The sequence below is a fragment of the Nicotiana sylvestris genome, chromosome 9 (genome assembly GCF_000393655.2).
Source record: "Nicotiana sylvestris chromosome 9, ASM39365v2, whole genome shotgun sequence".
Lineage (NCBI taxonomy): Eukaryota > Viridiplantae > Streptophyta > Magnoliopsida > Solanales > Solanaceae > Nicotiana > Nicotiana sylvestris.
The window spans coordinates 105,707,515-105,779,603 of NC_091065.1; the positions used below are offsets into that span (position 1 = coordinate 105,707,515).

The following is a 72,089-nucleotide window of genomic DNA, read 5'->3' on the forward strand; positions in this document are numbered from 1 at the left end:
AATTGCCAACTAAATGAACTTCATTATTAAAGAAAATAAGACAAAAATGAAGCAAGTAAAAAAACAAGAAACAGAAATACTCAACTAGCAGAGTCGTGGGACAAAAGAGTGGGCAATACCAATTTAACGCCAGGATATCTTGACACAGCGAAGCGAATCGATGAACGATGATGACGAAGCTGGGTCGCTCAATGTTGATTTGGCCGAAATCTGGTGAGCTTCGAAATGAGCCAAAAATGACACTAATCGATTGTTCTTACTGAGAACAATCGACTGGCATAAATTTTGGATCAGATCGAGCCTTGAAACCATTAGAAATCAGAAGGAGGAACGGATTAGGGTTTTGTTTCTTTTTTTGGAATTTCAGATTTGGAATTGAAGCAAATGGGTGAGGGTTTTTGGGGAAATTGGTGATAGATATGGGATGAGGAGAGTGTGGTGGTTGCTTGGTTTGAATTTAGGTAGGGTTGGGGTAGCGCCGCCGGCAAATAAGCTGAGAGGTTTGGGGGCGAGTAGGTTATGTCTCTAGAGTTTTGAGTTTGAGGGAGATGAGAGACGATGAGGGGGGGATTTACCGGGTTCGGATAGTTTAATAGTCTAGGGGAGGCAGTTCTCGACCATCCAATCAAAGAACATCGACGGCCCTGATCAAACTAACTAAAACGGGGTCGTTTTGGGTTGCTGAGGGGGACCAGGTGGGGAACGGGTTTGGGCCTCAGGTAAGTGGGTACTTGGCGGGTATTTGGGGCCAAAGGATTTGAGCTGAGGGGATTTAAGATTAAAAGGCCCAAAATTGACTTCTCATTCTTTTGCTTTCTTTTTCTTTTCCTTTTACTTTTTTTAATTTCTTTTAAAATAAAACTAAAAATAAATCCTAAATTAATTCCTAAATCAAATTATCTTATAAAATTAATTACTACAAATAATGCTTTCTATAATTAATTAAAACCAAATTGAAGGAAAAACTACCAAAATTCACAATTAAAATTAAAAGTGCAAAATAAACTATTTTTTCTATGATTTTTCCATTTTCATAAAAGAAACAACTAATTTGTTAATTAATCCTAAAATGTGAAATTAAATCCTAAATGTAACATATTTTTTGTATTTTTCATTAATTAAACAAAATAAACATGCACAGACAATATGCAAACAATAACAGAAAATGCCACAAAAATCCACAAAATTGCAAACAATGGAGAAAATTATTTTTCTTGAATTTATGAGAGTAATTCATATAGGGCAAAAATCACGTGCTCACAGCTGCCCCTCTTTGCTCGGAAACACAAAGAGTTTTCGTGCAAAGATAAAGTTAGCGGATACGAGTGATCTTTGCCCGTTTGAATACTCCGTGGGAAGCATTTTTGAAAGATTTGACCGCACCCTGCTTCTGAGGTTGCCTACATATCCTTGGCTATAAAGGAATCAGGTCAGTGTAGTTCGGGAAGTTTTGGTAGTTGGGACTACCATGAAGCTGTGATTTCACTGTTGTTGTTGCTGCTGCTTACTGAACCCCTTATTACACCATGACAAAATAAAAGAAGCTAGACTAAACTATGATATATGAATTACAAAAGCCATATCTATATCTTCAAACTTGATCTTGTGATTCTTGTTGCTTTGTATACTTGTATTCTCCCGGTGAAGTCCCTTTGTTGCCGACTTGAATTGTAATCTGAGGTGCTTTTCCTTTTCTTCAGGTGGATGCCTGATTGCCAAAAACTTGAATCGCATACTCGTGCTCTCCAGGTGGGCGCCTGACTACTAAATTTGAACTGTATTCCCGTGCTCTCCAGGTGGGCGCCTGATTGTTGAACTTGAACTGTATTCCCATGCTCTCTAGGTGGGCTCCTGATTGCTGAACATGAACTGTATTCCCCTGCTCTCCAGGTGGGCACCTGATTGCTGAACTTGAATTGTATTCCCGTGCTCTCCAGGTGGGCGCCTGATTGCTAAACTTGAACTGCTTCTCCTTGTTCTCTAGGTGGGTGCCTGATTTCAACAAAATAGACAAAACAAAAAAAAATTGTTTCAGTTTGGTAGCTGGGCACATATGTGAGTGTTAACTGAATAATGTTACCAAATATCAATAAGAATTTTAAAGCTAGGTCTCATTATCCAGGGGGACCTGACAACTCTTAATTAAATGAAAATTTTAAATCCAAGTTATATCCTCTAAAAGTGTGACTTCCGCTGAATCTTGTTGTCTAAGAGGGTCTTAAACTACACCCCATTATCCAGGAGGGTCCTGAAAATCAAAAATCAAGTCTTATCTTAAGAGTGACAACTTTTCCGGCTAAATATACTACCCTACAACAGAACTTACGCTAATTCTTGTTATCTAATGAAAATTTTAAAGCTAAGTCCCATTATTCAGGAGGGTCCTGAAAACTCCTAATTAAATCTCATCTCAAACATGCAAACTTTGAAACCAACTTATATTCCTTTGTGGTACATTTATGATAGATTTTGCTACTCATTGATTGTTTTGAATTTTAAACTAGGTCCCATTTTCCAGGAGGATCCTGAGAACTTCAAATTAAATCCCATTATCCAGGCGGGTCCTGAGAGTTTACGGTCAAACCTGTCTGGTGCTTGCCTTTCCTTATGAAGGGTTTATCCGAAACAATGAAACTTTCTGCCCCTGTTTCAATCAAAGAAAAATTTTGTCAGTTTAAAATGTGGTGGTTAGTTGATGGCATTCTTGAAGAAGATCTCTCCGTTGTGTGCTTTGTTTTGACTGGTTTCCCCGAACTGACCCTGAACCGCTTGGCTTTCTTACTGACTTTCAACCCACATGATCTCGGATGACTCGAGTGTTCTATACCTGAACTGTTGTTTTACACCTCTGACCCCTTTAACTGAACATCTGCATATCCCATGAAATTACTAAATCATTCCACCGACGGAACTTTCGCTGGCACTTTATATCCCACTTTACATCATGCTATCTTTGGTATGTTCTGGCCACACTGTGCTTTGCAATTTTTGAAGTTGGTAGTGAGCTTTGAAATCCTTTCTTATTTGCTTGACCAAGACTGACATTGAAACATCTTAGAGAAATGAAACCCAAAAGAATTGAAATGCGATGACCCTGAGAGTTAAGGATAAAGAAAATCCAAAACTGGATGACTTGCTAAAAAGGAAAAAGGAAAGGGACATATCTGAGTGGAACAGCTGGTACCAATGATCATGACATGCATTTCGGATTAATCGGCCCAATCTGTCCAACAAATCAACTTTCAGTTGCCATAGTTTGTTGCCCCGGAGTTTCCATAACCTGACTTCTTCGTCAAAACCTTGACCTCGTTCGGCCTGCGGTGCCCTGAAGAGTTTTCACCAACAAGCCTCTCTCATTTGTTCATCTCTCAACTCCCGTCGCCTTATGGTGCCCCTGAGGGTTTTCACCAATAAGACTCTCTCATTTTCAACATTTTTCTGCTTCGACCAGAGTGTTGTCCCTGATATGAATTACCTCTCCTTGCTTAACTTGGCATTTCTCGAAGGCTGATCGGAAGGTCTTTTTTTGGACAGTAATGTGGGCTTTTGGATAGAGTTAGAAAGAAACCCTCAAAATAATTCAAATGGGTTCAAAATTAAAACTTTTGGAATCAGATTTCTTGCAACAACCACAACTTCTGCCCCAGTTTCTTGCTTGGGGACTTTTGGATTTTTATTTTGGTGGGACCGAACCGTGAGGCTGCCTACGTATCCTTTAAAGGAATCAGGTCGAACGTAGTTCATGTCATAGAAACTGCTTTGCTGTTGTGATTTTCTCTTTTTTCTTTCTCTTTTTGCTTTCTTTTTCTCTTCTTATTGTTTTGTTATCTTCTTTTCTTCTTGTTTTTCTCTTTTTTTTCTTTTTTTTTCTTTTTTTCTTTTCTTCTTTTTCTTTCTCTTTTCATTCTTTTCTTTTCTCTCTTTTCCTTTATTTATCTTTCACGCTTGCGTTTCTGATCTTTGCTACTGATTCCAAAAGAGGGGTATGAAAGGAAATAAACAAGGCTCAAAGGGATAACAAAGGATAAAGTGTTTAGATAGCAGAACAAAATGCCTTCGTCATTCTAATCATAAAAACATGCCAAGTACAAACAAATACAATTTAACCAAAGGAAATCATACATAATATCTCTTGACTGCATCTGAATTGATAGCCATTTCTACACACTTGCCTTCTATATCTGTTAAATAAAGAGCACCATTGGACAACACTCTCATTACGATGAACGGTCCTTGCCAATTTGGGGAGAACTTGCCTTTTGCCTCAGCCTGATATGGAAAGATACATTTCAACACTTGCTGACCCACTTCAAACTTCCGTGGACGCACCTTCTTGTTATATGCTCTTGCCATCCTCTGTTGATATAACTGACCATGACACACCGCTGCCAATCTTTTCTCATCGATCAAACTCAATTGTTCCAGACGGGTTTTGACCCATTCATTATCGTCAATTCCAGCCTCAGCGACAATCCGAAGGGACGGGATTTCAAATTCCGCGGGTATTACTGCTTTAGTGTCATACACCAGTGAATAAGGCGTCGCCCCTACTGAAGTACGAATAGTAGTGCGATAATACAGCAATGCAAAAGGCAACATTTCATGCCACTGTCTAGAACCCTCCATCATTTTCCGAAGTATCTTCTTTATATTCTTGTTGGCTGCCTCGACTGCTCCATTCGCCTTGGGGCGATATGGGGTGGAATTACGATGCGTAATCTTAAACTGTTGACATACCTCTTTTATCAAATGACTTTTGAGATTAGCACCATTATTTGTGATGATTACCTTCGGGATCCCGAACCGATAAATGATATTTGAATGCACAAAATCGACCACTGCTTTCTTGGTCACGGACTTGAAAGTTTTAGCTTCAACCCATTTGGTGAAATAATCAATGGCCACCAGAATGAACATGTGCCCATTGGATGCTACTGGTTCAATTGGTCCAATGACATCTATACCCCAAGCAACAAAAGGCCATGGTGTGAACATTGTATGTAATTCAGTTGGCTGAGAATGGATCAAGTCTCCATGTATTTGGCATTGATGACACTTGCACACAAAACTGATACAATCCTGCTCCATAGTGAGTCAATAATAACCTACTCGGAGAATCTTTTTTGCCAGAATGTACCCACTCATATGCGGCCCACATACTCCAGAATGTACTTCGGTCATGATAGCCGTGGCCCGTCTAGCATCTATGCATCTTAACAATCCCGAATCTGGGGTTCTTTTGTACAACACTCCTCCACCGAAGAAAAATCCACTTGTCAAACGATGAATTGTTCTCTTTTGATCACCTGTGGCTTGTACTGGATACACCCTCATCTTGATATATTCCTTGATATCATGAAACCAAGGCTCACCATCAAGTTCTTCTTCCACCATATTATAGTAAGCATGCTGATCATGGACCTAAATATGCAAAGGGTCAACATAAGCCTTATCTGGGTGATGTAACATTGATGCCAGAGTAGCCAAAGTATCGGCAACCTCATTATGGATCCTTGGAATATGCCTGAACTCTACTGATCGAAACCGCTGACAAAGATCATGCAAACATTGCTAGTACGGTATGAGTTTTAAATCCCGTGTTTCCCATTCCCCTTGGATTTGGTGCACCAGAAGGTCCGAGTCTCCCAAGACCAAGCCTTCATGGACACCCATGTCTGTAGCCAACCTCAAACCCAAAATACACGCCTCGTACTCAGCCATGTTGTTAGTGCAATAGAAATAAAGTTGATCCGTAACAGGATAGTGATGTCATGTTTCAGAAATAAGTACAACCCCTATCCCGACGCCTTCTATGTTAGCAGCTCCATCAAAGAAAAGTTTTCAACTTGGCTCTCCAACTGGTTCCAACTCATCAATGTGCATCACCTCTTCATCAGGGAAGTAAGTCCTCAACGGCTCATAATCTTCATCCACCGGATTCTCGGCCAAATGGTCGGCCAATGCCTGGGCTTTCATTGCAGTCCAGGTCACATAGACGATGTCAAATTATATGAGCAAAATTTGCCACTTTGCGAGCCTTACTTTGGGTATAGGCTTCTGAAAGATATACTTTAATGGATCCAAACGAGAGATGAGGTAAGTAGTGTAAGATGACAAATAGTGCTTCAACTTTTGTGCCACCCAAGTTAGGGTGCAAAATGTCCTTTCCAGATGAGTGTACTTAACCTCGTAAGATGTGAACTTCTTGCTGAGATAATAGATGGCCTGCTCCTTCCTGCTGGTGATGTCATGCTGACCCAGAACACAACCAAATGAATTGTCCAAAACCGTCAAATACAGAATCAAAGGTTTCCCTGGTTCTGGTGGGACCAACACAGGTGGGTTTGAAAAGTACCCCTTTATCTTATCAAATACTTCTTGACACTCGTCTGTCCACTTGACCGCAACATCCTTTTTCAACAGTTTGAAGATAGGCTCGTAAGTTGTCGTAAGCTAAGCAATAAACCTGCTGATGTAATTCAACCTCCCTAATAAACTCATCACCTCAGTTTTGTTCCTTGGGGTGGAAACTCTTGGATAGCTTTGATCTTTGACGGGTCCAATTCGATACCTCAACGGCTGACTATGAATCCTAACAATTTTTCAAATGGCACACCAAATGCACATTTTGTAGGATTGAGCTAGAGATTGTACCTGCGAAGCCTTTGGAAGAATTTTCTCAAATCTCTGACATGATCAGACTGCTTTCTAGACTTTATAATTACATCATCCACATAAACCTCGATCTCCTTGTGTATCATGTTGTGGAATATGGTTGTCATTGCCCTCATGTAAGTCGCCCCAGCATTTTTCAAACCGAAAGGCATGACCCTATAGCAGTATGTTCCCCATGGTGTGATGAATGTCGTCTTTTCTACATCTTCCTCATCCATTAAGATCTGATGATAGCCCGCATAGCAGTCCACAAAAGACCCAATCTTATGTTTGGCGCAATTGTCAATCAGAATGTAGATATTTGGCAGTGGAAAGTTGTCCTTGTGACTCGCCTTGTTGAGATCACGGTAATCAACACACACCCTGGTATTTCCATCCTTCTTTGGCACAGGTACTACATTGGCTAACCAAGTGGGATATCGAGTGACCCGAATGACTTTTGCATCGAACTGCTTGGTGACCTCTTCTTTGATCTTCACACTCATATCAGTTTTAAATTTCCTCAGCTTCTGCTTGATAGGAGGTAATGCCGTGTCAGTGGGCAATTTGTGAACCACCAAGTCAGTGCTTAAACCCAGCATGTCATCATATGACCATGCAAAGACGATTTTGTACTCAAGTAACGCTTTAATTATCTCCTTCCTAAGTTGAGGTTCAAGATGGACACTTATTTTAGTTTCTCTGATATTATATGGGTCCCCTAAATTGATTGCTTCTGTATCACTCAGGTTAGGCTTGGGTTTTTCTTCAAAATGGCTTAATTCTTTACTAATCTCTCCAAAGGCCTCATCCTCCTCATATTTCGATTCATCATCACACTCTATTTCTTGAATTACTATTTTAGAATTAGATTGGCTTTTAAGACTGGGTCGGAGATTCCTCATGCATGTCATGTCATTGAAACCAGCATAAAAGAACTGTACAAGGAAGAAAAGAAAAACAAAAATAAAACTATCAGGAAGGAAGAAAAGGAGAAATTGCAATTCATTGAAATTAAAAGATAATAAGGTTTATACATCCAAACGGACGGAACATAGAATCTGAATTACAACCCTGGAATAATCCAGATAAACTGAAAGAAAATCAAAGCAAACTACCAAAACTCCTTCCTGGCGGGGAGAGGAGTAGCTTCCTAATTGTTAATCTTTGCACTAGGCCCAACAAATTGCACATCCGCCCTGCTAGAACCCTCTCCCGCTTTCACCATACTCACATCATCGAATAACTTCTCGAACCTTTCAATCAACTCTTTATCAGGACCAACCACAGAACTGGGAACTATTGTTACTGGGCGTTTCTTGGTGCCAGGCCTGACAAATGATCTGGAGAGCCGTGGGATGGGCTTTTGGAGGACTCAGGCCCTCTGTTTCAACTTTCTGGCTCTTTTCTCATCCGCGACTGTTGGCTTGAACCCCAAACCAAATGTATCCAAGTTTTTGGGGAGAGACACCGGTTGTACGATACCTTGCATAGATGCACCCAAACCCTTCCCGGTACAAAACCATTTTTCAGCATTTCAACGGCTACCATGACTGATGCAGCAGCTACCCTCGGAATTGGGACGTACTTCCCTTCTGGAATTTTCTCTACCGATACCGTGTCAAAAACCTAATAAACCCATGGCCCCTTGTCATCTTCAAATTCTATGAACGGAACAATGGCATCACTGGGAACACACAAATTATCTTCACCGTGCACAACAATTTCCTGTCTATCCCATTCAAACTTGACCATTTGATACAGAGTAGACGGGACTGCTTTGGTAGCATGAATCCTGGGTCGACCCAATAGCAGATAGTAAGAAATAGTCACATCGAGCACCTGAAATTCCATGGTAAATTCAACTGGCCCTATTGTAAGCTCAAGCACTATGTCCCCGACTAAATCTTTCCCTCCACCGTCGAATCCCCGAACGCAGATACTGTTCTTGTGAATTCTTTCATCATCTACCTTCAACTTGTTCAGAGTGGAGAGAGGGAAAATGTTCGCACTAGAACCATTGTCAACCAGTACCCGAGTAACCACGGAATCTTCGCATTTCACCATAAGATAGAGGGCTCTATTGTGCTCAGTACCCTCCACGGGCAACTCATCATCAGAAAAAGTGACTCTATTTACCTCAAATATCTTGTTAGCTATCTTTCCAAGTGGTTTATTGAGATTTTATCAAGAACGTGGGCCTCATTCAGGATCTTCATCAAAGCCTCGTGGTGCTCGTCTGAATGGACCAATAACGATAATAGTGAAATCTGAGCCGGTGTCTTCCTCAACTGCTCAACAATGGAATAGTCCTGCACTTTCATCTTTCTCAATAATTCCTCTGCTTCTTCCTCGGTCACAGCTTTCTTCACTAGCACCGGGTTATCTTTGGAGATCTTAGCTTTTCTCAACTCTTCGGGGGCAAAGTATCTCCCCGATCGAGTCAAATCATGGGTCTCACAAACTTCTTCTTTAACCTCTCTCCCCTTGTAAGTCACTATCACTCGTTCATAATTCCACGAGACCGCCTTGCTGTTGACTATCGGTAATTGAGCTACCGGCTTGATAATGACAGGATCTGTGTGGGCACCCTCCACAATTACAGCAGGCTTGTTCGCCACTCCTGGCACAACCACTTTTGCTCTTTCTTGTTTTACTGCCAGATCCCTTGGGGTCCTCTTCTTGACTACTGCAGATGGTTCACTGTTTTCCCCACTCAACCTGATCACTGATTTATCACTTGTTGGCATTTCAAATGGCCTGACTTCACTGGACCGAATCATCATGACGGTCTGTGAAGGCTTCTTAGGCTCCCCTCCCCTATGCACTATCTCGATAATATTTGTCTCATGATGGACCGGCAATGGATTCTGGTTGATATTGGGCGCCTCCGGAGCTTGGACCTCAATCCGATTAGTATCAATAAGCTCTTGAATAGCTGTTTTCAATTTCCAACATTTCTCGGTGTCGTGCCCCGGAGCACCAGAACAATATTCGCAATTCATAGAGTGATCAAGATTCCTTGGGGGAGGATTTGGCAGTTTTGGCTCGATCAGACTCAGCATACCCAATTGTCTCAACCTGTGGAACAAACTGGTATAGGATTCTCCCAATGGAGTGAATATTTTCTTCTTTTGCAACCTCTCATTCTTAAATGCTTGGTTGGGCCGGAAACCTAATCCATGAGGGTTTCGGTAGGCTCTTGGGGGTGGATAGGCATTTTGTAGAGCTGGGTAGGTATTCTGTGGGGTTGGAGCACGCCATCGCGTGTAGGCAGGAGGTTGAGTGTATGTTTGGGCATGGTGGACAGAAAAATGGGGGTCTGGTGGTAGGTAGTAGTATTGTGGTGGGCTATATGGGATATGAGGGTAGGTTTGGTGGTGGGGTCGAGGTTGGTTATAGTAATGTGATGGGCCTCTGAGTCCGAACCAATCTCCTGACTCGATCGTTGCGACATCCTCTTTCGTCTTCTTTCCAATTGCTCTCCCAGTTCCACTTTGAATAGCCTGGGTGGTTGCCCTGATCGCCGAATAGCTCATGGTTTTGTTTGTATTGAGCCCTTCTTCTACCATACCGCCCATTTTTACTACTTCATTGAAGGACTTGCCTATAGCCGATACCAGATGTCCGTAATAAGTAGGTTCTAAGGCCTGCAGAAAATATCCAACATTTCACTTTCTTTCATTGGAGGGTCAACCTTCGCTGCCTGCTCTCTCCAATGAAAACCATATTCTCTGAAACTTTCATTATGCTTTTTCTCAAGTTTCATCAAAGACATATGATCCCGAATAATCTCGAGATTGTACTGGAAGTGACAAGCAAATGCCTGGGCCAGATCATCTCATGTTTACCATCTTCTGCGATCTTGCCGAGTATACCATTCCAGTGCTGAACCACTTAGACTCTGACTGAAATACGCTATTAGTAGCTCGTCTTTCCCGCCAGCTCCCCTCATTTTGCTATAAAAACCTATCAAATGCGCCACTGGATCACCGTGCCCATCATACAAATCAAACTTGGGCATCTTAAGCCCTGCCGGCAATTGCACATCTGGAAACAGACATAGGTCTTTGTAGGCCACACTTACTTGACCTTCCACCCCCTCATGTCTCAAAACGATTGTTCCAGGCTTTTAACTTTCCTGAACAGCTCCTCCTGTTCGAGATTTTTAGATGGTTTTTTGGTTTCCGCAGGGAGGTCAAAATGAGGAGTGTAGGAATAGGTTTTTGGAACCTTGAAAGTGGGCTCCGGGGGTAATACTAGTTGTCGTGAGTCTGGAACAAAGGCTCACTAGAGGATCGGTGTAATGCAGCATGTGGGGGTGCCACAAAAATAGGAGTGACTGGTGCAGGAGGGTACGAGACTTGTTTGGGTGGTGGAGCTTGTGATGTATGGGAAGTGGTGTCGTGGCATTATTGGTAGAGGGGAAAGTCCGAAGATGAGTTCATAGTGGGAGGTTCCTAGGGCTGAGCCAATGGCGGGATAAAAGCAGGGTTAGCGGGGTAAACTGGCGGTGGGTGCCCTTTTGCCCATGCTTGGTACATTTCAGCCATCTGCTGCTTCAGCTTATACAACTCATCTTTCAGATTAACCTCCGATTCTTCCACCTCTTTTGACAGATCAACAATATTTGCCTCAAGTTCCTGGTTGGCCATGTTTAGCTTGTTTTTGGACCGGGTGTTGTAGGAGTGAGTTGCCAGAATGCCAATCAAACTAACCACCTGCCTGAACTGGAATTTCATCAATAACAAACTTGTTAGCGATTAGGGCTTTAACAGATAGGCAACCGCATATTTGAGGAGTGAATGCACCTAAGCAGTTAACAATTTCTATTATGCATTTGATCGGCTGCTTGCGTCATCCCAGCTTTTCCTTATTTCCATTTGAAACTTCTCTTTTCTCTCTTTTTTCTCTTTTTCATTCTTGCCTTTCCTTGCTTGATCTCTCTTTGTTTTTATTCTCTCATGTTTTTTTCTTGTTTTGCCATTGTTCCCTCCCCATGGTTTATTATTTTTCTCTTTTTTCTTCTCTTGTTTTTCCTCTTTTTTTTCTTCCTTTCTCTTTTTTCTTTTGGTTATGGTCGAATCTTATGGAGATTGCCTACGTATCATGACTCCGCATGAATCAGACCAAGCGTAGTTCTGGGGGATAAGCGTAAAAATAATAAAACATTTTGGGATTTTCAAATTTTTCATAAAAAGAAAATGCTTTGATTACAACGACTCAAAAACTAACAGACTCGAAAAGGAAACTAGCAGACTCCAACAGCAAGATGAAAACACAAACTCGAAAACAAACTAACAGACTCCAACGGAAAGAAAATACAGACTCGAGTAAAAATCATGAATACATTAATGCCTCAAATGCTCCTGGGGCCCGCGGGACATCATTAGGTCTCGCCACGGGCCTACGCGCTAAATCCCCTTGGAGGTGGTAAATATCTTCCATTATCTGGCGGACAAAGGTCATCACAGTGGCAAAGAACATGGATATGGTCATATCCTCACAACTACTACACTTCATCGCGATGTAGTCAGCGATCCTTCTGACTCTCTCTCTTATGACACCTTTTTCTTGCAACAAACACCCAATCTGCTGGGCCCTGGCTTCCAAAGTTTGTTCGGCTACATGATTATGTTCTTGAAGTTGTTGCAAATCTCTTTCTAACTGTGCCATCACTGCGTAACAGTGTTCCCTTTCTACCTTAAAGTCTTTTGCCTGCTTTATCATTTTGTTCTCAAAGATGGTAACCCTTTTCTTCAACCCCATAATCTCATTGTCATATTTCTGTTTTAACTGTTTAACCAAGCGCGCTCGTTCCTCCGCATTCTTAGCCAATTTTGTTCGAGCCCTTGCTAGTTCACCCTCGGCCTTATTTAGATCAAAACCATACTCACTCACCTTTTGCCTAAGATTATTTATAAGTTTTTCATCTTTTGCGCTTCTGGTGGGATTTTCTGAATATGGGCTCGAAGGGCCTCATTTTCTTTGGCTAGCTTTTTATTTTCACCCTCATCCGCCACGGCTTGCAAGCCATTCTCGAATTGGAGATCCCTAACTTGCTTTTCCAACTTTCTTAATGTGGCCATGTACTCATTCTCCTTGGCCAACCAAGCCCACTATTCATGCGACGCCTCAACGAATTCCTGAATATGAGGCTTTTTGGCTGGTCTTTCAGGTTCAGCCCTTGTGGTGTTCTTCTTTCTATACCAGGCAAGATAGGCGGGTGAGACCTCGCCTCTAGATAGGTCACGCACTTGAGTGTTCGCTGTCAAATACTGGCACTCGTTCCAAATAGAACAAACTTTTTCTTCATGAAATTGGCCGTCGGAGCTAACCTCGACCGCATAAACACTAAGATCTTCATCTGGGTGCATCACCTGACACCTTCCCAACTGTCTCATCACCCGGTATGGAGCGTAAGGCTAAATGCCTCGAAGACCCATTAGGAGGAAGTAAGGACCGGTGGCGGGCATATATACAATTTCTTCAATAGGAAGTCAACCCAGTGTCCATTCTATTTGCCCCGCAGTGATGGAGTGAAGGCGGGATACCCAATCTCCAAACCCCCCTGGGAACTTTAACCCCAAAATCCTTATGTCGAACTCTTCAACGCAACTTTTCTGTGCGGACCCATAACTCATATACTGAGGGCGGTGACATAGGTGTTCGATCATCCACATTTGTAGTAGCAAATTGCATCCCTCGAAGAAATCTGCTCCAACTTTACAAGCTGTGAGAGCTCGGTATATTTCAGATACTATCATAGGGGCAAGGGTGCTCTTGGCATTGGTAATCAAGACTTTGACGACTCTAGCCACCCAAAAATCGATATTCCCATCTTTCTGGGGAAACACCACGAGGCCTAAGAAAGCTACCATGAAAGCGAAACGCCTATGCTCATCCCATTTTTCTCGGTTCCCTTTGCTACAAACCCCGCTTTCTGGGTTGTTGAATCCTCCTACATGCCTGTACCTCTGGTACATAAAACGTAAAGTGGAAAAACCATCCTCCAACTCAGAGTACGAGACTCCCTTGCTTATTTTTAGCAAATCCATGAATTTGTGAGAGCTAACGGCTCTTGGAGCGATCAGATACTTATGCCTCAAACCTTCAGTACTTCCCATATAACCTGCTATCTCTTCCAAGGTGGGTGTGAGTTCAAAATCCGAGAAATGCAAGACGTTGTGAGCTGGGTCCCAAAACGTAACCAACGCCTTTATGATGTCTCCTCTAGGCCTTATCTTCAACAACCCGGTGAGGCCTTCCATATGTAGATTGACCTTATCTTGCTCTGATTTACCCATTTCCTCCCACCGCATATGTAACTCCAAAGGGATCTTGTTCATGAATGTTATTGGTAAACTTTGACTCGTGCTCATTCTGCACATTTATTAGGGTGATTAAGCGAAACCAAGACTCATTTGACTCAAAAAGAAAGTTAACACTGTTTTTCTCTCTTTTCTTTTCAAATTTTCATTTCAAAATAAAACCCGGCTTTGCCAATATGGCTTTTCAGCACTTTCGAGGAGAAAATTTTAAGGTTGTGCTTGCTAACCGGCCAAAATGTCAAAAAAAAAAAAGGCCAAAGGTGGTTGTTCTTGCAAAAATAGCCTTCTGGCGTCCTTTTGAGGACATTCGGCTATTTTCGACAAGAATGGCCTTACCTTACTTATTTCCAACAAAGTAAGAAAATTTTGATGCCTTTTGGGCTATTTTGCAAAAAGGAAGTTGGACCTGATGGGGGTTGCCTACGTATCCCATATCCGGTGACAATCAAACTGGCGTAGTTCGGGCAATTTAAAACAAAAACCAATCTTTTTTTTTCTTTTTTCTTTTTTTCAAAATAAAACAAAAAAAATCTCTTTTTTTAAAAAAAAATTTCGGCAGAGTTTCCGTACCATTTGGACATTGGTTTTTGAAAACAGGTGATTATCTTACTTATCCCTCACACTGTTATTTTATTTTTTTAACTTTCTCCTATTATTCAAAAGCCGGTCAGCATGCAAATTCGAAGCAAATAAATGCACAAGTAGCAAGTAAGATGCATCAGGATGGTCTTTTCATTTCAGGTACACCTATCCTAGACAGACCCAACCCCTATGTTGAGTCTCCAAGTCAAATGCGCGTGATGCAAACAAACGCTCCTACTAGGGATCCGACATGAGGCTGAGTTATTCTAAGTTTAAAACCTGGGTGTATTATTCTAGACTTGGCTTACCCGAGCGGACAACTCGAGCCGGGGAGGCTGCGTACCGGTAACCAAAAGATCATTCGGCTTTGCGACTTGTCCGAACCTCGTTCTATTTGGGATATGACACTAACAGAAAGAAGTCACAACCAGCGTGCACTCCTCAGGAGAGAGAAGAGAGGGGTTTCGTAGCAGTTTATATATACAGTTCTGATAATATCAAAGTGGTAAAAGTAACATTTAGCACATTAGGCCCAAACATGTAATAAAATCAGATAATAAGTAAAGCCACATATAACAATTCATCTAAGCTCGAATTCTAAACCCTGAACCAGAGATTCTGGGTTCAGATCCCCAGCAGAGTCGCCAGATCTGTCACACCTCCTTTTTCCTACACCCCAGAAGGGTATAAGGGAGCTTTTTCAATTAAAGGACAATCGAAACGGGATTATTTGTTTATTAAAAATTTAGAGTCTCCACTTGGGATAATTGTGGTGTCCCAAGTCACCGGTTCAAATCCCGAATCGAGGAAAGATTGACTCTATATTACAGTCCGCGAACCAGAAATCCGGATAAGGAATTCTGTTAACCCGGGAGAAGGTGTTAGGCATTCCCGAGTTCAGTGGTTCAAGCACGGTCGCTCAATTATTATTATTAGCCTATTATCTTATTTTAATACATGTTTTAGCCTATGGTTCAATTTTAACTTTAAAACCGCTTTTATTTAATTATTTTTAAAGAAAAATTGCAACGTCATTTAAAATATGTCTTGAACCACGTCACATAAATGCACCCGCGGCCCGAAACACATTCTATATAACATTGTTGAGATTTGGATTTGGGTCACATAAATGCACACCCGAGTTTAAGAAGATAAATTATTAAAATAACGCGCCTAAAGCAACTACACGTTTGTAACTTTGCAAGGGCCATGGGAAATTCGCTAAATGGCGCGCCTTGATTTCTAAGAATAAACAAGATTAATTAAACGAGGGCCGTGCAATTGTCATTTTGTTTGGCACGGAACCCCTCGACTTATTCTAACCAAAAGGTTTCTAAGCTAACTTGTGAGGGCCATAACTATATTAGCTAAGTATGGCACACATCAATTAATTGTCTAAAATTCCTTATTTGAAACCAAGAGGGCCATAGACTATTTCTTTTAATATGGAACACCCCGAAGCTAATTTAATTCTAATGTTCATATTAGCTAAACAGGAAACTTTGTGTGAAAGAAAATAAATAGAAGGAGACAGATACATTTGTTAATTGGCTCGTGCCCTTTCAACCACGCGGAAGAAATCTGAAGCAAGCAGGCCCAATGCCATGAAGGCCTGCAAATCGATTTTAGGTAGTCTCTTGACCCCAGGCCCAAAGACTGGCCCGAATTGTACAACTAAAGTCTGAAGAAGAGAAAGGACTCGAGCTCGAGTCCTCAGGCACGAAGGGCATACCAAATCAAGAATACAATCCCAACAAGGCTATATGGAGCATAACACTAAGTCCACATTTTTGACTTCTGCATTCTAACCACTCAAACTCAGATAAGCTAATTGAATATTCTGAAATTCAGGTACCAAGCTTAAGTTAAAATACTCACATACCCCTTCAAAAGTAAATTGATGCATGCTTTTGCCCCTCTCAAAACAAACATAGACCATTTTCCCTTTTCCCCAACATGATGTTTAAACAAACTAAATTCAGATACCTAGTAGCATTATTCGAGTACAATCAACATATTATGATAGCAAAAGAAAGAAGAACCACGACCTACTGATGACTCAACCTCATATATTGTTAAGCAAGCCTCTTTAATATTCAAATCAAAACTAATGTGAAGACTCAAGGATCTGAGCCATCATTTGGCCATAAAATTAACAGAATATTACATCATAGATTGGGGTATGAATCAAAGGCACCCTTTGAGAGAAGTATTCAACAACCGACATAGTATGCTTTAACAGTAAATCAGAACAGCAAGGATTGAGGGTAGGGAGGAAAACAAAATAATACAAGAATAACTAAGAACATGCAATCTTAAATCCATGCTTCAAATTACTATTCTTCATTTCATCTTCTCATTTGAACTTCACATAGATGGGATTCAAAAATATGTACCTGGTTACAACAGCAAAACAAACAAAGATGAACTGGGAGTTAACAGAAGCAGCAGCAGTAGTGAGCTCAAATAAAGAGGAAAACCACAGTAGGATAAGCTTGCAAATCAGCAATGGAATAGTGATGAAATCAGCAACTCAAACCAATTTTTGAAACCCCAAGTTCAAGGCATTTTCTAATCAAGTGCAAGAAACTTGAAATTTTTTCAGAAACTTTAAAACTAGCAAAGAGCATCAAGACAAACTGAAACCAAATGGAATTTGAGTGGTTTTCAACAAAGAAAAATCAAGGTTTTCAATGTTATTTCAGAGCTTTTACTCAAATCTCAGCCGTTCCAACTTTAGGATTTTAAAAGTATTTTCTTCTGCCCCTTCAATGAATGGAAAGATAGCTTATATAGGCATGCCTAAGGCAGCCCTAGTACAGCTAGCCAATTCCTTATTTACCCCTCCTTCCTTAGTTATTTTTTACCCTTTTAACCCTTTTCAAAAATATCTAAAACTTTCAACTCTTATCCTATTCTTTGAAACCTTCTACCCTAACAGAATTTGATTCCCTTATCTTTTAAATCCCTATATTGACCCCGGACACCCATGTATTTACTTTTCAATTACTTGCCTAGGTCAAGTTAACCCACGACCCCAAATGAACGAGTCTCTTAACTGGGTCAATGATTGACCACAGTTAATACAAGAATATAAACCATCACGATTGATCAAGCAAAGAAGATCAAATTTAGAAAAACAATAATTCCAAACTTTGCGATTAAACCTAACTTTAATTACCAACTAAATGAACTTCATTATTAAAGAAAATAAGACAAAAAATGAAGCAAGTAAAAAAAACAAGAAACAGAAATAATCAACTAGCAGAGTCGTGGGACAAGAGAGTGGGCAATACCAATTTAACGCCAGGATATCTTAACACAACGAAGCGAATAGATGAACGATGACGACGAAGCTGGGTCGGTCAGTGTTGATTTGGCCGGAATCCGGTGAGCTTCGAAATGAGCCAAAAATGACACTAATCGATTGTTCTTACTGAGAACAATCGACTGGCATAAATTTTGGCTCGGATCGAGCCTTGAAACCATTAGAAATCAGAAGGAGGAACGGATTAGGGTTTTGTTTCTTTTTTGGAATTTCAGATTTGGAATTGAAGCAAATGGGTGAGGGTTTTGGGGAAATTGGTGGTAGATATGAGATGAGGAGAGTGTGGTGGTTGTTTGGTGTGAATTTGGGTGGGGTTGGGGTAGCGCCGCCGGCAAAGAAGCTGAGGGGTTTGGGGGCGGGTAGGTTATATCTCTAGGGTTTTGAGTTTGAGGGAGATGAAAGACGATGAGGGGGAGGATTTACTGGGTTCGGACAGTTTAATAGTCTAGGGTAGGCAGTTCTCGACCATCCGATCAAAGAACATCGACGGCCCTGATCAAACTAACTAAAACAGGGTCGTTTTGGGTTGCTGAGGGGGACCAGGTGGGGAATGGGTTTGGGCCTCAGGTAAGTGGGTACTAGGCAGGTGTTTGGGGCCAAAGGATTTGGGCTAAAGGGATTTAAGATTAAAAGGCCCAAAATTGACTTCTCATTCTTTTGCTTTCTTTTTCTTTTCCTTTTACTTTTTTTAATTTCTTCTAAAATAAAACTAAAAATAAATCCTAAATTAATTCCTAAATCAAATTATCTTATAAAATTAATTACTATAAATAATTATTTCTATAATTAATTAAAACCAAATTGAAGGAAAAACTACCAAAATTCACAATTAAAATTAAAAGTGCAAAATAAACTTTTTTTTTCTGTGATTTTTTCATTTTCATAAAACAAACAACTAATTTGTTAATTAATCCTAAAATGTGAAATTAAATTATAAATGCAAATGCAATATATTTTTTGTATTTTTTATTAATTAAACAAAATAAACATGCACAGATAATATACAAACAATAACAGAAAATGCCACAAAAATCCACAAAATTGCAAATAATGGAGAAAATTATTTTTCTTGAATCTATGGGAGTAATTCATATAGGGCAAAAATCACGTGCTCACAATAGGGTCTCCACTCCCTAGTCGATTTTCCAACATAGGGTCTTCACTCCCTAGTTGATGTTTATTTTAGATATAGGGTATCCACTCCCTAGTCGCTTTTCCAACATAGGTTCTCAACTCCCTAGTTGAAGTTATTTTAGACATAGGGTCTCCACTCCATAGTCGTCTTTTCAACATAGGGTCTCCACTCTCTAGTTGAAGTTATTTTAGACATAGGGTCTTCACTCCCTAATCACTTTTTCAACATAGAGTCTCCACTCCTTAGTTGAAGTTATTTTAGACATAGGGTCTCCACTACCTAGTCGCTTTTACAACATAGGGTCTCGACTCCCTAGTTGCTTTTCCAACATAGGGTCTCCACTCCTTAGTTCATTTCATTTTTAGACATAGGGTCTCCACTTCCTAGTTGCTTTCATTTTTAGACATATGGTTTTCACTCCCAAGTCTCTATTTTCTCAGGGTACACCAATCCTAACTTCTATTGCTTTCAATAATGAAGTAGTATAGAGTTTTGTTACAAACTACTCACGAAATTCTCCTAGTGAAAATTGGGCCAGAAAAATTTTGTTCGCTCGTTTGTTTTGGTGTCTAAGCAGGTTTTCACCTCGAGGCACAGGGTTCGAGATGACCAAAAAGAAGTCACAATCCAAAATAAAGAAAAGAAAAGAAAAAGAAGTGAATCCAAAGCGCAGAAGCGGGGAAAAGATGTGGAATTTTCAAGATATGACTGAAGTCACGAGCTTTGCATGTCCCGTCTTGATCTGAAAAAGCTGAAGAAGAATGAACTAGCACCTACAGCTAGCAAGCATCAAAGTTCAGATTAGTGTCTGCATGAAGAACAAACCATGACTCAAGATCAAGCTTCAGAAGACTTATAGATAGGAATCTTGTAACTCATAGTTGATAGACTTGCTTAGTTTCTTTTCATTTTGGATTTTTGTATAATAAGGAGTTCGGCAAACAGTAACAGCAGCAACAGCAGTGAAATCACAGCTTCTCAGTAGTCCCAGCTACCCAAAACTTTTAGAACTACAATGGCATGATTCCTTAATAGCCAAGGATATGTAGGCAACCTCGGAAGCAAGGTTCGATCAAACATTTCCAAACGTTTCCCATGGAGTATTCAATGGGCAAAAATTGCTCGTAGTTGTTCACTTTATCTTTGTCCGAAAACTCTTCGTGTTTCTGAGCAAAAAGGGGCAGCTGTGAGCACGTAATTTTTTCTCGATTAAAATACTCCTACAAAATCAAAAATAGACTTTTCTAATTATTTTAATTTCTAATAAAAAATTTAGGAATTTTTTGTTAATTAATTATTTGCATTTAGTTACGCGTTTAATATCTTAAAATCATAGAAAATACCAAAAAATGTTCAACATTTCATTGATGGCATTTCTAGATCTTAATTGCATTTTAGGAATTAAATACATGAGTTAATTGCATTATTAAACAAAAACCAAAAAAATGGTCATTTTTACATATTTAGCTTTAGTTTTAAAATTAGTATTTTCCTTTAATGAGTTTTAAGTTAATTAATTATTTTAATGTTAGAAATAGATAATTAATTCAATTCTACAAATTAGATTTGACGTAGGACTTAGGTTAGGTTTTTATTTACTTTATTATAATTTAAAAATCAAGAAGAAGAAAAAGCAAAAAGAAGAGCTTTGTTTGATTCCGAATTGGGCCACAACCATTTTCAGTGGCCCAATTGCCTTAATATCTCTCCTTTCTTTGACGACATTCTCTCTCTCCTTTCTTTATCTCCGAAAGCCCCCAGCCTTAACGGCTACTTCAACACCCGCCGGCGACCACTCCCCAGGTAAGTCCCCCCCATCCCATCTCTCTTCCCCAATCTCTCTCATACCCCCACCCCCGTCTGTTATCTCTCTCATAACCCCCCCAATCCCCGGTTTGTTCTTCACCCCCACTACCGGATCGTCGCCGGTGGATATCTGAGCGTCGAACACTGCTCTCCCTGTCTCTGCTCATCTCCCCTTCCTTTTCTTTCTTTTTCTTTTCTTGTTATTTTTTCTTCTTCTATCCTCCCCCCCCCCCCCCCAAAAAAACTGCAAAGATCCCGTATCGGAGCTCTGGCGACCTTTCGAGTTTGATCCTTTTTGACAGCGGGTTTCCTCTTAAAAAATTGTAAGATTTCTACCTTGCAATTGTTCAGTATGTTGTACCACGGTAGAACTTGGTGAATTTTATACAGTTCTCTGTTTTTTCCCTATATTTCCACTACTACTGTCAGGGCTACACCAGTGGTAGCAGTGACAGCCCTCCTGCTTTTTGGGTCGTGGTATATTCTATGTTTTCAAGGAAGTTCACGAACTTGTCGAAGACAAGTTGGGCGCACAAGCACTAGCAAAGGAGAGCAATCTGAGCGAGCATCGTCAAAGGACGGTGGGAAGCGGTGCGTGAGCGTATAACTACACCAAGTAAAGCCAGTTAACACAGGTTTGGTTCTCGGGAGTTGGTACCTCCCGTTCTACGGTTTCCCTTTTGGTGTTTAGCTAAATTGTTGTCCCTTTAGTTCACAATAGTTCAATCATTCTACAAGTGTACTTGTAGTGACTTGTTTCCTTCTAGTTTGATTCGTTGGCCGTTGGGCACTAGCGAGCCCTCTTTAGATTGGCAGTAGGGGTAAGTGGTTGCAGTCTGGGATGGTAGATTAAGGGCATGTCCTCGTGTGGGGAAGAGTGTGGGGCCAGGGTCAGGGTGTGGGACGGGAGGCAGGGGAGGTAGAAGGGGCAAGGGAGCCTATAGGTTGAGAATCGGGTCATGGAACATAGGTTCTCTGACGAGTAAGTCCATAGAGTTGGCAAAGATCCTCCAGAAGAGGAAGATTAATATAGCGTGTGTCCAGGAGACTAGGTGGGTTGGATCGAGGGCGAGAAATGCGGATGGGTATAAGTTGTGGTACTCTGGAGTCCACAGGGGTAAGAATGGAGTGGGTATCCTAGTCGATAGCCATCTTAGAGAGTCGGTGGTTGAGGTCAGAAGGGTGAATGATAGACTAATGACTATTAAATTGGTGGTGGGTGAGTGTACTTTAAATGTCGTTAGCGCGTACGCGCCGCAAGTTGGCTTGGATGAGGAGATTAAAAGGCGTTTTTGGGAGGGGTTGGATGACATCATTCGTAGCATTCCACCTTCCGAGAGGTTATTCATAGGAGGAGATTTCAATGGTCATATTGGGTCGTCCACAGGTGGTTATACTGAGGTGCATGGCGGCTTCGGTTTTGGGGAACGGAACGGAGGGGGCACTTCGCTGCTGGACTTTGCCAAGGCATTCGATCTAGTGATTGCAAACTCAAGTTTTCTGAAGCGGGAGGAGCATTTGGTTACTTACCAAAGTTCGGCGGCGAAGACTCAGATTGACTATCTCCTCTTCCGGAGATGCGACAGAAGGTGGTGCGAGGATTGCAAAGTTATCTCAGGTGAGACCCTTGCAACGCAACATAGGCTTTTGGTGATGGACATTGGTATTACGATAAAGAGGAAGAAGAGGTCAGTACGAGGCCGCCCGAGGATTAGGTGGGGCGCCTTGACTGAGGATAAAGCTTAGGAGTTGGTAGGAAGGTTATCGGCAATGGGAGCTTGGAGAAGTAGTGGGAACGCAAACACTATATGGTCGACGACGGCAGACAGCATAAGGAAGGCGGCGACAGAGGTGTTAGGTATAGCTTCTGGAAGCATCAGTGGCCACAAAGGAGACTGGTGGTGGAATGTCGGTGTCCAAGGTAAAGTGGAAGCGAAAAAGGCGGCTTAGCTGCGACTAGTAGGGAGCACTGGCAAGGAGGAGAAGACAGCGAACAGAGAGAGATATATGGTTGCTAGGAAGGAGGCGAAGATGGCAGTAACGGAGGCTAAGGCAGCAGCTTTTGCTCGTCTGTATGAGGAACTAGGGAACAAAGGCGGCGAGAAGAAGTTATTCCAACTCGCTAAGGTGAGAGAGAGGGCGGCTCGGGATCTGGACTAAGTGAGGTGCATAAAAGATGATGACGACAAAGTTTTGACGGGGGAGGACCAGATTAAGAGGAGATGGCAGTCCTACTTTCATAGACTTCTAAATGAAAAAGGGGATCAGGATATTACACTAGGTGAATTGAGGAATGCGGACAGCCCCCATGAATTAAGTTATTGTAGGGACATTGAGGTCGATGAGGTCATGGAGGCAATGCGTAAGATGAGGAGGGGCAGAGCTACCGGGCCAGACGAAATTCCGGTTGAACTTTGGAGAGGTGTGGGTAGAGCAGGCTTGGAATGGCTTACTGGGTTGTTTAATGTTATATTCAAGACTAATAGGATGCCGGAAGAGTGGAGGTGGAGTACAATGGTTCCGTTATATATGAATAAAGGTGATATCCAGAGCTGTAACAACTATATGGGTATCAAATTACTGAGTCATACCATGAAAGTCTGGGAGAGAGTGGTTGAAATGAGAGTGCGAAGGACGGTGTCTATTTCAGACAACCAGTTCGGGTTCATGCCGGGGCGATCTACCATAGAAGCTATCCACCTTATTAGGAGGATGGTGGAACAATACAGGGATAAGAAGAAGGATCTTCACATGGTGTTTATCGATCTAGAGAAAGCGTACGACAGGGTACCTAGGAAGGTCTTATGGAGCTGCTTAGAGGCTAAAGGGGTCCCGGTTGCATACATTAGGGTGATTAAAGACATGTATGATGGAGCTAAGACTCGGGTTAGGACAGTAGGAGGCGACTCCGAGCATTTTCCGGTTGTTACAGGGTTGCACCAAGGGTCGGCGTTCAGCCCTTTCCTATTTGCCCTGGTGATAGATGCCATAACGCATAATATTCAAGGGGAGATGCCATGGTGCATGCTATTTGCTGATGACATAGTCCTAATTGACGAGACCCGACGCGGCGTCAATGAGAGGCAAGAGGTTTGGAGACATGCCCTTGAGTCTAAAGGGTTCAGATTGAGCAGGACGAAAACGGAATACCTCGAGTGCAAATTTGGGGACGAGGCGACGGACGAGGGAGTAGAAGTAAGGCTTGAATCTCAAGTCATACCTAAGAGGGGTAGTTTCAAGTACCTTGGGTCAGTTATTCAGGGGACCGGGGAGATCGACGAGGATGTCACACACCGTATAGGGGTGGGGTGGATGAAGTGGAAGTTAGCGATGAGAGTCCTGTGTGACAAGAAAGTGCCACCGTTACTAAAAGGTAAGTTTTATAGAGCAGTAGTTAGACCTGCCATGTTGTATGGTACCGAGTGTTGGCCGGTTAAGAACCTACACATCCAGAATATGCAAATAGCAGAGATGAGGATGTTGAGGTGGATGTGCGGGCATACAAGGATGGATAAGATTAGGAATGGAGATATTCGAGAGAGGGTGGGCGTGGCCCCAATAGAGGACAAGATGCGGGAAGCACGACTCAGATGGTTCGGGCACATTCAGAGGAGGTGCACTGATGCACCTGTGAGGAGGTGTGAGCGATTGGCGGTGGTGGGTACGAGGAGAGGTAGAGGGAGACCTAAGAAGTATTGGGGAGAGGTGATCAAGCAGGACATGGCGCGACTTAGGATTACTGAGGACATGGCCCTAGACAGGGAATTGTGGAGGTCGAACATTAAGGTTGAAGGTTAGGGGGAAGTTGTGAATATCTATACAGCGCACTAGAGTGAGACTAGCCCGTTAGGAGTTAGGCTTAGGATACTACTGGTTAGCTACTGATGCAGGGCTTTATACGCTGGATATTAGTTTACCTTCCATCTCTCTCGTATTTCCTATATTCTCTTATATGGCTGTTATTTTGCTATTTTAATTTCTTTTATGTATGTTATGTATTTTATGTTATTATATTATGAGTCTATCAATAATACTAATATATCGTCACTTGGTACTTTCTTGAGCTGAGGGTCTCCTGGAAATAGTCTCTCTGCCCTTCGGGGTAGGAGTAAGGTCAGCGTACATACTACCCTCCCCAGACCTCACTTGTGGGATTATACTAGGATGTTGTTGTTGTTGCAATTGCCTTAATATCTTCCAAATCGCCCCAGTCCAGCCCGGACCCGTTAAAATCCAGTCCACCCCACCAAATGACCAAAACAACCCTGTTTTGGTCACGTTTGATCTCAGCCGTCCATATATCCCAATCCTATGGTCCACAACTCATCACTTTCACCCCTTATAATTGTCTCAAGACCGACCCCTAACCCCCAAAAGACCCCTCTCATAACTCATCTCTCTTGTCTCTCACTCACTACCGTCTTTCGCCTCCGGAAATCGCCCACGGTGGCGGCGCTACTCCAAATCACCCCAAATTAATACCACATAATCCTCACACCTTCCTACACCAATACCTCACCAATTTCCCCAGAAAACCACCCAAGCTCCGTGAATTTCAGATCTTAGAATCCCAAAAACCCTAGCTCACTCTTTTTTTTGGGATTTGATTCGATTCGGCTCAAGCTTACGTGAATCGATTGCTCTTGACGAGAGCAATCGATTTATGTTAGTTTTAGTTCGGTTCGAAACCGTTGAAGTTTGAGGCAGTGATCGGACGTTTCAGGCTTAGGCCCATCCAGTGTTGGGGAATTCTTTCTCATTCCTTTCGCTTGGAACCAATAGTTAGTTTAACTTTCCTTTCTTCTTCTTTTTAATCAGTATGTTGTCTTTCAGTTCATCTTCTTCATGTGTTAGTAGTTTCAAGTTCAATTAGGGTGTTAATAGATTTTAATCTGTTGTTTCTTAGGTTAAGAATTAATTTCATATACTTGAGCTGTTTTAGCAGATTGGGTCTGTGATTTCTTTGTTTAGAATGATTGGACATGCTATGTTGACAGGCAAGCCCATCGGATATGGTTGCTAGCATAAAGAGCTGGGCCTGCTGGCTAGGTAGCCCAGATTTTTGGGTATTGTCCATAAGCAGGGCAGTACAAAGTTGATAAAGATAAGAACAAGTTCATCTTTTGACAGCTTAGAAGAATCTTCTAGAAAGGGACAGTTGTCCCAATCTCTTAAGATAAAATGCTGAAGAAACAGGAAATATCTGATAAGAGAGACAGCTGTACAAAATTCTGTTAAGAAAGATGCTTTTTATCCATTTTTACAGCTGACACTCCCTAATTTCATGCTAGAATATTCTTCATCAGACCTTCTCTCATTCTTTGCTTAGAGTAGCATATATACACTCATTTTAGAGAGAATTGAGGACAGATTCACAAGGAATTCTGGGCAGAAACTTCACATTCCCTTCTCCATTTCACACTGATTTTTTCTTTTCTTGAGTTTCAAATTAGATATAGAAATAGAAAACAGAAAACAAAACAAAACAGAAAAAATTTCAAGGTTGTCTTTCCTTTTTCTATTTTTCTACTGGTTTACTCCATTTGTGTTGGGAATTCGAATTTGGCTGTTAGTTCTTTGTTCTTGGTGGTTAATGTTGTTGTTTCTGTTGTTAAGAGGGTATTTTTGGCTCAATCTCCTTCAATTTTGTTGTTGTTCTTAGCTCAAGAGGTTAGTTTTTTAGCCTTCATTAGGCTACCTTAAGATCTGGTCATCAGTTTCTCTACTTCTAGATGTGTTTACTAAGCCCTGTCAGTTTTCTTCTTCGAATGTGAATGGATGTTTGAGTTGTTGACCTCATGAACATGCCTACATTCATATATTCCTGATGATTGATACCAGATTTGTTTGTTTCATCTCTTTGTCGATATTTGATCATTGATTGAATTGTTTTGAACTGAATGTTTTGACTAGAATGATTCAATTAATTGAGCTAATTGATGTTGGCAGTGAATCTGTTTTAGGTGATCATGCTAAGTAATAGTTAAGGGTTGAATCTGATGAGAAGCATGTAAAGTTGTGAAGAACATAGGAAGTTTGGATAGTTGTAGGTCATTTATTTGAAGGTTATTTGGAATCAAAAGCATGTGAATCTGTTATTTACTTGAGATATTGGTCCCTTTGAATGTAATCATAACTAGTATTGAGGTCTGTTAGAAGACATGGTAAGCGTGGCCATTTTTCCTCTCCAATTCTGCTCTTTAATATATTGAATATGTTGTAGTGTATATGTATATTTATGCTAGTTCAAACCATGTTAGGAAACTACAGATCTCTTTCCTATTCGTTTGCACGATTTGATTAAAGGTTTGGTATGATAGGACATGCTTTAATATTGTCCATGATAGTTCATGTTTTAATTTAAGCAATCAAGAAAGAACACTCACGCAGCTTATTATTAGTGGGTTGTCTGGTTTAATGTGAACTCCATCAACAATTGAAAGTAGTAGCTTCCATCAATGGCTGATAATGTAATACTTCCCACCAAATTGAGTTTGAGTTAATGAACTAGCCATATAAATCTATTTATTCATATAGTTGTGTTTAAAACTCTGTATAAACTGTTGTTGATTTGCATTTGATGTTGAAAAAATGTGAAAATGTTGAAAGAGGCATTAACAGAATTATTGGGATGCCGTCTTTAGAAATAGTTAAGCCCAAAAGCTTGCCTAGAAGGGATTTGCGTACAGATGTTGGGTCGTAAATCTAACTTCCAAAATGAACTCCAATGCAGCAAAGGCCCAAAGAATTAGAATCGATTAATACATTATACTGTTCAACAACTCTTTCCATAACTCATGACCTTTACAGTCAATCTCAAACATAGAGAATGAATAATTTCAAACACCCTAGTTTACTTTAGGTACGTAACTAAATCATCACGATTACAAGTACGGTCCCCGTGGCATAGTCGTGATACATAATCTCCAATTCGGGTGCGCATTTCATGTGACCCGACCATAACTTTAAACAATAATAAAATCAACATGTTGTAGATCGCGGGTGCGTTTCTCGTGACGCTATTCGCAATATGTAGAAAAACAAACGAGTGCACGATATCGCGACTTGTTCAAATAAATTTCATAAATATTAAAAGCGATTAAAAGGTAAAAATGCACAATAGGTTTTAAATATATAATAAATTAGATAATTAGGCCAATTATTAATAGTTGAGCGACTGTGCTAAAATCACGGAATTTGGGAGTGCTTCACACCTTCTCTCGGGTTAACAGAATTTCTTACTCGATCTTCTATATTCGTAGACCGTAAAATAGAGTCAATTTCCTCGATTTGGGATTTAAAATAAATCGCTGACTTGGGACACCCCATAATTATCCCAAATGGCGACTCTGAATTAAATAAATAATCTCATTTCGATTAATGGCACTTAAATTGGAAAAACTCCCTATCCTCTCGGGAAAAAGGAGGTGTGACAAATATTACTTTAACAAAGTGAATGATTATTTTGTGAATTCTTATTGTTCTCATTACCACAATGATGAAGATTATAATTTCGTCTATTGTCACGTTCACATCCATTGATACCTCACGGTAATAGTTTTGTCTTCTTTCAAATTTATCACATATTGCTATCACATTCTCTTAAGGGAATGAGAATGAAACAAATTCAATGGGACGGGTTTTCACTTCTTGTGCTCACAATCATACATGAATTTGATCATGGCAAGACATAGAAATTTTACCACTTCGTGTGGTTATAATTTCTTACAAACTCTATTAGAGTTATAATAAAAATTTATTGTCTTTATTTGTATTTAAAATCAAATTATAAAATTTCAAGAATTTAAAAGAGAAAAATAAGGTAAAATACCTACCTTAAAATCCAGAATTTCCTGAAGTAAATTTATGAATCAATTGACAATCATTATGCTCAATATTATTTACAAGTTGAACAACATGCATGTTTCCCAAAGCCTGGTGATCAAAGCAGATGCCTCTATTCAATTGGTTAGAGTCCCGTGCTAATAACGTTTCATAAAACAATAAAAGAATGAGAGTATTGTAGCGAAAAGTAGAGAGAAAACTCTTATTGATTTTGGGACGAATTGCAATGGAATAGAACCCCTCTATTTTTAGGGAAAAAGTGACTTAGACACAAAGTAACAAACCCTAGAATCTCTCTAAAATATAGACATTCAACTTAAATACAATTCTATGTATAACAGATTGTATATAATTTATAAGTAATCCTTGTTTAGAGCATGTAATATAAAAATTAGGACAATTTTAGTAAATAAGCTTCAAATATTATATAGGAAGGAAAAAATTTCTTTTTTTTTTAATCCCTCTAACCAAACATAATATTATTTTATGGTGAGATCATTTACGAATTCTTCCAACCAAACAGCCTTTAGAAATCAGAACGGACGAAATTTACCCGACACCTGCTTAGTAATTTTCTCATTTCTCTTATCCTCTTTCTCAAGGCTTTATCATGATCCGAACCCCGGATTCAAGTTAATAAATGAGTTTAGTAAACAGCCAATCAAAGCATGTGCTTCAGAAAACAAGAGCCTAAAAAATAATCAACTCGTTAAAGGTCGAGTTACTATACATTAAGAATAACCCCTCATCTCCATACCATAAAGTTGGACCTCTGAAAATAAAATCCTTCTAATTGCACCGTCCCCCCGCCGCCCAACTCCAACATCTGTATGCTTCTCTGTATTACAACATAAATTTACACCTCCGCTTGGGTAATGATCGGGAATAACCATAAAACCGAAGCAAGAACTAACCCACATCCATGAATCTGCTAGCTTACATCTTAAGCTATACTACACTGATACAAATGAAGACATTCGTCATCCACTCCGTCAAGTTGACAAAAGAAAGCAGCAGAAGCCATGAAAGGAGAACAATTATGCTTCAGTTATGACATCTTCATCTATGCCTGGGGGTGGCCGTGGTGGAATGGCTTCTTCATAAAATTCAAAGTGGGAAGCACTTTCCTCTAAAACTCTTCTGGTAGCTTGAGAATGTTGATTTTTACCAATCTTTCTCGAAGGAAGTGTCTCAGAGGCAGCAGCCTTTGATGAATTGCTACTTTCGATGGATGCTAAAAATTTGTCCTTCGATATAGATTTCTGAGCAGACGAAACGATAGAACTGAAAACACCACTCTCCCTCAAACCTTGGACAATAACCTGCACATGTAAAATAGAAAAGAATGAACAGAAACAGCTACAGTTGGAATGAGTTATAACAATGTTTCTGACATTTTAGGGAAAACCAAGAGATCTCGACTATCTCAAGAGAACAAAATGCAGGCATTGTCTTGCTGGAATAAAGACAAACAGGTTGCTTGAACGAATGATGGAAGGATCTACATTTCCCCAACACTAACTCTTACTCTATATTCAGGGACTTCAAAAGTTGTCATTTCATGGCTGCAATTGACTTGCCATGGCCATGAAACTTTTTATTTTCCAAATACCGCACACTGATTTTCTACGTCATTCCTAATTCTTTTTATAACCGAAAATCCCATGAGTTAGTTGGTCCAATCCCAGTTGTCCTCATAGGTTTAAAACTTGAGGGAGCATGGCCCGCCTCTGTACCCTACTCCCAAAGTCCCACTTAAATACCACCTTTTGTGTCGATGACAAGGGTGAAACTATGCCCAATTCACACATCCCATGCTGCGTCTTTACCCCTAAATCAAAGCCTCAGGAGCAATTCATCCCTAATCTTTCTGCAGGACAGCCTCTCTCTCTACATATTATATTGGAATCCCAGTTGTCCTCATAGGTTTAAAACATGAGGGAGCATGGCCCGCCTCTGCACCCTACTCCCAAAGTCCCACTTAAATACCACCTTTTGTGTCGATGACAAGGGTGAAACTATGCCCAATTCACACATCCCATGCTGCGTCTTTACCCCTAAATCAAAGCCTCAGGAGCAATTCATCCCTAATCTTTCTGCGGGACAGCCTCTCTCTCTCTACATATATATTGGAATCCCAGTTGTCCTCATAGGTTTAAAACTTGAGGGAGCATGGCCCGCCTCTGTACCCTACTCCCAAAAGTCCACTTAAATACCACCTTTTGTGTCGATGACAAGGGTGAAACTATGCCCAATTCACACATCCCATGCTGCGTCTTTACCCCTAAATCAAAGCCTCAGGAGCAATTCATCCCTAATCTTTCTGCGGGACAGCCTCTCTCTCTACATATATATTGGAATACAGAAAATGTTTTAATACTTCCGACATCATTTTACATCGATTCTAAACAATCGCGCAGTTCTTGCATTCCATATAATCTCTCTCGATCTCGATCTCGATCTAGACATATAATGGAATAGAGAAAATATTTCAAAACTTCCAACATCATTTTACACCGTTTCTAAACACAATCTCCTATTTCTTGCACTCCATATAATCCAAAATAAACACAACCACGATGCTTCCATCTGGTTTTCAGTATTTTCAAATTTATGGCTGCTTCATCCATTGTCTGTGCCAATATGCATGAAATATCACACTAGAAAAACACGAGTGTCCTTGATGTCAATTGACGAGACAATGTGATCTGCATACCTCTCCCAACTTTTATTAGTAGAAGAAGATAGACTGCTCTAGAAATTTCTTTCCTCATTTTCATATTCATCTTTAATCTTTGGCGAAATGGCTTCCTGGCCACTTAAACTTGTCGGGTTTTTTAAAGCCGATACATAAACTTTCTATTTTCTCATTTGAACACTCGAACTCGTTTTTTCCATAACTAATAAACACATCTGACAAGAGACCATGTGCGCGTGTATTACATATACACATACGTGTCCATCCAGTCAGCAAATGACCAATGGATGTCTTACACGTCAAGGGCGCGAAAACCCTAATCCTGGTCCCCTAGCAGCATCCTAACAACACATTAGCAGGAGGGATTTTACTATCTTTTAGTCCAAAAACTAAGCCTGCCCAATTCTTTTTCTCTATCTTTTCTTTTCATGTCAATGATGATAACCTCAACAAGCAAAAATATTAAACTGATAAAATGGATGCAACCTATAAACAGAACACAAATTAGAATATTATTTGGACAATAATTATTTCTTTTTCCTTCATTGTTGTCATTCCTTTTTAGTTTTTTTTAAGAAGCTTCAGCAGTTAGAGTAATATAGAATCAGATTTGGACGGCACTAACCCATCATTTTTATTAGATCGAAAATTGCAGATCTAGAAAGAGTGGGGTTGAAAAAAATGAAAGATTGTATTTTGGGTTCTTTTATTGAGATGGGTGGTAAATTGTGAAGAAATATTGTTTCACTTACTCAAATATTTAAAATTTCTGTTGGCACATTGTATAATGAAAGAAACAGAAAGAGAGAGCTTATCATTTTTTCTTTCTCGAGTGTCTATGGCGTAAGTAAAGAGGATGGAGAACGAGAGTTTCTGATTAGAGAGAAACTGGGGAGAGAGGAACGGGGCATGGGGGTGCAAAATTATGATGGGTTTTAATGTTTGTGAAAAAGACAAAAAAAACATGTACTATTCAAGCATGCCAATTAATTGTTAGGAGTATTTAAGGAAAACAAAATATGTATACAATTTTGTACTGTTGGGCGTTGGGAAGGGGGGTTTCACGCTCCTATGCGTCGTGTTCCTCACGCGGGCTGCTGATTAGGACCAACTGACGCCACATGGGCATGGTCAATGGTCAAATGTGTTTATTAGTTATGGAAAAAATAAGTTCGAGTGTTCAAATGGGAACAATATAAGTTTATGTATCGGCTTTTAAAACCCCGTCAAGTTTAAGTGGCCAGGAAACCATTTCGCCTTAATCTTTTTAGATTAAACTTTATCTTTATTAGTAATTTTTTAGAGTTTACCTTGAAACAATATTCTTTAGTTTGAAGTTATCTTTATTATTAATTTTATTTTTTATAAAAGTTCTTTGTCTTATTGAGTGTAGCATACGCGAGGTTACCTATCAATTAGGACTTTTTTCCCTGGAACTGATTAGACACGCTCCAGTTCATCATCTAGAGTTTCTCATTTTTTCCCTCATCTTTTCTCCCTATCTCCTTTTTATGGTGTTGCATCACTTGTTTGATGTTAATATGGTATCGCGTGCCACGCATTGAACAAGGGAAGCTACTTTCTATGATGCTTCGATGTTCAATACCATTTTCCACACCTCCTTGTACCTCTCTTCTGACAACTCCATTTAATAAGAGTTTAATGAAAGAAAATTGCATTTTTTGCAGAAAATCATCGAATGTATATCCCATGTAAAACCCTAACATGCTTTAGCAACTCTCTTAGTGACTAGTCGATTATTCTCATGGTACCTAAAGTATACCTTGGATAACTCTCCTAAAATGTATTTCCCATGTAAAACCCTAACATGCTGACCTTTAGCTTCTCTCTCATTAACTAGTCCATCCTATGAGAAATAGTTTTTTCCGATAAGCTTGGTATCCAGGCCAGCTGGTTCGCACCTCGACTATTCTCATGGTACCTACTACCTCCCACCAATACAGGTACTTAGTATCTCTGTCCACCAAAGCTTTGACATAGGGAAGAAATTACCAAGTGCTTTTACCTCTATTGGAATTTGAACTTGAGACCTCATGATTCTCAACCACTTCATTGACCACTAGTCCATCCTACGAGAATTAGTTCTCCAAGGATGTCCTCCCACAGGTTAGCTGGTTTGCGCCTCGACTGTTCTCATGGTACCTGCTACCTCCCACCAATAGAGGTACTGAGTATCTCTGTCTACCAAGACTTGGACGTAGGGAAGAAATTACCTAGTGCTTTTACCTCCATTGGAATTTGAACCTGAGACCTCATGATTCTCAACCACTTCATTGACTACTAGTCCATCCTACTAGTCCATCCTACGAGAATAAGTTCTCCAAGGATGTCCTCCCACAGCCAAAATTCTTCCCGAGCAATACCCTATTTCCATTTCCAACACAATAAACGATATATAGAACATATTTCCATCAGCTTCACATGGTTCTTATCAAAATTGATGCTAGAGATATGTACTCATTTCAAAGGCTACACTATTCTTGTGTTCTGAGGACTTATAATCTGACAGGAAGATATTCTTTTTAAGATGACCTATTAAATCGTTCTTGTCCAGATTCTTTCGCTAGATTTACCTCCTCTCTTTTTTTCATACAAGAGAATTGCACTTTTGGACCCAAAGAAAAAGAATTCTGAAGTCAGGTTGTCCAAGCTTACCATGGGAGCATAAATACGAGTTAAAATGCCTTTCCTCAATAGTTTCAGGTTCACCGCTTTGTCAGTCCATACCACATGTTCACGATACCTGACCAAGGAGAAGGCATATAGATCGTTATTACGAGCATTAATTATCTAATATTCTTCAAAAAGATTCTACAAACTGGAAACGTATAGCAGCTTCAGAATTGCAAAGTGTCTACATTGATGAATAAATCAAGCACATAACTAATCCAGTAAGCCACCTGAGTGCTACAAAAAGGGAGCTGAGCGAGATTAGAAATGAATTTAGCTGCTATTTAGAATAGTAATTACCAGTTTAACATCTCATCTTCTGTGGCAGTTGAAGCAATAATAAATGCCTGCAGAAGATACAACATATTATCACACCATATTAGCTCATAAACTATCAAAGTCAAGAAAATAAAACATATCATATTAAATTTTGTATGGACAAGAAAGGAATTTCCTTTGTGTATGTGCGCCTCAAAAATGTATAGTACTTGATGCCATTACATGCATCTAGGGCAACTGGAAAAGCCAGCATTTCTTGGAATACCGACTATAATGCTACCAACAATTGTACTAATCCAACCAAAAATATTCTCTTAAAAGAAGGTTTTCGCGCTTGGAAGATGACTCAAGATCAGCCTCATGAAAATCTTATAACCCCAAGGAGGTTCTACCACGTGGAAACGCTCTTTAATGATACTTTAGTCTTAGCTGGTCAGGACCAAGAAACCACTGGTTTCGCTTGAATTAGAATCTATCTTAATTTTTTATTCTTAAAAGAATCCCCCACGGATCATTCTTAAGACCACCAAGCTCTCTCCAATGAATCCTACTCTTTCTGCTTTCGAGCTACACCGGGGGCTTGATAACTCCCCAAGTTTTGTCTCATAAAAGTTGACAAGTTCAAACTTGGATAATCAAGATATAAAATAAAGCAAGTGTGTTACTAAAACATCATTTGTTTTCCCTACTAACAAATATGGGGAGAAGTATCCACAACTTACCAGAAATCACAAAGCTTGTACACTTATTGTACTTTATCCATTGTCTGGAAACTAATTGATCCTTTTGTGCGCTTTAGCACATTAAGTCCATGAAAAAATGACTTCCATGCATCGGATAGAAAATAATGACAAGCTAAATGAAAATATGTTAAAGTACTAGTTTTTTTTTAATCTCTTCCATATGACGCATTTTTTTGCTATCAACCGAATATGATTAATATGTCCACATCATGATAGTGTTAGTGGTGAAAGGACCAGTACCATTTATCTTTAACTTAAACCAGCTTGGTTCAATACCAATGCCACTTTTTCAAACTTAGACAGCTAAATTTTCCCATTCAACTTGTTTTGCCAACATAATCAAGGCCCTCATTGTATATGTTGGCAAAAAAAGTTGTTGATGGAGAAATTACGTTGTCTAAGTTTGAAAAGGTGACATTAGTATCCAAGCTAGTTTAAGCTGAAAATAAATGGTGCTGGTCGTTTCACCATTCACACTATCATGATGCGGACATTATAATAATATCCAATTGATAACGAAATAAGTGCCATATGGAAGAGGTTAAAAAAATTAATATCAGATAAATTTTCATTTTGCTAGTCATCATTCTCCCTCTGATGCATAAAAGTCATTTTAGTTTCATGTACTTATTACGCTAAAGATCAAAAAAGGATCAGCTAGTCTTCAGACAAGGGATATAATATAATAAGTCTACAAGTTTTATGATCCATTTCATTCTTTGGCTTACTATTAAGTTGCGGATACTGCTCTCCATATTTGTTAGTAGAGCAAACAAAAAATGTTCTAATAACACACTTGTTTTATTTTATATCTTGATTATCCTTAGGTTTGAACTTGTCAACTGCTATGAGACAATACTTGGGAGGGTATTAAACGCATAATTACCATCACAATATCATTGTGTCACGGGAATATGAGAAGAGTAAGAAATATTGAGGTAACATTGTGGACATAACATATATACTTCTCTATATCTATTTATTATAAGTGATTCACCTACTCCCTTTTTTCAAATATAAAATTTTAAAAAAAAGGTGGGCTAGTTGAAGTATTTCCTTTTGCTATTCACTTGTTAATTGTATCAAAAAAAGGGATGTATATGATGATTAAATTAATGAGCCTCTCCCCTTACCTTCCCTTACTCTTAAGGAACCAAAAGAGGGTAAACGCCGGTAATCTAATCTATTTGAATCAGATTCGATCAAACCTTAAAGTAGGCTACTAAAGGCCGAAGACATTTAGCATTGATATAAAGAATTCAAGTTGGCAACTCCCCCCCCCTTTTAGCTTATAGTCATTCCTCTCTCTTGTAGCAATCCGGTCTCTAGTCGATGGTACTATTTAAAAGAGAATGCCGTGTCGTCCAACGCACTTGACCACTGCTATCGATCCGACAAACCAAAGCATCCTGGCCAACCGACTAACCATTGAAAATGGAAATAGGGGAATCTTTCCCCAAACCCAGTAGCAAATTAAGCAACTTGCATAAAATAATTGGAAGAACCAAATATGGATTAGATACAAAACAACTCCTCTCAAGCAACAACCATGAAACTGTAAAAATTATGGAACTACACTATCCAGCAGTAACATGTAAACAGTACTAACACAACAATAAGAAAAAATATTCTCTTATTTCCACATATAAATGAAACATAGAAAAATAGCAAAAAACTCACAGATCTATCGAATTCTAACATGAAGCATCTCTTAACATCCTCCTTTGTGGGCTTACAACCACATCTATCTCGTCTTGAAGTCAAGTCAGAAAACTTGGAATATGTGTAATGCAGAACTGCAGCCTCCTCCAATTTGATCTCCCTGTCATATGAATAAAATTTAATATGACGGAAAATTCTAGAATATCAGCATTACAAGGAAAAGCATTGGAATATTCATACCATCCGACACAGAAATATGAAACAGTAGAAAATTGTCCCTTTAAGATCCAATAAGCTTGCATTAACTTAGGGCGAAAAGCATAATAGACAGATTATTACGTGAGAGGTTATAGATTCCAAACATACTTTGGAGTTTTCATGTAATTGTGCCATCTATGAGCCCCATTGGGACGAAGATGGTCCTGAATTCGAGCAGCTGCTTTACCATTGCCATACGTCAAGAAGTAATTTGGATTGCCACGGGTTGCTTCTTTATACATGCCAAAATATGTATCCTTTGTTAGATGGTCATAATTCTTCTTGAACATTGACACCTATTGTGATGGGTACATTGGAAAAGAAAACAAAAGAAAAACAGTCTTAGGTGTCATACGCGAAGCTAAATTCACATAACATTGAGAAACAACAGATATGACAAAAAACACTTGAAAATTTTCTGATCATGAGGTCAATAGCAGAACAACATAAGAGTTCCATTATTTACCTCAAAGATCCTGTCATGGTCAAACATATATAAAAATTTAACACATAGGAAAGATGCAACATTGCTAATTTAGACAAATCACCTCTCAATTTCTTACTGCACTTAAACAGCTGAATCACCGGAAACATATTAATGCATCAAATCATATTCTATGATCGAAGTAGTTTTGCCCATCAACAACAATGTGCAGTTCAGTAACAAAATAATGAATTGCAAGTTCCAGCTTACCTCCGTAAAAGGGTCCTTGATGTCATCTCGTTCAACACTGCTCTCCTGAATAAAAAAGAGTACATTAAAAAATGCTTTATGACAGTTCCAGCAGTAAACAACATGTTCTGAGAGTTAATCAGACACGCACTGTCTATAAATATCTGTTTCCAGAACACTTTTTCCAACTAACTTACATAGTTAGGAAAGATAACCATGTCAACATTTGAAGGGACATCAAGCAGCAACTGCCTCAAAGAATACTCTCGAGCACCTGCTGGGTGTAATAACTCATCTGTGTCTAGATGAATTATCCAATCCATACCCGCATCCTGACATTTCAGCATGTATTTGGATCATCAGCTATGAGACTAGAATGATAGATGATGCCAAAGTAGAAGAATTCATACCCTTGCCATCACTATGGCCATCTCCATATTAAGAGATTGCTTCACAAAGAGCTCATAATTGCAAGGTTTATAGAAGAAACTTGACAGCCATGTTTCATTCCAAATCCGGCTAGAACAAAATGAGAAAACATCAGTGAAACATAGGTAGACAACATTGGACATGCAAATGTGAAAGGTACAACCATTAACAAAACTTGAAGGCCACATTTCGTTCCCATCAAAGAAGATCAAAATTAGAAAATGCATGTCAACGAAATGTATGTAAAGAAAATGACATGCTAATGCTAAAAGATGAAAAAACTTAGCCAATTTTCAACAACTCAATGAAAAGTAATTTTACAGTTACAGAAATAATGAAAATATGAACATAAGAAGAAACAAAGTTAAGCAACAAAAATATTATAGCCCTTTTCTATTAATTTCCTATATTTCAGTGTCACCAAACCAATCAACAAATTCTTATATTTTTAGAAATATTCCATGGTCGAAATAAATTGCAAGCCTATTTAATGCTAACTATTTCTCACACAGTTACAGCCAACAGGCAAGAAATAATTTACAGCAATAACTTCTGTCACACAAATTTGGCATGAGCCCAACCAAACAGAATACAAGAAAGAATAGCCAGTCCTTGAAACAATCAGAAAATGTCAATTGACAGACCTTTTGGCTTGTTGCTCCTCTAGCTCTCTAGTTCTGTATATTACTTTTACTCCCTGCAGAAAACAAAACCCAGTTTAGGGAATTGAAATATGCCACTTGAGCCTTAAATTAAGTGGGTAAACTGGATTTGGACTAGTATATATTAGATTTATCTAAAAAAGGAAAGAAATTTGTGAAAATTGCATTAGAAGCAATCATTTCATAAGAGCAGCCACGGGATTGCTATTCATGAAAACATCTAGATAGAGCTAATTGATGGTAAGGTACGGAGAGGCAGCTGCCCAATCAAAATCGTGGCCAATACCATTTAAATATCGTTTGATGATCCTAAAATTCAGTGATAAGGCAAATACAGGCTGGGGAACTTACGGAAATGGATTCAAGGACTTTAGAAACATCAGGAGATGCAGCCTTTCCTTCCACGAAAAGCAAAAATGATGTTACCCCAATTACTTTATGATAGAACATCCACGGTAAGATCTGCTCTAGGCCAGCAGATGTACTGGTTGTAATACATATCTGCATAATGGAGAAACATTAGTTTTCTGTTATAGGGAAACAGTTAATATAGAGGAAGCATGTTAGCAACTCTTAACTAGGAACAAATGCACTAAAAATCTGTTCAGGAGATATCGATTGGTTGAAGGTGCTGGAATTTCAAAAAGGAAAAGGCTGTAGAAACCTTTTTCTTGATAATTATTTTGTTGTGGTTACAACTACTATGCCTCAATCCCAAACTAGGTGCTACAAGATGCAAATGGGAAGAAAAAAAATCTGGGAGAATTTCTCAATTAGCTAAAGGAGTTTAAGTTCTATGCATTGACAATATGAGAACTGTTGACACTATCAGGTCATAGGTACAGGTATATCTCTTGATATGCATTAAGTGGTAATTTAGTAAAAATGGTAACCTATTATCGCAGGTTAAAATTCACTGATAGTGTAAGGAAATCTTTACATAGTCCGTCTATATAACTTAAATCATAGCTTACAAATGGCATGAACTATAGATACCAACAATGCAAATTACTCACAAAAAAAAAACATTCCAGATCGATCAAAAGCCAAAACCCTCACAAGCAAATTAAAAAAAAAAATGAAACCTTGGGTTTGAGATCTGAATGAAGTTTGAATTTCCAGTCTTTGTAGTAAGGAAACGACGGCGTATTACTATGAGCGAGGAGAGAGCAATCTGATGAGTGAGAAGAAGAGTGAGCGACAGTGGACAGAGGAGAGCTGTCCATGCCGGGAAATTTGTTAGACTCTTCAGGAGACCATCGGGAGATTGGATCGTCAACTCCGCCACCACGCCATTGAAGAACAAAGGCAAAGACAGCTAAGGATAGAGGAAGGATCGTAAGGAGGAGAAGAACTTTCGAGAAGAAGGATTGTTGGGAAGATGAAGAAGAAGAAGGTGGTTGGGGTCTGAGGGAGGTGTACAGACCCGCCATTGGAGAGGAGTTGAGGGGTGGAGTGAAAATTTTGGAAATCTCAACAAGTTTTGTAGTCTTTTAAGTTCTTTACTTATAATAATTTGTGCTTTGAACCCTGGTAACTGTTATCTTTACAATTACTCCACGTACTTTTGTTTTCTTATTAAGAAACTACTACAGTAACTAATAACTTGTGACTTGTCCGTAATCCGTATGTACAAAAAGTTCCAAACTTGGCATCTTGATCACATTCACATGACATCCTACTTACCACAACAATTATCAAAAAGTAAATCCTGTTTAGGACTATAATAACAAATAGGTTCTATATGCCAATTGTAGTGTACCTAACGAGTGCATAAAATAAATATTTTTAATTTTCAAGAAATTTAACCAAACGTGCTAGTATTAATTAAATATCAAAAAAGAAACAAGACCGTTCCAAAACAACTTATTCCACTTAAGATCAATCAAATTTGTGTTATTATAATTAACAAGCAATCAACAAAGAATTTTGTTATATACCGAATTTAATGTAGAATAAAAAATATATCTCATGATATCAATCATTTAGGAGCTACATACCCCTATAATATATTATAGAATATGTAATTTTATTTTTAAAATTTTAAAGGGTATATCCACCCTAAATATACTTTAGTTCGGAATATTTCCCTTTCAGTTTTAGGATTTGCACAATTATATTATCATTTTATCTTGATCCGCAACGATAATAAAAAATTTGGTATATAGACACCAAAAAAATTGCATAATATATTTTAATTAATTACTAAATCATAAAATATAATTTTATCAATATATGTGAGAAGAAATACCGCTGGAAAGATGAAAAGAAGATGGTGGTTGTTGTACGAGGTAGGTGTATAAACCTAGCCACAGGAGAGAAGTTAGGGGAGCAGTAAAGTCTTCGCTCCTGTTTGGCCATAAAATTCGGGAGATTTTTTATAAATTTTATTTTTAAATATTCGTTTATTTATAGATTTAATTATTTTTGGTAGATTAAAACTTTCAATTCTCAAAAATAACTCTATAGTAGTTTGTGAAGCTTTTTTTAGTATTCTACTCACAAAACTTTAAATTTTTTAAAGTAAAATATATGTCCAAACACAATTTTAACTTTCAAAAATTATTTTTTATTTCATTTTCAAAAACTCTTTTTTTTAATTTTTAACCAAATCTATGTCCAAACGCTAGCTTCGTATAGGCTTAGTAGTTACAGGGTCTTTTTTATTTTGTGCTTTGAACCCCTTTTATTCGCTATCCTTAATATTAATTCAGTTATTTTTGTTTTCTAAATGACAAAATTCACTAACATATAAACTTATCGGTATGTACAAAGAGTATCAAATTTGGCTATCTTGATATCTGACATCCGACTTACCACAACAAATATCAAAAAATGAAAAATAATAATCAAGGATTACAACAAATTAGTTCTTGAAATTTCATTACTTTAATTACACTTTTTATTGACTAATTAATATTAATAATAATATAACTTATTTTTCTTTTTAAGATCTATTTAATAGACTTTGACCCCAAAAAAAAATTTGAAGCTAAAAGCACTAATTTGATGATTGATATCGACTTACGCATATAATAAAATAGTATTTTTATGGCGACTCGATAGGTCGTTTTGAGTACTAGCCTTTTTTTATGTTCTGAGACCTTCCATAGCTTCATTTGATGTTCGTGTCGCTTTTCAAAAAACGTTTAAGTGAAAATTTAAAAAAAAATGATTTTTGACATAAAATGAGGCTAGAGTTGACCACGGTCAATATTTTGGATAAACGACCATGGATCGGTGTTTTGACGATTTTGGTAAGTTCGTATGATATTTTGGACTTGTACGCACGTTTGGTTAGGGTCCGGTGTGACCCGAACGCGTTTCGACGCATTATGTGCGAAATTGGAAAAATTGAGTTTAAGATGAAAATTCTTAGAGTTTTGACTATCAATTCTTGTTATTTGATGTTATTTTGATGATCTGAGGTAGCGAGCAAGTTCGTAGCATGTTGTTACACTAATCTGCATGTTCGATTTGGAGCTCGGAGGGGCTCCGGTGAGTAACAGCAGTTGTTGGTGCATTACTGCATATCTCGCAAATGCGAGGTCTGGCTCGCATTTGCGATCAAGCATTTGTATTTGCGAGCATAGGCTTGGGTTGGGAGACCTCGCATTTGCGAGGCAATGTTCGCTTTTGCGAATGAGGGACAATTGCATTTGTGAACTTGTTGGTCGCATTTGCGACCACTGGCCATTTAGGATATCATCGCAAATGCGAAGAACTTAACCACATTTGCGAAAGAGGGCATTTTACATTTGCGATAAAACGCATTTGTGATCCGTGTATCGCATTTGCAAATAAGTGTTCGTAAATGCAACACCTTGATCACGTCCAAATGCACGCCTCTATAGAGGCATGACACGATCGTTTACAATGATAAAACCCAACAAAGAATCGGGATCGAATCTACAGGGATCTAAGATGGGAGTTAGTAGTATATATTCGGAGTGAGTAAGTGAAGTATCTAGATTGCACTTCCACAAATAGGGTTTTGTTTCTACTTCTAAAATTAAGCTAAAGATTGTGAATCTTAAGATATAAAAGAGAAAGGCTTGTAACATGGTTATCGGGTGCCAAGAGAAGCTCACGACAAAATAGGAAAAGGCTTGTAACATGGTTATCAAACGAGAAAGGCTCGAGGCTCAAATGGGTTGATTAGGGATAGCAACATTGGTAGGCAATGAAAAATTCAAACGGTCCAAGGAAAGCCTACAATCACTTCTCAAGCCAAGCAAAACTTAGATTTCACCTTAAAACACATTTGGGGCAAGTTCTAGACCTTCCGCACAAATACTTGGACTAGCAACAAAGCATCTCACCCCTCATGCAACTAGATTGTTAAAGAGAATAGAGTCGAAGGCCCATAACAACCACATTCAAGATTGAAGATCACTATGGTCCAATTAGACTACTCGATGGTATCAAAGTCAACACAAGAGTCACAAAGTCACTAACTAGAGCTACTTCCTTCTAAAAATCCTTGTCTTTAACCATAAACATGTAGTTAAATGTGTTGGTGCCAAATGAAGCATGTTTGACTCTTTAAGTTTGACTTAATCAGGTCTTTTTTTTACTACTACTATTATACTAACACAAAATAGACTCATTCCTTTAAGAAGGTTGTCATGTCATCCATCGTTGGGACGAGTAACCCGGTTCACACAATAACTACCTTTGGAAAGAACCGTGACATTAAGAAAACCAAAGGTTTATTATCTACTGAAACATAAAAAGAAGCTACTAAATCAAACACTAACTAATAAGGAAATAAAAACAAAAAAGTTACAAATCAAAAACTATTGAAAGCAGAACGAATTACATAACGAGGGAGAAAGAGAAGATATATACATAATGAGAAAAGAGAGAGAATATATACATCATGAGAGAAGAGAGAATATAGACATAATGAGAGAAAGAAAAAGAAAATAGTATCAAGTTAAGTACAAGCCAAATGTCTTAGAATCAGCAAATAAGATCAAATAAACTCCACCCTCCCAAATAAAAATAAGCATTGTCCTCAATGCTTTCAAAGTAAGAGTAAAGGAAGATTGAAGAAGACTCTATATGGCTCCCTGGACATCTTTGTGTCTACAGCAGCGTCACCGTCCTCAGTCTTCTCCAACTAGATCTCATCAACTTTAACTCTGGGAGTGGCTGGGTTGGTGAACATCTAACGCACTGCCTCGGTAGTGTCGGAAACCAGTCTGAGGATGTTGGTGCCAATGGAGCTGATTGTGCTGCTTGTGCAGTAAGAACTGGATCAATTAGCATCCCAAATGGGAGATCTCCGGTTGCTGCAATCTTGGTCACCTGTCTGCGGAGCTTGTCAACTGACTTCTTGGAATCCTGGGACTTCCTCATTTTCTTTACTTCCTTTACCAGCTCCTCAATGACTAACCCATATTGTACTAGAGTGTTCATGATAGTAGTCTAGTTCTCTAGGAGCTTCTTCAATGTATCTTCCATTGTCGGAGGAACCTAAGGTGTCAGAATGAATAATTACGCTGCAACAGTACTAGATAGGTCAGACAGCTTTGTAGTGGCTATCCATATCCAGTTGTTGAGGCTCGCTAGTGTCTGGGAGACTCCTAGCGCATAAAGTAGAGTAGTAGGCATGGGCATCAGCTTCAAAGCCGAGGTGGAACCTATGGTAGGAAAAGTAGTGGGAGCTGAAGATGGTAGTTGAGGCATCGCTGCAGCATTGAAGGATGGCTCGACTGAAGTGGATGGACCCTCAACTGTCTCTGCAACTACCACAACTGGCTCGTTAGATTGGCCCACAATGGTAGGAGGCTGAACCTTCTTCTTTGGGTTCGAAGTATCCATCAAAGAGTACCATGAGAATGGCTTATTCGGCCGCACCTTCATATCATAATCCTCCTGCTCGATCCTCGCATTCGTGAGATTCTTTGTAATAGTGTTAGGATACGGGTAAGACGAGTCAGCTTGCCTTGCGATCACGGAAATGTTGGCTGACATCACGGCACATATATTGATCGGGTACCCGGCCACGATAGAAGTGACTAGAACTGCCCACAGAATTGGAAGATATGTCTCATTCTTGCACGGGTCTAGTCTGTTGCAGACAAAGGTCCGCCATCCCTTCGCGTCAAAGCTCAGAGTGTTCCTTTGAATAGGAACCCCTGTTGTGATTCATGGTGGTGGTGGCCCAGAAGTTACTAGCATCTCTACTAACCAAGGACGGGTTGCCTCCCCAAGTGCACACTTCTCCAAGTATTATGTAGGCTTGACATCATCAAACCCTAAGTAGTTATTCAAGGTATGCTGGTCAAATCGTACATTGAGGTTTCTCACTTTTGTAACCTTCATTCCCTTCTTGATTTGCGCTACATTGGCATAGAATTCTTGGACAATGTACTCCTTTGCATCCACCATGCTCTGGGTGAATCATATCCACCCTTTGCATTCTCAAAACTGCAAGGTTGTACTTTTCTAAATCTTTCAAATTGAACTGACGCTCAAGAGTGAGCGACCTTACTGGCCACCATTCTTGGAAGTTGGAGAAGGCTGCTAAGGTGACAAACCGGTCCTCCCATACTTCTTTCTTCTTTTACCGTTCAAGGCCTGCAGTTGTCACATCTCCCCCTCTACCATCATCGAGGATGTTATCAATAGTAGTATCCGATGCCTCAGGGACAGGTTTAGAGGAGGGCTCGGAAGCCTGACTAGCACTTTATGAACCCTCGGAAGTGCTTGTGGATGACTCGTCCATGAGTTGACACCGTCGTGGTGATTTGATTGTACAGTCAGCTGCTCTTGCACTGAGTTACCCTACAATGCTTCCTTATAAGGAACATAAGAACTGGACTCGGATGGCTCTGCATTTCTCCCTGAGCCGGCTATAGCTTTCTTTGTGATTATTTTTTGTAGGGCGAGGGGTAAAGTAATCTTGCCTCAACCCCTGGAGGGTTCTCCCTTCCCCTTTGGAGTATCACCTCTGCCTCGAGATCTGACCATTTTCTGTACCAAGCAAAAACAAGTGTCAGTTGCAATTCAAGTGCAAACATACAAGAACACACTAGAGAGATAATGAACAACACAGTTTAAAACATGTTTACAGGGTAGGGAGTTGTGGTCCGCATAATTCTCATTGCGGCAAAATGGGCATTGCAGACCGTACAATTTCTCATTGCGACCATAGAATTGGGTTGCGGTCTGACACCACCAATATGCAAACTCTCTGATAACAGATAATTGGTTGTTTTATGATTGCAACCAGTTTTCTGCGGTCCGCACATTTTCTACTGCAGCCGAACATGTGAGTTATCAAATTGACAACTCTCTGATAACAGAAAAAGAGTTGTTTTGTGGCTATGGTGGGTTTTTTGTTGTCCACACATTTTTCATTGTGACCGCAAAAGCATGCCTTACTATAGTGCCCTTATTTCAACTTATGCAGACCGCACAATTTCTTGTACGGCCGCAGATTTCAAAACACTAACGAACATAGTTCTAGGGCTTGCAACTTTTCACAAATTTTGACATGGTAATAATGTATAAGCATGAAAAGTTATTTACCCATTCCCCATAGAGCAAGTACCAGTTGACCCACTACAGTTTTAACCCCACATGGTTGTATAATTGAATTCTACCTAGGCTATTCGATAGCGGACATAGTGGATTAGTTAGTAATGCCTAAGGTAACCCATTCAAAAAGTAAGTGTATAAATGGCCCAAAACTAACTAACAAGTTGTTAAGTAAACTACAAATTGAAAAAATTTACAAGTAATTGAGGCACACCTGATATGAAGTAGTGCAAATGAGTGATCACAGATGTTGAGTGTCGGTAGGTGATTTACCAGATGGTTTCAATTTTTGGACTTGTGAATGCTCAAAGAGGGAAAAAGGTAACAGTATCCCTAGGCCTTATACTTGTCGATGCCTGTATAAGGGAAAGGGAAGTGAGTGCGGCCGCAGAATTCCTATACGGTCCACACTCTGTTACCTGGGGCTCAGATGCTCTTTTGTTGTTGCGGTCCACAAAATTTGTTGTGCGGCCACAAACGTTTTTGCGGACCGCAGAATTTGCCTTGCGGCCGCAGATTGGCCATTTTCCTGACGGACCAACTTCATAAAGCTATCACTTTCCATTTTCAATTTGTGTTGTTCGTAATGTAATTTTGCGGCCGCAGAGCATCTTTTTTTACTACAACCATAATTTGCGGTCTGTACAATACAATTGCGGTCCGCAATTCTTTCCACACTTAGCCAAATTTTTGGGCACATTTTCTGTAAAGCACACTCATCCCTACAACACACTTCAAATCCAGTTAGCACAAAAATAACACCTAACTACAAAAGAAGAAAAAAAAAGAAAAAAAAAGCATGGGTTGCCTCCCAAAAGCGCCTGATTTAACGTCGCGACACGATGCAGATTACCATCATTTGAAATAAATTACCACCACAACGTGGCTATCACCAACTTTTCCCAAATAGTGCTTCACCCGGTGACCATTGACTCGGAATACCTCATCATTCTTTCTTTTTTTCAAGTCCAATGCACCAAAGGGTGTCACAACCACAACTTCAAACGGGTCACTCCATTTAGACTTTAACTTTTCGGGAAACATCCTCAATTGTGAGTTGAACAACAACACAAGATAACCCTCTTTGAACTCTTTGTTCCAAATATACTTGTCACGAAGATATTTCATCTTCTCTTTGTATAAGGATGAACTTGTGTTTGCATGATCGAAACTTATCCAACTCATTCAAATGTGTCACCTTCAAGTTAGTGGTGACATCCTAGTCAAGATTCAACTTCTTTAACGCCCACATGGCTTTGTGCTCAAGTTCCACCGGAAGATGACAAACTTTTCCGAACATCAACCGGTATGGAGACAATTCGTAAGGTGTTTTGTAAGCTATCTGATAAGCCCATAAAGCATCATCAAGTTTCTTGGACCAATCTGTCTGGTTAGCATTCACTGTTTTGGACAAAATACTCTTTATCTCCCGGTTGGAGACTTCCACTTGACCGTTTGCTTGTGGATGATAGGGAGTCGTGACTTTATGAGTGACACCATACTTGGTGTAAGCACGTGATTTTTGCCCAATATGAGAATTACTCCCCAAAAATTCAAAAATAAAATAATTTTCCTTGGTGTGCAATTTTGTGATATTTTGTGATATTTTGAATAATTATTTGTATTTGTCTATGCATGTTTATTTGCTAAATTAATAAAAAATACAAAAATATGTCGCATTTTGCATGTAGGATTTAATTCTACAATTGTTAGTAATTAAATTTGTTTTACAAAAATTAAAAATTACAAAAATAGGCATCGTTTGCATTTTTAGCATTTAATGTCCAAATATACAATTTTATGCTTAATTATTGCTTAATTGGGCGTTAATTGTTATTGGGAATTAATTTGCGCTTTTATAACTTAATTTAGTTCTTAATAATAGTTTAAGTATTTTTATAATTTAGTTTTAGAGAAATAAAAGAAGAAAAGAGAGCGAAAATATAAAGAAAGTCGGAATTGGGCCTCTTCTTCGATTTCAAGCCTCAGGCCCAAAAATGGCCCAATCTTCCCAAACGACCCAGTCCATTTCGAACTGGGTCGACCCAGTCCATAACCCAACATCCTATCATTTTTTTTATTTTAACAAAACAAAAACAAAAAAAAAGGGCCAAAAAACCCTAAAACTACTAAGTCATCCGCCACCCCCCCTCATTTTCCTTCTTCTTCCTCAAACTCCAAAACACCCCATCCATGGCTGCCCTCCCTACAAACCCCAGCCTGCAACGTCGACCACCCTCCCCCACGAACACTCCCTCACGTCTAAACGCCACCAACAAACAGCTCGTCTGCGTCGTCACTTTATCTTCTTCGTCCTTCGTCAAGCTCGAGCTTGAGCTCGCTTCCATGGCAGCTATTTCCGCGTCGACTTCTGCGTCTGCTCCATCTCCAAACGACCATAGTCCTTAAAACACCCAGCTCCACCATGTCGACGAACAGCTCGTCGACCACTGCTCCGACGCGTCATTGCTGCTGCCGTTCCAGCAGCTCCGTCTTTCTCTGAGACGAACAGCTGTTCGTCATCCTCCTCGACGGACAGCTGCTGCCATGGTCGACCAGCTGCTCCTGTGCTGCCCGTGTCCAGCTGCGACGAGCAGCCATGGCTGCTCCGAACGGATGTTGCCGCTGCTCCTCCTTCCTCCGCCACTGCTTCTGCTTCTCGACGTCGTGCTGCTGCTGCTCTTCGCAGCAGGTGTTGGACGGACTATTGCTGCTGCTCGCCGCGGCAGTAGCTGCGGGCTGCTTCTACTTCTTCTTCGTCTTCGTCGTCCTTCGTTCGAGCTTTGGTCGAGGCTCGGACAGATTTGTTTACAATCAAAGTTCGTCGTTGATTCATCTCCGGTTAGTTGTTTTTGAGTTTTATTTTTGTCCATATTTTTGTTTGATATTTTCCGGATCCAAAATCGTTAAAGAATTCAATTCTTGTTTTGTTCGTTGTTCATCGTTGAAATCATTTTTCTAGTTTGTTCATGTTCATGTGCTTTGTTAAAATTAATTTTCAGATTTCAAAATAGAAGTTTAATTAATTGTTTTCATATTCATTTCATGTTTGTATTATTGTTTAAGTGAATATTTGTTAGTTTGATGTTTGTTAGATTCAAATTGAAATTTAATTAACTATTTCTTCAATTTGTTTCATGTGTTTATGTATTGTTAGAAATTGTTAATATTGTTAAGTTCAAGCTTAAGGTCATAATTGTTTATTCGTCGATCTTGTTATTTGTCTAAAATGAATTTAGTTGTGTTAAAGGAAATATATTGATTTAATCGTTTTAATCCGTCATGTTTGTTGTGTTAAAATAGATTCATTCATGTTCATACTTTGTTTGGATGATCTTGAATCCGAATTTTGTATAGCTTGATTTCTTGTTTATCATTTATGATTATTTCTTGAATTTGTCTCATAATCTTGTTTAAGTTTAATATAGGAATTGTTTGTTGTAATGTTTTTAGAGTAGTTGATTTTAAGTTCAATATTATTGAATTTAGAAATCTAAATATACTTGTTTGTTGTTGTTGTTGAATCCGAAAATAGGATTGTTTGTTGCTAAAATATTGTTCAATCAAATTTTAGTTGTTCTTTGTTGTTCAATTTGTGTTCATGTGATTTGTTGTTGAAATGTTGAAGAAATCATGTTCATGTGATTTGTTGTTGAAATGTTGAAGAAATCATGTTCATGAAATTTGTTGTTTGAACATTGTTAGAAATTAATCATATTGTCTATATTTTGGTTAAGTTTGATTAATTGATGTGTTATAGCTGATGGGTAGTTTGGTAATTTATAGTACTTTCGGGGGTAAAATAGTAATTTGCAATAGGGTCGGAGGGGTAGTTTAGGAATTGTACATTTTGTAATTGTTTATATGAAGCATGGGGGACAAAATGAAATGGGGTGGGTTGTGATATGATTATTTAATATAAAGGGGGGACAAGATTTAATTTAAAGGGGAATCTTGCATTATTTTAAATGAAGCATGGGGGACAAAATGAAATGGGGTGGTGTGATATGTTTATTTAATATAATGGGGATGAGTGGGAAGATAATGGGTTTGGTAGAGAAAATGGGTTGATTTTAATTGATTAAAAGATTTATGGGATGGGTTATAAGAAGTCTTGAAATCAGATAAAAAACACGGAGAGAACAGAATACAGATAGAGAAAAAAAAGAGGAACGAATCTGGAACAAAAAGAAAATAAGAGAGAGAAAAAAAGGCTAAACATTTAGAGAGAGAAAATTCCGAAAAAATATTTAAACTTTCAAAAAAAAAACTAAAAAAAAATCTTTTGCTTTCTTTCATTGTTTGAAATCAGAATTAATTGTTTTTCATCAAAGCTTGAAGCTTTTGTTTTGAGTTTAATACTCCACCGGTTTGCAAACTCTGTTCCTGGGTTGTTACTGCTATTGGACTTTTGTTGCTGTGCTGTTTTGTTATTACTGCGTGGCTGACTTTCTTCTTCTTATATTGGCAATACCAGGTACACAACTGTAATTTTGGCATTTTGTAAGCTGAAATGAAGAACGGAATGTTAAATTTTTAATTTAGTTTTAATTTTTTTTTGTATTGTATTTAGATTATTCATGTATTATTATTCTGTCAATCACTGTCATTTGGCATAATTAGACATGTTATAGAGATATATTAAATAACGCCTTAACCGGATTATTAGGAAATATATTCAAGACGGATTACTAATTAAAACTGTTTAATAATAAAAAATAAAAGCAATAACGTAAAAAATGGCGTTATTGAATCAGTTTGGCAAAAATTAATTAATTCATTATTCATAAAAAATTTTTGTCAACATTAAGTTAATCGGAATCATGTAGTTAATTTCAGTTAAAACATGAATTAGTTTGCAAATCAAGTATTAGGACATGATGTGAATTAAAACAAAGTTAGTTAAGTTTAAATTGTTTAACTTTTAGAAATATGGTTTAGTAATCAAGTTTTTTTTTAATTTTCAGTATTTGTAAATAATTAATTTCAATAAGCTTAAGTCATACTAACAATATGTTTTAATCCAACTATGGGATAATTAGTTTTTTTTACTTTTTGGGCAATTCCATGTTGTTCGTAATTATCATTTTAGTAATATTACTTTCCATTAATATTTGTTTTGAATTAGTAATTAATATGTTATTTTTAAGTATGTAGAGATTGACTTCATAATTATGGACAAACTTAGTAATAATAAAGATGTAGTCATTAAAGGGTATTCATAAAATAAGGGAGGATCTCGCTAACAAATAAATAAATATAAATAATACAAAAAATTGCAGTCCTCCAATCTTTATTTATTTATTTTTTTATATAAGAAAATACCTAGATTTCAAGATGGGCGATTTAGTAAAATTCACGGTCTTACCTAATAATATCATAACGCGTAGTATTTTGGCGCATATTTAATAAGGTTATTTTCTTGAATACGGGTGTACATTTATGTAACCCAAATCACGATCTTGACGAAGTCAAAATGCATCAACAAATCACGCGTGCACTGGTTGTGGCGTGGCTCGAGATGCGTTTTCACGACGTTGCAATTTTGTATAAAATAAATAATGATAAAAGCGATTTTTAAAAGTTAAATTTGCACATAAGTTTATAATACGTATTATATCAGATAGTCAAGCCAAATATAACAGTTGAGCGACCGTGCTAGAACCACGGAACTCGGGAATGCCTAACACCTTCTCCCGGGTTAACAGAATTCCTTATCCGGATTTCTGGTTCACGGACTGTAATACAGAGTCATTCTTTTCCTCGATTCGGGATTAAAATTGGTGACTTGGGACACCCTAAATCTCCCAAGTGGCGACTCTGAAATAAATAAACAAATCCCGTTTCGACTGTCCTTTAATTGGAAAAAACTCCTTGTACCCTCGCAGGGCAGAAAAAGGAGGTGTGACAGCTCTGGCGACTCTGCTAGGGATTTTTATGGTAACCCAGAACCACTGGTTCAGGGTTCAAGAATTCGAGCTTAGAATAATTGTTATATTTGGCTTTATTATCTGATATATATTGCATGTTCTGACATAACATACTAAATGTTGTCTTTTACCGCTTTGATATTATCTGAACTGTATATAAACTGTGCCGAAACCCTTCTCTTCTTACCTCCGGGGAGAAGCTCGCTGGTCGAGGCTCCCTATTCTGTTAGTGTCAATACCTGAAATAAGAAAGAGGACGGATAAGTTACGAAGCCGGATGGCCTTTTGGTTCCCGGTAAGTTGCCCCCTCCTCGACTCGAGTTGTCCGCTCGGGTACACAGTCTAGAACATATACCCAGGTTATAAACCTAGTATAACGAAACCTCATGCCGGATCCCTAGTAGGAACGCTTATTTGCATCACGTTGCATTTGACTTAGGGGACTCAACACAGGGGTTGGGTCCGTCTAGGACTAGCAACCTGAAATGAAAAGACCATTCTAATGCATCCTACTTGCTCTGTACATATATTTGTTTCGAACTTGCATGTTGACCGGTTTCTGAATCTCGGGAATGTTGGAAAATTGAAGGAAAAAAAAAGAGGAAAAAGAATATATCAGTTAGGGAGTTAATTGATTATTTTAGAAAAAATCAATGACCAATTACTGGCGAAACTCTGCCGAAATTTTGAAGAAAAAAAAGAGGAAAATATTTTATTTTGTTTTACTAAAAAATATATTAAAAAAAAGAGTCTTTTATTTTTTTGGAAAAATAGATTGTTTTATTGTTTGTTGGAAATGAAAAAAAAATCGTTATTTTGTCTTTTTCAAAAATAGAAAAGGAAAATAGATTGTCTTGCCAGGAAAAAATAAAATGGAAAAGAGTCATGTTTTAAAATAGTTCGGTTAATTTGCCCGAACTACGCGGGTTTGATTCTCACCGGATGTGAGATACGTAGGCAACCCTCATCGGGTCCAACCCCACCTTTTGCTAAAATAGCCAAAAACAAATAAGTAATAATAAAACAAAAAAACACATAATATGTCAAATTTTAATTTTGTTATAAATAAGCCAGGTGATGTTGTTTTGTCATAAATAGCCGAATGTTCCCGAAAGGGACGCCGGAAGGCTGACTTTGCATAAACAGCCACTTTTTGGGTCATATTTAAGATTTTTGGTCTAGTTGACCCACACAGACCTATAAATCTTCGTCCCCGAGGCGCTGAAGGACCGTGTTTGCAACACCAAGTTTTTATAGTAATTTGAAAGAAAAAAAAAGAGTCAACGGTCAAGTGAATACCGTTTGGATTTTTAAGCCGAGCCAGCTTCGGCAGTGTCTTAAACCGTTCTTGCCGAAATAGCCTTAGAGTATCTTTCAGTTGTCGAAAGGCTATTTTCGTAAAAGAACGGACAAGTTTGTAAAGTGTCATAAAATAATCCTCCCTGGCCTCAAATTCATGTGAAGTTTGGAAGGGGCCACATTTGCAAAAGTAACCATTTGGTTGCATTTGTCGAACAGAGATAGGGAGCTAGCCTTTTGTTTTTGAGTTGATAAATCTCTTGATCAGAATATATGGGTTGTTTGATTTTCGAGTTTGTAAGTCATCTTTAAACCTTTGAAACCCAGTTTGTTTTACTATGAAAATTAAAAAAATGTGTGTTTAGTATTGTTTATCTTTTATTGGTCCGAACTACGCAAGGTCTGATTCATGCGGGGTCATGATACGTAGGCAATCTCCATAAGATTCGACCACAACAAAAAATGAAAAAAAATGAAAAAAAAATCGAAAAAAATGAAAAAAAATTCGAAAAAAAAGAAGAAAAAAAAATGAAAAAAGAGAGGAAAAGATGTTATTAATAATGAGAACTGACTTAGTCCATTCTAACCTGTTTTGCTTTGAATCACAAAGAAAGTTAGGTGGTTGGTTTGTGGTAAGCCGGAAATACAAGACCCAGAAGCACACTTTGCGGGGATCAGGCCTGATAACAGAAGCACTCGAATCCTATTGGGACTTGTTGACTAAGGTTGATGATATCGAAGTTGGAATTGGTCTGGACAATACTGATGCAAAGCTCAGTGGCTAAAGATGCCAATTTTGATAAAGTGGGAGGACGCTCCGTTCCTTGGTTAGCAAGAGAGAAGCTTGTGGTGGCTTATTTTGTTGTCATTTCTGTTGTTCGGATTATTAGGGTTGTAATTCGGATATTGTCTCGTGTCAAACTGTCTTATCTTTCCGTTTTGTCATAGCGGTTTGTTTAAGTTTGTCCAGGTTGTTTTAGGATTTTATTCTGGTTTGTTTTTGTTATTCAAACCATTTCACCGGTAGTCTAATACAAAATCCGGTCTTTTATTATTTCCATTCATCTTTTTGTTTGATCCTTTTATCATTTTGTTCAGTGCCGATTCTAGTAACATGACATGCGCACACAGTTTGGACCTAGTCTTTAAAGTTAATCATAAAACCCCGAAAAGGCAATCAGAACATTTAAAGGAAATAAGAACGGTTTGAGATTATTTGAAGCCCGAGTCATGTGGAATTGGGGCAAGTAAAACATAATGAAAATCGTTAAATGCAAGATTCGCCAAATTGGCATGAGGATCGTTCATAAGAGTGAGAGTGTCGCCCAACGGTGCTTTAGAAATGACAAATGAAAAAGCAAGTGTTTAACATAATTGTCAAGTCCAGCACCATCGGAAGAGACTATAAATCTATGATCAATTGTGTTGTTTGCATTTGACATGTTTTGAAGACTGGAATGACGAAGGCATTTTGTTCTGCTATCTAAACTCTTTATCCTTCGTTACCCCCCTTTGAGCCTTATTTATTTTCTTTCATACCCCTTGTTCGGAATCAATAGCAACGACTAGGAAATACGAGCCTGGAAGGTAAAACAAAAAAAACAAAAAAAAAAACGAAAAAAAGAAGAAGAGAAAATGATAACAAAAAAAAAGTCAAATGAAAACAGAGGAATTGGGAACTACGTTCGACCTGATTCCTCAAAGAGGATACGTAGGCGCCTCACGGTTCGATCATAATGGCCATAATGGTCATAATGTGCATAATGTGCATGGTGTAATAATAAATAAATAATCCCCAAGCAATGAACTAGGGGCAAGAGTTGTGCTCGTTGTAAGCAAAATTGGTTCCGAAGATTGTAATTTTAAACCCCAAATTTATTTTGTTTTTGAACCTTTAATACCCTTTCTTTCAAGCCTGTCCAAAAACCCACGTTACAGTCCAAAGAAAGACCTTCTGACCAGTCTGCAAAAGATGCCAAGTCAGACAAATGAGAGTCTCACCGGCGAATATAACACTCTGTTCCACAACAAAAAGGACTCTAATCTCCAGCAGAGAGAGTCATACCGGCAACACTCCAAATCCCCAGCTGGAAAGTGATACAAATGAGAGAGTCTTATCGGTGAAAATCTTCGCGGACACCATAAGGCGATGAAAGCTGAGAGAAAAACCAAAATGAGAGAGACTTGATAGTGAAAACCCTTCGGGCACTACAAGTCGAATAAGATTGAGAATCAGATGGGGAATTGCCAATTGAAGGTCTTGAAAAACGATTGACGACGGAGGATAGGCCACATATGCATGTCATGACCATTAGAGTCGGTGTCTGCGTTTGATAGGTTTTTATTTATAGTTTCTTTTGTTACAGAGTCATCTTTTTCATTTGTCTTTTATTCTGTTCCCTTTTATCTTTTCCTTTCATAGAAAATTCCCCAGTAGAGTCTGTTTGGTCAGAACCAGTGGGAAATGATTTCAAAATAGGCCATCAGCTTTCCAATCATGCAAGATGAGATCTGACTAGTACATCCAAATGGTATAGTCAGCAAGGAACAAGCGCGAGGCCAGTGTCAAAAAAAGATATCCCCAGCAAAAGGGAATTGACAAAAGGATTGACGAGTGTCAAGAGGGATATCCTTGCCAAAACCAAGGTTATAAACCTCAAGGCCAAGGCCCATGAACAAAGCAAGGAAAGCAGTGAGCATGATTTGGAGAAATTCATGCGAGACTAAAAGGTCGGAAAAATGCAAGTTTCCGAGCTATGCCACAAAAGAAGAGGGATATCCCCAGCAGAAAGGGATTATCCCCAGCAAATAATATCATCCCCAACAAGTTGTGGAGCGCAGAGCAAGGAAGGAGAAAAGGAAAAGCCATCCCAGTAGGAGTATCACAACCAACCACCACGTTTTAAACTAACAAATTTTGTTTGATTTGAAACAGGTAAAGGAAATGGCATTGATGACAGAAATGCATGCCATAAGGGAGACTGTCAAACTGGGGCAGAAAATTTTCCTTTCATTTGGAAAATTTTCTGGAAGTCAGGTACCCATTCGAGGAAGAATAAAGATAGCACCAGTCTCAAGGGAAGTGGTGTTTGAACCAGTGTTGCCCCAACATAATAAGTTTAAATGGAGGAAGTATTCCCCAGCAGACAGAATAAAGGGATGACACTTGTGCTCAGAAAAGCAAAAAGCCATTATCATCCCCAGCAGCTTCCAGAAGAATGAAGCATCGACTTGAAGGGATAAAATTCCCCAGCAGCGTTATCCTCAACAACGTTATCCCGAGAAGATAACACTTTTATCCCCAGCAGTGTTGAAAAAAAAAATTCTGAATTTGAAGGAGGGGAAGAAAGGAGACTTCCACAGTAGTATTATCCCCAGCAATCAGGCGTCCACCTAGAGAACAAGGAAGAGCAGTTGGAGTATTAGCAATCAGGCGTCCACCTGGAAAACAAGGAAGAGCAGTTGGAGTATTAGCAATCAGGCGTCCACCTGGAGAACAAGGAAGAGCAGTTGAAGTATCAGCAATCAGGAGCCCACCTGGAGAATAAGGGAATACAATGGAAGTATCAGCAATCAGGAGCCCACCTGGAGAATAAGGGAATACAATTCAAATCTTAAGTAATCAGGAGCCCCCCTGAAAAACAGAATGACGTTTTATTTTTGACATTATTGGTTGAAGTCAGGAGCCCCCTGAAGAACAGAATGGTGATTTGTTGGTTGAAGTTGGGAGCCCGCCCATATAACAGAGGAATACATTCAGTCTTTTCATTTCAAAAAAAAAAAAGAGAAAAAGAAAAAAAAAAACCGAAAAAAAAGAAAAAAGGAGAAGTAGTTTGCAGAGGAATGAAACATCTTACTCAAAAGGAAGTAATTTTGGAAAGAGTAAGATAACATATTTACTCAGCAGAGTTATCCACAGCAGTGTTATCCCAGTGGATCATCGAGATGTAGAAGCATCCTCGACAGAGTTTCGGGCAACCCAGAGTGGGTTAGGAAGAAAAGGAAAAGCCATCCCCAACAAAATAATCCCCAGCAATTTCGAGGGAAGACAACACATGTAAGTAAATAATTCAGTAAGAAGGAAATGGTTCACGCATAAGAGACGCATTTCCTCCTACGTTTAGTTTTACCCATAGGAGATGCATTTCTTCCTAAGTTTGTTTTAGTTTCACCCATAGGAGATGCATTTCCTCCTAAGTTTGTTTAGTTTCACCCATAGGAGAGGCATTTCCTCCTAAGTTTGTTTTAGTTTCACCCATAAGAGATGCATTTCCTCCTAAGTTTGTTTTTACTCATAGGAGAGGCATTTCCTCCTAAGTTTAGTTTCACCCATAGGAGAGGCATTTCCTCCTAAGTTTAGTTTTCACCTATACGAGATGCATTTCCTCCTAAGTTTGTTTCACCCATAGGAGATGCATTTCCTCCTAAGTTTGTTTTAGTTTCACCCATAGGAGATGCATTTCCTCCTAAGTTGTTGTTGAACTAATAGGAGAGGCATTTCCTCCTAAGTTTAGTTTCACCCATAGGAGATGCATTTCCTCCTAAGTTTGTTTTTACCCATAGGAGAGGCATTTCCTCCTAAGTTGTTGTTGAAAGCAGGAGTCCGCCTGGAAAATAGAGACATTCAATTTCAAATTTAGCAATCAGGAATCCGCCTGGAGAACAGAGACATACTTTTCAAGTTTGACGTCAGGAGTCCGCCTGAAGAACGGAGACATATAGTTTAAATTTCAAAAATCAGGAGTCCGCCTGGAGAATAGAGACATTCAATTTCAAATTTAGCAATCAGGAGTCCGCCTGGAGAACAGAGACATACTTTTCAAATTTGATGTCAGGAGTCCGCCTGAAGAATGGAGACATACAATCTAAGTTTGAAATCAGGAGTCCGCCTGGAGGATAGAGACATTCAATTTCAAATTTAGCAATCAGGAGTCCGCCTGGAGAACAGAGACATACTTTTCAAGTTTGACGTCAGGAGTCCGCCTGAAGAATGGAGACATACAGTTTAAATTTCAAAAATCAGGAGTCCGCCTGGAGAATAGAGACATTCAATTTCAAATTTAGCAATCAGGAGTCCGCCTGGAGAACAGAGACATACTTTTCAAGTTTGACGTCAGGAGTCCGCTTGAAGAACGGAGACATACAGTTTAAATTTCAAAAGTCAGGAGTCCGCCTGGAGAATAGAGACATTCAATTTTAAATTTAGCAATCAGGAGTCCGCCTGGAGAACAGAGACATACTTTTCAAGTCTGATGTCAGGAGTCCGCCTGAAGAACGGAGACACACAGTTCAAGTATTGGTTGAAGTCAGGAGCCCCCCTGAATAACAGAATGGCGATTTATTGGTTGAAGTCAGGAGCCCGCCTGAAGAGAGGAATGACGTTTATTTTTAAAGTTGTTGTTGAAGTTGGGAGCCCGCCCATAGAACAGAGGCATACATTTCGGTCTTTTTATTCCAAGTGTTGAAGTTGGGAGCCCGCCCATAGAACAGAGGCATACATTTCAGTCTTTTTATTCCAAGTGTTGAAGTTGGGAGCCCGCCCATAGAACAGAGGCATACATTTCAGTCTTTTCATTTCAAGTGTTGAAGTTGGGAGCCCGCCCATAGAACAGAGGCATACATTCAGTCTTTACATTTCAAGAGTTGAAGTTGGGAGCCCGCCCATAGAACAGAGGCATACATTTAGTCTTTTCATTTCAAGTGTTGTAGTTGGGAGCCCGCCCATATAACAGAGGAATACATTCAGCATTAATTTTCAAGTATTGAAGTTGGGAGCCCGCCCATACAATAGAGGCATACATTTTAAGATCAAGTCAGAGGACAATAAAACAGCAGAAAAAAATAAAAATCCCCAACATCAGGAAGCAGAAGGTTGCAACAAGAGGTCCCAGCACAAACTCAAGTGCATGTGTCAAAAGGTGGAAAAACATCGAAAGAAAAGCACCGTAAGAAATGCGAGCAGACAAGAAAGCAAGGCAACAAGAACCAATTGCAGTCTAGCCTAGCTTCTTGTTTTCTTTTAAGCACGGTGTAACAAGGAGATCGGTAAGTAGTGGTAATAGTATGCAACAACAGTAACATTGCAGTCCCACGGTAGTCCCAGCTACCAAAAACTTCCTGAACTACATTGACCTGATTCCTGTTTACCCCAGGATATGTAGGAAACCTTTGAAGCAAAGGTTCAGTCAAATCTTTTTCAAAAAATGCTTCACACGGAGTACTCGGATGGGCAAAAATCGCTCGCTTTATCTTTGCACGAAAACCCTTAGTGTCTTCGGGCAAAGAGGGGCAGCTGTAAGCACGTGATTTTTGCCCAATATGAGAATTACTCCCAAAAAATTCAAAAATAAAATAATTTTCCTTGGTGTGCAATTTTGTGATATTTTGTGATATTTTGAATAATTATTTGTATTTGTCTATGCATGTTTATTTGCTAAATTAATAAAAAATACAAAAATATGTCGCATTTTGCATGTAGGATTTAATTCTACAATTGTTAGTAATTAAATTTGTTTTACAAAAATTAAAAATTACAAAAATAGGCATCGTTTGCATTTTTAGCATTTAATGTCCAAATATACAATTTTATGCTTAATTATTACTTAATTGGGCGTTAATTGTTATTGGGAGTTAATTTGCGCTTTTATAACTTAATTTAGTTCTTAATAATAGTTTAAGTATTTTTATAATTTAGTTTTAGAGAAATAAAAGAAGAAAAGAGAGCGAAAATATAAAGAAAGTCGGAATTGGGCCTCTTCTTCGATTTCAAGCCTCAGGCCCAAAAAATGGCCCAATCTTCCCAAACGACCCAATCCATTTCGAACTGGGTCGACCCAGTCCATAACCCAACATCCTATCATTTTTTTTATTTTAACAAAAAAAAAGGGCCAAAAAACCCTAAAACTACTAAGTCATCCGCCACCCCCCCTCATTTTCCTTCTTCTTCCTCAAACTCCAAAACACCCCATCCATGGCTGCCCCCCCCTACAAACCCCAGCCTGCAACATCGACCACCCTCCCCCACGAACACTCCCTCACGTCCAAACGCCACCAACAAACAGCTCGTCTGCGTCGTCACTTCATGTTCTTCGTCCTTCGTCAAGCTCGAGCTTGAGCTCGCTTCCATGGCAGCTGTTTCCGCGTCGACTTCTGCGTCTGCTCCATCTCCAAATGACCATAGTCCTTAAAACACCCAGCTCCACCATGTCGACGAACAGCTCGTCGACCACTGCTCTGGCGCGTCATTGCTGCTGCCGTTCCAGCAGCTCCATCTTTCTCTGAGACGAACAGCTACTCGTCATCCTCCTCGACGGACAACTGCTGCCATGGTCGACCAGCTGCTCCTGTGCTGCCCGTGTCCAGCTGCGACGAGCAGCCATGGCTGCTCCAAACGGATGTTGCCGCTGCTCCTCCTTCCTCCGCCGCTGCTTCTGCTTCTCGACGTCGTGCTGCTGCTGCTCTTCGCAGCAGGTGTTGGACGGACTGTTGCTGCTGCTCGCCGCGGCAGTAGCTGCGGGCTGCTTCTACTTCTTCTTCGTCTTCGTCGTCCTTCGTTCGAGCTTTGGTCGAGGCTCGGACAGATTTGTTTACAATCAAAGTTCGTCGTTGATTCATCTCCAGTTAGTTGTTTTTGAGTTTTATTTTTGTCCATATTTTTGTTTGATATTTTCCGGATCCAAAATCGTTAAAGAATTCAATTCTTGTTTTGTTCGTTGTTCATCGTTGAAATCATTTTTCTAGTTTGTTCATGTTCATGTGCTTTGTTAAAATTAATTTTCAGATTTCAAAATAGAAGTTTAATTAATTGTTTTCATATTCATTTCATGTTTGTATTATTGTTTAAGTGAATATTTGTTAGTTTGATGTTTGTTAGATTCAAATTGAAATTTAATTAACTATTTCTTCAATTTGTTTCATGTGTTTATGTATTGTTAGAAATTGTTAATATTGTTAAGTTCAAGCTTAAGGTCATAATTGTTTATTCGTCGATCTTGTTATTTGTCTAAAATGAATTTAGTTGTGTTAAAGGAAATATATTGATTTAATCGTTTTAATCCGTCATGTTTGTTGTGTTAAAATAGATTCATTCATGTTCATACTTTGTTTGGATGATCTTGAATCCAAATTTTGTATAGTTTGATTTCTTGTTTATCATTTATGATTATTTCTTGAATTTGTCTCATAATCTTGTTTAAGTTTAATATAGGAATTGTTTGTTGTAATGTTTTTAGAGTAGTTGATTTTAAGTTCAATATTATTGAATTTAGAAATCTAAATATACTTGTTTGTTGTTGTTGTTGAATCCGAAAATAGGATTGTTTGTTGCTAAAATATTGTTCAATCAAATTTTAGTTGTTCTTTGTTGTTCAATTTGTGTTCATGTGATTTGTTGTTGAAATGTTGAAGAAATCATGTTCATGTGATTTGTTGTTGAAATGTTGAAGAAATCATGTTCATGAAATTTGTTGTTTGAACATTGTTAGAAATTAATCATATTGTCTATATTTTGGTTAAGTTTGATTAATTGATGTGTTATAGCTGATGGGTAGTTTGGTAATTTATAGTACTTTCGGGGGTAAAATAGTAATTTGCAATAGGGTCGGAGGGGTAGTTTAGGAATTGTACATTTTGTAATTGTTTATATGAAGCATGGGGGACAAAATGAAATGGGGTGGGTTGTGATATGATTATTTAATATAAAGGGGGGACAAGATTTAATTTAAAGGGGAATCTTGCATTATTTTAAATGAAGCATGGGGGACAAAATGAAATGGGGTGGTGTGATATGTTTATTTAATATAATGGGGATGAGTGGGAAGATAATGGGTTTGGTAGAGAAAATGGGTTGATTTTAATTGATTAAAAGATTTATGGGATGGGTTATAAGAAGTCTTGAAATCAGATAAAAAACACGGAGAGAACAGAATACAGATAGAGAAAAAAAAGAGGAACGAATCTGGAACAAAAAGAAAATAAGAGAGAGAAAAAAAAGGCTGAACATTTAGAGAGAGAAAATTCCGAAAAAATATTTAAACTTTCAAAAAAAAAACTAAAAAAAAATCTTTTGCTTTCTTTCATTGTTTGAAATCAGAATTAATTGTTTTTCATCAAAGCTTGAAGCTTTTGTTTTGAGTTTAATACTCCACCGGTTTGCAAACTCTGTTCCTGGGTTGTTACTGCTATTGGACTTTTGTTGCTGTGCTGTATTTGTTATTACTGCGTGGCTGACTTTCTTCTTCTTATATTGGCAATACCAGGTACACAACTGTAATTTTGGCATTTTGTAAGCTGAAATGAAGAACGGAATGTTAAATTTTTAATTTAGTTTTAATTTTTTTTTGTATTGTATTTAGATTATTCATGTATTATTATTCTGTCAATCACTGTCATTTGGCATAATTAGACATGTTATAGAGATATATTAAATAACGCCTTAACCGGATTATTAGGAAATATATTCAAGATGGATTACTAATTAAAACTGTTTAATAATAAAAAATAAAAGAAATAACGTAAAAAATGGCGTTATTGAATTAGTTTGGCAAAAATTAATTAATTCATTATTCATAAAATTTTTTTGTCAACATTAAGTTAATCGGAATCATGTAGTTAATTTCAGTTAAAACATGAATTAGTTTGCAAATCAAGTATTAGGACATGATGTGAATTAAAACAAAGTTAGTTAAGTTTAAATTGTTTAACTTTTAGAAATATGGTTTAGTAATCAAGTTTTTTTTTAATTTTCAGTATTTGTAAATAATTAATTTCAATAAGCTTAAGTCATACTAACAATATGTTTTAATCCAACTATGGGATAATTAGTTTTTTTTACTTTTTGGGCAATTCCATGTTGTTCGTAATTATCATTTTAGTAATATTACTTTCCATTAATATTTGTTTTGAATTAGTAATTAATATGTTATTTTTAAGTATGTAGAGATTGACTTCATAATTATGGACAAACTTAGTAATAATAAAGATGTAGTCATTAAAGGGTATTCATAAAATAAGGGAGGATCTCGCTAACAAATAAATAAATATAAATAATACAAAAAATTGCAGTCCTCCAATCTTATTTATTTATTTTTTTATATAAGAAAATACCTAGATTTCAAGATGGGCGATTTAGTAAAATTCACGGTCTTACCTAATAATATCATAACGCGTAGTATTTTGGCGCATATTTAATAAGGTTATTTTCTTGAATACGGGTGTACATTTATGTAACCCAAATCACGATCTTGACGAAGTCAAAATGCATCAACAAATCACGCGTGCACTGGTTGTGGCGTGGCTCGAGATGCGTTTTCACGACGTTGCAATTTTGTATAAAATAAATAATGATAAAAGCGATTTTTAAAAGTTAAATTTGCACATAAGTTTATAATACGTATTATATCAGATAGTCAAGCCAAATATAACAGTTGAGCGACCGTGCTAGAACCACGGAACTCGGGAATGCCTAACACCTTCTCCCGGGTTAACAGAATTCCTTATCCAGATTTCTGGTTCGCGGACTGCAATACAGAGTCATTATTTTCCTCGATTCGGGATTAAAATTGGTGACTTGGGACACCCTAAATCTCCCAAGTGGCGACTCTGAAATAAATAAACAAATCCCGTTTCGACTGTCCTTTAATTGGAAAAAATCCTTGTACCCTCGTGGGGCGGAAAAAGGAGGTGTGACACTTGGTAAGTAAGGTGTCGAAGGCTTTGTTGCAAAAATGTCACCCCCCCTTATGATAGCCCGCAGAGTACCAAACCTTGTGAAAATATTCTTCTTCAAGAATGTCACCACACTTCTCGCCTCATTGTTGGGTAGAGCAACGGACTTAACCTATTTGGACACATAATCAACCGCGACCAAGATGTAGGTGTTTATACAAGAACTCACAAAAGACCCATGAAATCAATACCCCACACATCAAAAATATCAATCTCTAAAATGGTGGTGAGGGACATTTCATTTTTTCTTGAGATTCCACCAGCCCTTTGACATTCATCACATCTTTTCACTAAATCACTTGTATCCTTGTAAAGAGTGGGCCTATAGAAACCGCAACATAACACTTTGGCCGTTGTTCTTGCTCCACCATGGTGATCACCATATGGCGAAGAATGACAAGCCCCAAGAATATCACATTGCTCCTCTTTTGGTACACATCTTCTAATCACTCCATCCGTACAAATCCGGAAAAGGTACAGTTCATCCTAATAATAGTCTTGACAATCCTGTTTGAAATTCTTCCTTTGGTTTGAAGAGAACTCATCCAGGATGATACCACTCACAAGGAGATTTGCTAGATCCGTGAACCATGGCACCTCTTTCATTGAAATATCCAAAAGTTGCTTATCGGGGAAGGAGTCACTGATTTCAAGGCCATCATGTAGCCTCCCCTCCTCCTCTAAACAAGACAGTGGTCCGCCACTTGATTTTAACTTCCTTTTCGATCTTCGATGTCAATGTAAAATTCTTACAACAAAAGCACCCATCTCTTCAATTGAGCTTTGGAATCTTTCTTGCTCATAAGATAACAAATGCAGCATGATCCGTGTGGATATTCACTTTAGCCCCATCAAGTACGGGCGAAACTTCTCAATAGCAAACACAATGGCAATGAGCTCTTTCTCCGTAATGGTATAGTTGACTTGGGAACTATTCATGGAGGTTGAGTTGATCACAACATTTCATCCTCAGACGGATGGGCAGTTCGAGCGGACCATTCAGATTTTGGAGGATATGCTCCGAGCTTGTGTCATTGACTTTGGAGGCTCGTGGGATCAGTTTTTGCCTTTAGCAGAGTTTGCCAACAACAACAGCTACTGGTCGAGTATATAGATGGCTCTTTATGAGGCTTTATATGGTAGGCAGTGTCGGTCACCGGTTGGGTGGTTTGAGTCGGGGGAAGCTCGGTTGTTGGGTACGGATCTGGTTCAGGATGCCTTGGACAAAGTCAGGATTATTCAGGATAGGCTTCGTACCACTCAATCCAGGCAAAAGAGTAGTATGCATGTTCAGTTTGGAGCCCCGAGGGCTCGGGTGAGTTTCGGATAGGTTTCGGGGTGTTTTGGACTTATGATTTTCTGTTGCTTCTAGTGTGCTGGTGTATTGTTCTTCGCATTCACAAAGGAACTCTCGCAAATGCGAAGAGTAAGTTAGTCTGAGGGAGATTTTCTTATACGCGAACGCGAGGCTCAGGTCGCAAATGCGAAGCATTGGGGTGTTACCCTTCGCAAATACGACCTGACTATCACGAATGCGAAGGCTATTTGGCAGGAAGCTGGGGGAAGGGATTTTACCCTACGTGAAAGCGACGTAGGTCTTGCGAACGCGAAGATAAGGGGTTCTAACCCTTCGCGAACGCGATAGGCTTCTTGCTAACATGAAGAAGACTTGTCAAATGAATTAAAAACAGAACCAAAAACGGGAATAAGCCATATTTTCATATCTCCTTCCCTAAAATCAGACCTTAGGCGATTTTTGAAGAAACGTTCCAACACCAAATCATAGGTATGTGTTCTTAAACTCATCTCCTTTATTTTTCATCAACACCCATTAGATTTATATGCCTAAACCTTGTTCTTCCGTGGTAGAATTAGGGGTTTTGGGTAGAATTAGGGCTTTTTGAATAATTGGAATTTAGACGTCGTTTTGGGGTCGAATTTTGAAACTAATTTCATATTTGGGCTTGTGGGTGAATGGGTGATCGGGTTTAGGTCCGAACCTCAAGTTTTGACCAAGCAGGCCCGGGGTCGATTTTTGACTTTTTGGGAAAAATGATAGAAAACCTATAATTAAACATTGGGTATGAATTATTTAGCATTTATTGATGTTGTTAAATAAATATAGGCTAGATACAAGTAAATTGGAGGCGAATTCTAAGGGAAATGCGGTGTTTGAGTCTTGAGTTGGCCGTGGAAGTTCGAGGTAAGTGTTTGGTCTAACCTTAGTTTGAGGGAATAGGTATTATACTTTATTTTCTATGTGCTAGTGTAGTGTACGACATATAGGTGTGGTGACGAGTATCTATACGTCGTTGTCAAGCATGCCCGTAAGTCTTATTGTAATCGTTGTGTTTCTTAATAAGTACTACAAATGCACAAATTGTTGATTCTCCGTGTTGGGCAAGAATTATGATTATCTTTGTGGTATTTATTTATTGTTGAGCATTGGCTCCAGTTGAAGTTTCATTTGTGAAGTTAATTGTTGGTAGAAGTTTGGTTATAGCTGATTCCCTTGCCGGGACGTATTTAATTCTTACTGTTTGTTCCCTTGCCGAGACGTATTTAATTCTTAGTGTTGGTTCCCTTGCGGGGATGTATTTATTCTTGTTGTTAATTTCCTTGCCGGGATGTTGTTGTTGCTATTGTTTGGGTGAGGATAGAGAGTTAAAGCATGAAGGGTGATGCCATGCACATTCATATTTATGCATTTGGTGAGGAAAGAGAGATAAAGCATGAAGGGTGATGTCGTGTACATTTTCATTGATATTGATGCATATGGTGAGGAAGAGAGATAAAGCACGGAGGGTGATACCATGCACATTTCTAATAATTACATGGTGAGGAAGTGAGATAAAGCACGAAGGGTGATGCCGTGCACATTTTCATTACTTGATTGCATTGGTGAGGACTGAGAGTAAAAGCACGAAGCGTGTTGACGTGCTCATATTGCCTGTTTGTTATGATTTCTGTTGTTTCGGTTAAAATACCTTAACTGTCTTATTCCACTATTACTGTGATTCATTATGTTGGTATCTCCCCCATAGCATGTTACCCTTCCCCCGTTACTTTTGAATGTTTCTATCACTGTTATTCTGCTAGGTACTGTTTAACTACAGGTTATGTTAATTGTTGTGTCCTAGCCTCATCACTACTTCACCGAGGTTAGGCTTGACACTTACCAGCACATGGGGTCGGTTGTGCTGATAGTACACTCTGCGCTCTTTTGTGCAGATCCCGGTACTGGAGCATACTGACCTTAGCTAGGGGTTGCTACCTTCAGTCCATCAAGAGACCCGAGGTAGTCCTGTAGATGTCTGCAGGCCTTGGCGTCCCCTTCATATCTAGTTTTCTTTTGTACTTTACTATTTTAGAGACAGACATGTATTTATTTTGTTCGGACCCCATTTGTAGTATTCTTAGATAGTCCGTGAGATTGTGACACTAGTTCTGGGTAGTTTATGTTTATGGATTCGTATTGGTACTAGCTTAATCATTAAATTTCTTTCTTCTGCATTATTATTTTCTGCTGTTTATGATATGTTGACTTGATATTGTTAAGAGGTTAAAAATAAAAAGGGCAAATTAATCAGAATAGTTGACTTGCCTAGCTTTTACTAGTAGGCGCCATCATGACTCCCGAGGGTGGGAAATCTGGGTTGTGACAAGTTGGTATTATAACTCTAGGTTGCTTAGGTATCACAATTCACGGACAAGCTTGGTAGAGTCTGAGGGATCGGTACAGAGACGTCTGTGCTTATCCTAGAGGCTACAGAGTTAGGAACAATTTCACTTCTACTCTTCTCTGTCGTGCGATTTGGTTTCTCAATGCTTGTTGAACTTCTACTATGTTCTTTCACAGATGGCGAGAACACGAGCTTCTTCATCCGCTGATCAGCAGCCCGAGCCCCCAGCGGCAGCATCTATGAGGGGCAGAGGACGAGGTCGAGGCTGAGGCCGTGCTAGGGGCCGAGGCAGGGGCTGAGCTCAACCCAAAGCAGCAGCACCAGCGGCAGAGCCTCAAGTAGAGATTGATGATGAGGTTCTGACCCAGACAATTCCGGTGGCCTAGCTCAGGTCCCAGATGGGTTCATTGCTACCCCAATACTCCAAGATGCTTTGGTCCGTCTAGTAGGCCTTATGGAGAGTGTCACTTAGGCAGGCTTACTTCCTGTAGTCCCAGCCATCTCTCAGGCTGGGGGAGGAGTACAAACTCCCGCTACCTGTGCTTCGGAGCAGATGGCTCCCTAGTTTCAGACTTCAGCAGCTCAGCCAGTTGGAGCAGTTCAGCCGGGTGTAGTATCTCAGACCGGTGATGGAGCAGCTATGTCTGTCGATGCTTTGTGGAGGTTAGACAGGTTCACAAAGTTGTTCACTACTATTTATGGTGGTACATCTTTAGAGGATCTCCAGGATTACTGAGACAACTGTCATGAGGTTCTTCGGAACATAGGGATAGTGGAGACCAACGGAGTCGACTTTGCTGCTTTCCGTTTGTCAGGTTCCGCTAAGAAATGATGGAGATATTATTGTTTGGCCAGATCAGTTGGATCACTAACTCTCACTTGGGACCAGTTCAAGCAGCTATTTCTCGAGAAGTTTCTTCTTGTCACTCAGAGAGAGGAGTACCGTAGGCGGTTCGAGCTTCTCCAGCAGGGTTCTATGACTGTCACCCAGTACGAGATGAGGTTTATTGATTTGGCTCATCATGCTCTTCTGATACTTCCCACTGAGAGAGAGAGGGGGTGAGAAGGTTTATTGAGGGACTCACTCAGCCTATTAGACTGCAAATGGATAAAGAGACAGGTAGTAGGATTTCTTTCCAAGATGCGGCCAATGTGGCTAGGCGGGTCGAGATGGTCTTAGCTCAAGGGAGCGGTCAGGGGTCTAATAGCAGGCCTCATCATTCCGACAGATTTAGTGGTGCCTCGTCTGGAGGCAGGGATTCTTTTGGTAGATGCCATCCTCCTAGGCCTTTTCAGTTAGCACTTCTGGTTTCTCACGGTGCTCATATGCAGCATTCTGATCAGTTGCCCTATAGTGCACCACTAGCTCCTATTAGTGCACCTCCACTCTAGAGTTTTCAGGGTGGTTATCCAGGCCGTCAGGGTCAGTTTCAAGGTCAATAGATCCACAGACGGATGGGAAGTCCGAGCGTACTATTTAGATTATGGAGGATATGCTCCGAGCATGTGTTATTGACTTTGGAGGTTCTTGGGATTAGTTCTTTCCATTAGCAGAGTTTGCTTACAACAACAGTTACCAGTCGAGCATCCAGATGGCTCCCTATGAGGCTTTATATGGTAGGCGATGTCGGTCGCCAATTGGATGGTTTGAGCCGGGAGAGGCTCGGTTGTTGGGTATGGATCTAGTACAAGATGCATTGGACAAGGTTAAGATCATTCAGGATATGCTTCATACAGCTCAGTACAGGCAAATGAGTTATGCCGACCGTAAGGTTCGTGATGTGAAATTCATGGTCGGCGAGCGGGTGTTGTTTCAGGTGTCGCCCATGAAGGGCGTGATAAGATTTGGGAAGAAGGGCAAGCTAAGAACTAGGTTCATTGGTCCTTTTGAAATTCTCGATCGAGTGGGAGAGGTGGCTTACAGACTTGCATTGACGTCGAGTTTATTTTCTGTGCACCCAGTGTTTCATGTGTCCATGCTTCGGAAGTATCACGGCGATCCATCCTACATGTTAGACTTTAGCACTGTCCAGTTGGATAAGGATTTGACCTATGAGGAGGAGCCGGTAGCCATTCTAGACTGGCAGGTTCATCAGTTGCGATCGAAGAAGTTCCCTTCAGTTCGTGTTCAGTGAAGAGCTCAGCCTATTGAGGCAGCTACCTGGGAGTCCGAATACGATATGCAGAGTATCCCCATCTTTCCCTCGACTTAGGTACTTCTTTTCTATGTCCGTTCGAGGACGAACAATTTTTTTAGAGGTGGAGGATGTGATGACATTCTGTGTTCTGAGGCCTTAAAAACCTCCTTTTATCTCACATCGATTTGCATGCACGGTTCGGACATATATCTAGAATGCTTTTATGTGGAAATTTGATAAAATTCTAATTTTACCTTTAAAATTGACTTTAAGTTGACTTCGGTCAATGTTTTGGGTAAACGGACCGGGCCCGTGATTTGACGGTCCCGGAGGGTTCGTAGAAAAATATGGGACTCGGGCGTATGCCCAGAATTGAATTCCGAGGTCCCAAGCCCGAGAAATGAATTTTTGAAGAAAATTGTTTAACTGAAATTATAAGAATTTTTTGGAAACTTAAATGTGATTGAATTTGATGGTATCGGGCCTGTATTTTGGTTCCGGAGCCCGGTACAGGACTTATATGGTATTCCAGTTGTTCCTGTAAAATTTGGTAAGAAACAAACTTAATGACGTGAATCAGACCCTCGTTTGATAAAATTTGAATTTAAGAGTTATCGAGATTTTTCTTTGATTTTGATGCTAAGCTCGTAGTTCAGATGTTAATTTGGCGATTTGATCGCACGACTAAGTTCATATGATATTTTTTGAGTTAAGTATGCATGTTCGGTTAGGAGCCCCGCGGGCTCGGGTGAGTTTCGGATAGGTTTCGGGGTGTTTTGGACAGAGGATTTTCTGCTACTTCTGGTGTGCTGGTGTATTGTTCTTCACATTCACAAAGGAACTCTCGCGATTGCAAAGAGTAAGTTAGTCTGAGGGAGATTTTCTTCTATGCGAACGCGAGGCTCAGGTCGCGAATGCGAAGAATTGGGGGTGTTACCTTTCGCAAACACGACCTGGCTATCACGAATGCGAAGGCCATTTGGCAGGGAGATGGGAGAAGGGATTTTACCCTACGTGAATGCGACGTAGGTCTCGCGAACGCGAAGATAAGGGGTTCTAACCCTTCGCGAACGCGATAGGCTTCTCGCTAACACGAAGAAGATTTGTTCAATGAATTAAAAACAGAACTAAAAACGGGAATAAGCCATATTTTCATATCTCCTTCCCTAAAATCAGACCTTAGGCGATTTTTGAAGAAAAGTTCCAACACCAAATCATAGGTATGTGTTCTTAAACTCATCTCCATAATTTTTCATCAACACTCATTAGATTCTTAGGCCTAAACCTTGTTCTTCCATGGTAGAATTAGGGGTTTTGGGTAGAATTAGAGCTTTTTGAATAATTGGAATTTAGACCTCGTTTTGGGGTCAGATATCAAAACTAATTGCATATTCGGGCTTGTGGGTGAATGGGTGATCGGGTTTAGGTCCGAACCTCGAGTTTTGACCAAGCGGGCCCGGGGTCGATTTTTGACTTTTTGGGGAAAATGATAGAAAACCTTTAATTAAACATTGGATATGAATTCTTTAGAATTTATTGATGTTGTTAAATTAATATAGGCTAGATACAAGTAAATTGGAGGAGAATTCTAAGGGAAAGGCGGTGAAGGCTTGAGTTGGCCGTGGAAGTTCAAGGTAAGTGTTTGGTATAACCTTAGCTTGAGGGAATAGGTATTATGCTTTATTTGCTATGTGCTAGTATAGTGTACGACGTATAGGTGTGGTGACGAGTATCTATACGTCGTTGTCAAACATGCCCGTGAGTCTTATTGTAATCGTTGTGTTTCTTAATAAGTACTACAAATGCATAAATTGTTGATTCTCCGTGTTGGGCAAGAATCATGATTATGTTCATGGTATTTGTTTATTGTTGAGCATTGGCTCCAGTTGAAGTTTCATTTGTGAAATTAATTGTTGGTACAAGTTTGGTTATAGCTGATTCCCTTGCCGGGACATATTTAATTCTTACTGTTTGTTCCTTGCCGGGA

The 72,089-nt window shown here is 39.1% G+C and overlaps 2 protein-coding genes and 1 long non-coding RNA gene across 3 annotated transcripts; 2 read left to right on the plus strand and 1 right to left on the minus strand.

The window, feature by feature from the left end:
- Positions 1 to 22,606: 22,606 nt before the first annotated feature.
- On the plus strand, positions 22,607 to 22,996 carry LOC138878010 (uncharacterized). Its single transcript, XM_070157663.1, has 2 exons — positions 22,607 to 22,757; positions 22,800 to 22,996. The coding sequence occupies exons 1-2, from the start codon at positions 22,607 to 22,609 to the stop codon at positions 22,994 to 22,996; spliced, it is 348 nt and encodes a 115-aa protein (XP_070013764.1).
- Positions 22,997 to 25,221: 2,225 nt separating this feature from the next.
- Positions 25,222 to 27,368, plus strand: LOC104237632 (uncharacterized). Its single transcript, XR_713683.2, has 2 exons — positions 25,222 to 25,617; positions 25,834 to 27,368. It is a non-coding gene; the product is annotated as an uncharacterized lncRNA (long non-coding RNA).
- A 1,984-nt stretch (positions 27,369 to 29,352) lies between these two features.
- On the minus strand, positions 29,353 to 40,253 carry LOC104237631 (glycosyltransferase-like KOBITO 1). Its single transcript, XM_009791812.2, has 11 exons — positions 39,862 to 40,253; positions 39,128 to 39,277; positions 38,759 to 38,811; positions 38,096 to 38,204; positions 37,883 to 38,017; positions 37,707 to 37,751; positions 37,121 to 37,308; positions 36,773 to 36,914; positions 34,371 to 34,417; positions 34,056 to 34,143; positions 29,353 to 30,003 (listed from the first exon to the last, which is right to left on the minus strand). Exons 1-11 carry the CDS (start codon positions 40,207 to 40,209, stop codon positions 29,719 to 29,721), a joined length of 1,590 nt encoding a protein of 529 aa, XP_009790114.1. The 5' UTR covers positions 40,210 to 40,253; the 3' UTR covers positions 29,353 to 29,718.
- Between the last annotated feature and the right edge of the window lie 31,836 nt (positions 40,254 to 72,089).

Excerpts from the sequence above, each read along its gene's own strand:
- LOC138878010 (XM_070157663.1), top strand. The coding sequence starts at position 22,607 with ATGGGAGCTTGGAGAAGTAGTGGGAACGCAAACACTATATGGTCGACG. Across the intron at positions 22,758-22,799 it reads GTGGAATGTCGGTGTCCAAG|GGAGCACTGGCAAGGAGGAG; the intron begins GTAAAGTGGAAG and ends TGCGACTAGTAG.
- LOC104237631 (XM_009791812.2), bottom strand. The coding sequence starts at position 40,209 with ATGGCGGGTCTGTACACCTCCCTCAGACCCCAACCACCTTCTTCTTCT. Across the intron at positions 36,915-37,120 it reads AATTACATGAAAACTCCAAA|GGAGATCAAATTGGAGGAGG; the intron begins GTATGTTTGGAA and ends TTCATATGACAG. Across the intron at positions 34,144-34,370 it reads GAAGATGAGATGTTAAACTG|GTATCGTGAACATGTGGTAT; the intron begins GTAATTACTATT and ends CTCCTTGGTCAG.